General features: G+C 42.8%; 6 protein-coding genes across 12 annotated transcripts; 5 read left to right on the forward strand and 1 right to left on the reverse strand.

The window, feature by feature from the left end:
- Positions 1-7175: 7175 nt before the first annotated feature.
- On the forward strand, positions 7176-10582 carry wdr55 (WD repeat domain 55). Its single transcript, XM_029769967.1, has 10 exons — positions 7176-7430; positions 7555-7614; positions 7733-7786; positions 7888-8033; positions 8125-8225; positions 8387-8474; positions 8671-8850; positions 8980-9079; positions 9213-9382; positions 9687-10582. Exons 1-10 carry the CDS (start codon positions 7416-7418, stop codon positions 10006-10008), a joined length of 1236 nt encoding a protein of 411 aa, XP_029625827.1. The 5' UTR covers positions 7176-7415; the 3' UTR covers positions 10009-10582.
- A 2397-nt stretch (positions 10583-12979) lies between these two features.
- LOC115204421 (UDP-glucose 6-dehydrogenase) lies at positions 12980-19712 on the forward strand. Of its 2 annotated transcripts, XM_029769968.1 has the most exons (13): positions 12980-13193; positions 14890-14980; positions 15420-15588; positions 15854-15955; positions 16362-16562; positions 16675-16872; positions 16972-17119; positions 17316-17410; positions 17557-17687; positions 17802-17944; positions 18197-18288; positions 18455-18565; positions 18982-19712. In XM_029769968.1, exons 3-13 carry the CDS (start codon positions 15427-15429, stop codon positions 19084-19086), a joined length of 1488 nt encoding a protein of 495 aa, XP_029625828.1. In that variant the 5' UTR covers positions 12980-13193; positions 14890-14980; positions 15420-15426; the 3' UTR covers positions 19087-19712. The 2 variants fall into 2 exon arrangements, with proteins under 2 accessions (XP_029625828.1, XP_029625829.1); XM_029769969.1 differs by lacking the exon at positions 14890-14980.
- Positions 19713-23796: 4084 nt separating this feature from the next.
- Positions 23797-26441, forward strand: LOC115204422 (putative nuclease HARBI1). 2 transcript variants are annotated; one of them, XM_029769971.1, is made up of 4 exons: positions 23797-24278; positions 24375-24490; positions 24605-24716; positions 24801-26441. In XM_029769971.1, the coding sequence occupies exons 1-4, from the start codon at positions 23846-23848 to the stop codon at positions 25190-25192; spliced, it is 1053 nt and encodes a 350-aa protein (XP_029625831.1). In that variant the 5' UTR covers positions 23797-23845; the 3' UTR covers positions 25193-26441. The 2 variants fall into 2 exon arrangements, with proteins under 2 accessions (XP_029625831.1, XP_029625830.1); XM_029769970.1 differs by having other exon boundaries at positions 24605-26441.
- On the reverse strand, positions 25481-27786 carry si:ch211-107p11.3 (GT1 domain-containing protein). Of its 2 annotated transcripts, XM_029769973.1 has the most exons (8): positions 27608-27786; positions 27002-27072; positions 26740-26913; positions 26583-26650; positions 26434-26493; positions 26182-26247; positions 25903-26040; positions 25481-25566 (listed from the first exon to the last, which is right to left on the reverse strand). In XM_029769973.1, exons 1-8 carry the CDS (start codon positions 27769-27771, stop codon positions 25561-25563), a joined length of 747 nt encoding a protein of 248 aa, XP_029625833.1. In that variant the 5' UTR covers positions 27772-27786; the 3' UTR covers positions 25481-25560. The 2 variants fall into 2 exon arrangements, with proteins under 2 accessions (XP_029625833.1, XP_029625832.1); XM_029769972.1 differs by having other exon boundaries at positions 25481-26040.
- Positions 27787-36205: 8419 nt separating this feature from the next.
- LOC115204425 (M-phase inducer phosphatase 1-A) lies at positions 36206-43648 on the forward strand. 4 transcript variants are annotated; one of them, XM_029769974.1, is made up of 15 exons: positions 36206-36316; positions 36604-36720; positions 36973-37058; positions 37477-37519; positions 37834-37867; positions 37961-38026; positions 38680-38868; positions 39123-39206; positions 39308-39514; positions 41761-41856; positions 41948-42010; positions 42104-42202; positions 42315-42448; positions 42616-42727; positions 42834-43648. In XM_029769974.1, exons 1-15 carry the CDS (start codon positions 36240-36242, stop codon positions 42978-42980), a joined length of 1554 nt encoding a protein of 517 aa, XP_029625834.1. In that variant the 5' UTR covers positions 36206-36239; the 3' UTR covers positions 42981-43648. The 4 variants fall into 4 exon arrangements, with proteins under 4 accessions (XP_029625834.1, XP_029625835.1, XP_029625836.1 ...); XM_029769975.1 differs by having other exon boundaries at positions 41764-41856; XM_029769976.1 differs by having other exon boundaries at positions 39308-39463.
- A 3503-nt stretch (positions 43649-47151) lies between these two features.
- Positions 47152-67656, forward strand: LOC115204426 (GDNF family receptor alpha-4). Its single transcript, XM_029769979.1, has 8 exons — positions 47152-47763; positions 55745-56008; positions 56105-56197; positions 56416-56767; positions 57789-57898; positions 58186-58320; positions 61358-61521; positions 67103-67656. Exons 1-8 carry the CDS (start codon positions 47712-47714, stop codon positions 67298-67300), a joined length of 1368 nt encoding a protein of 455 aa, XP_029625839.1. The 5' UTR covers positions 47152-47711; the 3' UTR covers positions 67301-67656.
- The last annotated feature ends 1864 nt before the right edge of the window (positions 67657-69520 follow it).

Consider the following 69520-nt stretch of genomic DNA (forward strand, 5'->3'; position numbering starts at 1 on the left):
CAATAGATATGGGAGTTTATCAAAATTGTTTGTTTTCAAATTATTTGTGAGTCTGAGGTAATCTGAGGGAAATATGTGTCTCTAATATGGTCATACATTTGGCAGGAGGTTAGGAAGTGCAGCTCAGTTTCCATAGCCTGTCTTCTCTTGAGAGCCAGGTCTACCAGATCTTAATTGGTATGTCGAATTTTATGTTCATTTTGATGGCATAGAAGGCCCTTCTTGCCTTGTCTCTCAGATCGTTCACAGCTTTATGGAAGTTACCTGTTGCGCTGATGTTTAGGCCGAGATATGTATAGTTTTTTGTGTGCTCTAGGGCAGGTATTGCCAAACTGGGGTACTCTCAATGCCAAATAAAAATGTGATTCACATTTTTATATATAACATTTTCTTCACATTTTCAAACAGTACATTTATATTTTCCAACGGGGCTATACATTTGGGTGAGGTTTTTTCTCGCCTGAGTAGCCTTCAGTGAAATAACAACACAATGTCAAATACAGGTAGCCTAGTCAAATAATTAACATCCAATCACATTAACCGTTACTCTCTCGCGGGAAACCTTCACTCTTGTGCAGACATTTAGAAACGAAACATGACAATTTGAAAAATAAGCCATAGGAGGTTTTTTTTGCGAGAATACAGATGACTTTTGAGTAGTAAGACATGTATAAAAGTAAAAGATACCAATAATAAGAAGGGACAATAAGCATCTTATATGGTGAGCTACCGAGTGGCTAGGACAGGCAAGCCCCATACTATTGGACTTAATTCTTCCTGCTGCCGCAGATATGGCTGGGACAATGCTGGGGGAAAAGGCCCAAAAAACTATACAGACAATGTCTTCATCAAACAACACTGTTTCACAACGCATCAGTGACATGGCAGGAGATGTTTTGAAACAATTACTGCTTCGCATATAAGCCAGTGAATTATATGCGTTACAGCTGGATGAGTCAACAGACGTGGCAGGCCTGGCACAGCTCCTGGTATATGTCTGCTAAGTTTATGGGGGGATAATTAAGGAAGACATCCTCTTCTGCAAACCACTGGAAACCAGGACAATATGAGAGGATATTTTTGAAGTACTGGACAGCTTTGTGACATCAAATAGACTTTGGTGGTCAAGATGTGTTGGTATCTGTACTGATGCCGCAAAAGCCATGACAGGAATACATAGTGGAGTGGTAACGAGCGTGCAAGCAGTTGCTCCCGACGCCATTTGGGTACACTGCAGCATCCACCGAGAGGCTCTTTGTCACGTCCTGACCAGTAAAGGGGTTATTTGTTATTGTAGTTTGGTCAGGACGTGGCAGGGGTGTGTTTGTTTAGAGTGTTTCGGGGTTTGTTGGGCTATGTTCTGTTTTAAGAGGGGTGTTTGTTTAGAGTGTTTCGGGGTTTGTTGGGCTATGTTCTATGTCAGTATATTTCTACGTTTATCTAGTATGTCTAGTTCTATGTTTAGTTAATGGGGTTGACCTTCAATTGGAAGCAGCTGCTCCTAGTTGCTTCTAATTGAAGGTCCTATTTAAGAGGGGTGTTTTGCTGTGGGATTTTGTGGGTAGTTGTTTCTTGTTTAGCTGTGTGCCTTACAAGACTGTTATCGGTGGTGTGTTTTTGTATACGTGTGTTTTGTTTCGGTTTTCCTTCATTCTACCTAATAAAAAGAAGATGAGTATACACATTCCCGCTGCGTGTTGGTCTAATCCATACGACACTCTTGCTGCCAAGGGAATGCCTGACAGCTTGAAAGACGTTTTGGACACTACAGTGAAAATGGTTAACTTTGTTAAAGCAAGGCCCCTGAACTCTCGTGTATTTTCTGCATTATGCAATGATATGGGCAGCGACCATGTAACGCTTTTACATCAATTAAAAAAATTGTGTCAATACTTTGCCTCTTGATAACCAGTGCACTTCTGTATGACGAGACGAACTTAAAGTTTTCTTTACTGACCATAATTTTCACTTGTCTACCTATCAAAAACCCCAGCCACCCAGTCATAGACTGTTCTCTCTACTACCGGATGGCAAGCGGTACCAGAGTGCCAAGTCTAGGACAAAAAGACTTCTCAACAGTTTTTACCCCCAAGCCATAAGACTCCTGAACAGGTAATCAAATGGCTACCCGGACGATTTGCATTGTGTGCCCCCCCAACCCCTCTTTTTACGCTGCTGCTAATCTCTGTTTATCATATATGCATAGTCACTTTAACTATACATTCATGTACATACTACCTCAATTGGGCCGACCAACCAGTGCTCCCGCACATTGGGTAACTGGGCTATCTGCATTGTGTCCCACCACCCACCACCCGCCAACCCCTCTTTTACGCTACTGCTGCTCTCTATTTATCATATATGCATAGTCACTTTAACCACATCTACATGTACATACTACCTCAATCAGCCAGACTAACCGGTGTCTGTATGTAGCCTTGCTACTTTTATAGCCTCGCTACTGTATATAGCCTGTCTTTTTACTATTGTTTTATTTCTTTACCTACCTATTGTTCACCTAATACCTTTTTTGCACTATTGGTTAGAGCCTGTAAGTAAGCATTTCACTGTAAGGTCTACACCTGTTGTATTCAGCGCATGTGACAAATAAACTTTGATATGATTAGATTTGATTCAAAGAGGTTTTCTGGGTCTCTATGTTTTTGGTTGGATAGGTTTCTCAATTTCTTTCTTAGGTTTTAGCATTCTTCATCAAACCATTTGTCATTGTTGTTCATTTTCTTAGGTTGTCTGCTTGACATTTTTAGATTTGATAGTATATTTGACCTCTCAGCTTCCCTGTTTAGGTTTTCTAAGTTTTCACCTTCACTATTACAGTGAAACATTTTGTCTGGGAAATTGTCTAGAAGGGATTGAATTTGTTGTTGCATGTCTTAATATTATTCAGTTCCTTTGGCTTTGATGCCTCATGATTGAGCAAAGCTCTGTTCAAGTAGAGTGTGATTTTGCTGTGATCTGATAGGGGTGCCAGTGGACTGACTGTGAATGCTGTAAGAGACTCTGGATTGAGGTCAGTGATAAAGTAGCCTACAGTACTACTGCCAAGTGATGAGCTATATGTGTACCTACCATAGACGAGCTTCAATGCCATTCAACTCTCCTTCCGTGGTCTCCAACTGCTCCTAAACACAAGTAAAACTAAATGCATGCTCTTCAACCGATCGCTGCCTGCACCTGCCCGCCCATCCAGCATAACTTCTCTGGACGGTTCTAACTTAGAATTTGTGGACAACTACAAATACCTAGGTGTCTGGTTAGACTGTAAACTCTCCTTCCAGACTCACATCAATCATCTCCAATCCAAAGTGAAATCTAGAATTGGCTTCCTATTTCGCAACAAAGCATCCTTCACTCATGCTGCCAAACATACCCTCGTAAAACTGACCATCCTACCAATCCTCGACTTCGGCGATGTCATTTACAAAATAGCCTCCAATACCCTACTCAACAAGCTGGATGCAGTCTATCACAGTGCCATCCGTTTTGTCACCAAAGCCCCATATACAACCCACCACTGCGACCTGTATGCTCTCGTTGGCTGGCCTTCACTTCATAATCGTCGCCAAACACATTGGCTCCAGGTCATCTACAAGACCCTGCTAGGTAAAGTCCCCCCTTATCTCCGCTCACTGGTCACCATAGCAGCACCCACCTGTAGCACGCGCTCCAGCAGGTATATCTCTCTGGTCACCCCTAAAGCCAACTCCTCCTTTGGTCGTCTCTCCTTCCAGTTCTCAGCTGCCAATGACTGGAACGAACTACAAAAATCTCTAAAACTGGAAACACTAATCTCCCTCACTAGCTTTAAGCACCAGCTGTCAGAGCAGCTTACAGATCTCTGCACCTGTACATAGCCCATCTTTAATTTAGCCCAAACTACTACCTCTTCCCCTACTGTATTTATTTATTTTATTTATTTTGCTCCTTTGCACCATATTATTTATATTTTAACTTTTAACTTTCTTCAAACTACAAATCTACCATTCCAGTGTTTTTCTTGCCATACTTTATTTACTTTGCCACCATGGCATTTTTTGCCTTTACCTCCCTTATCTCACATCATTTGCTCACATTGTATATAGTCTTATTTTTTTCTACTGCATCATTGATTGTATGTTGTTTTACTCCATGTGTAACCCGGTGTTTTTCTATGTTGTCGAACTGCTTTGCTTTATCTTGGCCAGGTCGCAATTGTAAATGAGAACTTGTTCTCAACTTGCCTACCTGGTTAAATAAAGGTGAAATAAATAAATAAAAAATAAATAAAATAGGAGTCCCCTCGAAGCCTAACATTGACTACAGTGCCTTGCAAAAGTATTCATCCCCCTTGGCATTTTTCCTGTTTTGTTGCATTACAACCTGTAATTTAAATGGATTTTTATTTGGATTTCATGTAATGGACATACACAAAATAGCCAAAATTGGAGAAGTGAAATTAAAAAAATAACTTGTTTCAAAAAATTAAAAAAAATGACGAATGGAAAACTGGTGCGTGCATATGTATTCACCCCCTTTGATATGATGCCCCTAAATAAGATCTGGTGCAACCAATTACCTTCAGAAGTCATATAATTCATTAAATAAAGTCCACCTGTGTGCAATCTAATTGTCACATGATCTGAGTATATATATATATATATATATATATATATATACACACACCTGTTCTGAAAGGCCCCAGAGTCTGCAACACCACTAAGCAAGGGGCACCACCAAGCAAGGGGTATCATGAAGACCAAGGAGCTCTCCAAACAGGTCAGGGACAAAGTTGCAGAGAAGTACAGATCAGGGTTGGGTTATAAAAAAAAATGTCAGAAACTTTGAACATCCCACGGAGCACCATTAAATCCATTATTAAAAAATAGAAAGAATATGGCACCACAACAAACCTGCCAAGAGAGGGCCGCCCACCAAAACTCACGGACCAGGCAAGGAGGGTATTAATCAGAGAGGCAACAAAGAGACCAAAGATAACCCTGAAGGAGCTGAAAAGCTCCACAGTGGAGATTGGAGTATCTGTCCATAGGACCATTTTAAGCAGTACACTCCACAGAGCTGGGTGGCCAGAAAAAAAGAAGAGTGGCCAGAAAAAAGCCATTGCTTAAAGAAAAAAATAAGCAAACACGTTTGGTGTTCGCCAAAAGGCATGTGGGAGACTCCCCAAACATATGGAAGAAGGTACTCTGGTCAGATGAGACTAAAATGTTGCTTTTTGGCCATCAAGGAAAACGCTATGTCTGGCGCAAACCCAACACCTCTCATCACCCAAGAACACCATCCCCACAGTGAAGCATGGTGGTGGCAGCATCATGCTGTGGGGATGTTATTCATCGGCAGGGACTGGGAAACTGGTCAGAATTGAAGGAATGATGGATGGCGCTAAATACAGGGAAATTCTTGGGAAACCTGTTTCAGTCTTCCAGAGATTTGAGACTTGGACGGAGGGTCACCTTCCAGCAGGACAATGACCCTAAGCATACTGCTAAAGCAACACTCGAGTGGTTTAAGGGGAAACATTTAAATGTCTTGGAATGGCCTAGTCAAAGCCCAGACCTCAATCCAATTGAGAATCTGTGGTATGACTTAAAGATTGCTGTACACTAGCGGAAGCCATCCAACTTGAAGGAGCTGGAGCAGTTTTGCCTTGAAGAATGGGCAAAATTTCCAGTGGCTAGATGTGCCAAGCTTATAGAGACATACCCCAAAAGACTTGCAGCTGTAATTGCTGCAAAAGGTGGCTCTACAAAGTATTTACTTTGGGGGGGATGAATAGTTATGCATGCTCAAGTTGTGTTTTTTTGTCTTATTTTTTGTTTGCTTCACAATAAAACATATTTTGCATCTTCAAAGTGGTAGGCATGTTGTGTAAATCAAATGATACAAACCCCACAAAAATCAATTTTAATTCCCAGTTGTAAGGCAACAAAATAGGAAAAATGCCAAGGGGGGTAAATACTTTCGCAAGCCACTGTATGTACACACCCAGCGTCCAACAGAGCTGCATGAGTTGTGACCCGTTTTTGTTTGTTATGTTGCCGTAGTTGTGTCTAGGGGCCCATATGGGGGAGGGAATGCTGTCCCCCCCAGGTAGGTGTTTGTCCCCCTGTGTGCTGAGGGTGTCAGGTTCTTGTCCAGTTCTGGCATTTAGGTCGCCACAGACTAGTACGTGTCCCTGGGCCAGGAAATTGTTGCTCTCCCCCTCTAGGATGGAGAAGCTGTCATCGTTAAAGTATGGGGATTCTATTGGGGGGGATGTGATAGCCAAATGAAGATAGCCTAAACAGAATACAAACATAAAACAAAATAATAATAATAATAATATCCACAATGTGTTTTCTCATGGCAGCTATTTTTCAGAGATGTGATCAACATTAATCAATCAATTAATCAATTAGAATTCTCGCTAATGCAATATACACTCTCCCACCACCATTTGCTACAGAAGTGTTTCTTAATCCTGTTCCTGTGGAGAGGTGTGTACTGCTAGGGCAAAAACACAAATGTGCACCCACTGTACAGTCATTAACAGAAGTTGTTCGGTGAATAATGCTCTGGTGATTAACCTCGTCTGAGACCTGAAGACTTGTGTTAGCTCCCTGAGATGATGCCTTGCCTTTAGCTCAGCAGACTTGTGGCGCACAGGAGATCCTGGTTAGAACCGCAGTCAGTCACATGGCGCCGTGACCCAAATGGGTGTCTGCAAGAAATAAAGGGAAAGGAAAAAGGGGATACCTAACTCCTCTGAATCAGAGAGGTGCCGGAGGCTACCGTAATCAACCACGTCATCGGCGCCCGGGAAACAGTGGGTCAACTGCCTTGCTCGGGGGCAGAACAACAGCTTTTTACCTTGTCCGCTTGGGGTTTCGATCCAGCAACCTTTCGAGATCAATGGTTGATGTCACAAGGTGTTGGGCCCAAAGATCAAATTTTGCTTCAGGGCCACTAAAAACCTTGATCTGGGGACCCATGATCTGTAGAGCAGTAGGCTACATGAGGAGCAAAGGGATGTGATATGAACCTCAGCAACGAAATGTAATCCACCATTGCAACAGTATAAAATGGTGTAGGATTTGGCAGAGGGAGACCTCGTGTGGCAGTCGTTGGAGCTTTTTACAGTCTATGTGTTGGAGTCATTCGAAAAAAGTTTCAATGTTTTATTTCAGTGTAACTAGCTAGATACATTTATTTAGCTGAATGTATTTTTACGAAATACATTTTTTTTCCTTCTGTTTGCGTTTGTTGCTGCCCTAATGGGCATTGTCCGCTTTTGGCCCAACCGAGGGTATGCCTGGGTCATTTTGCAACGTTTTGGTTAATTTCGCAACGTTAGAAACATTGCAAAATGTGCGTGTTTGAATGCATCTTTGGCTTGGTTGACGTCTACAGAATGCATAATGGCGGCTTCCTTGGTGAGACCACGAGTATCTTTATCATACGACAATTCTGGAGTTAGCCCTCTTTAAACAAGTTTTTGTCAATGGCTAAACGTGATTGTGACTTATCAATGGTGTTGTTTTTGCCTACATTATTCAGGAAGTCGGGGCTATTTCGATAATGACTGGTTCGGATGATTTGAGAACAGAAGATACCGGGGTAGCTAAATTAGCTAACCATTCATACATGCTTCAGCTCTAGTCCGAATGTGTACATCATCACATTTCAACTATTTTATTAAGCCAATCTGACAGTCTTTTTCTATCCCATTCTATAGGATGAGTCGGCAGAGGAAACAAAATATGATTTGAAAAAAGATCAAGATTCTGAGGTAATTAACAATCATGCATGCAACTAGGTTATAAGGCTTCGGTATCATCACATTTAATGACAGCCTATTATAGTAGTCTTTTCTCTATCATATTCTCATAGGAAGACGAACCGGCAGAGGAACCAAGAGAGCCAAGGATCCGTGAAACGCCAGAGGACATCAAACTCGACGCAATTGTCAACACATTGGCCTTCCATCCAAAACAAGATATTTTTGCTGCCGGGGATATTGACGGTGATATTTACGTGTAAGAAATACAACCACTTGTGATGCTTATGAACATTTACATAAATGTAAGTGCCATTGTGGATGTGAACGTCATTGTTTTGCATCCCCAGATACTCCTACTCGTGCACAGAGGGGGAGAGCAAGGAGCTATGGTCGTCTGGACATCACCTCAAGTCCTGCAGGGAAGTTGCTTTCTCTCATGATGGACAGAGTAAGTGTGATCGCTGGTAGGGTTTGGTTGCCTTGCATTTATTTTGCTTGTGATACATTTTTATCATCATGTTGGTCAACACAACTTGCTGGGCCCTTCTGTCTAATGTTATGTTTTAAATGGTTAAACATCAACCAGTATTTCCTTTTCTGTGTATGTAGAACTGTTCAGCGTTTCAAAAGACAAGTCAGTCCATCTCATGGATGTGGAAGGGGGAAAACTTGTCACACGCATCGCCAAAGCCCACAGGTAAAGTCTCTTTAGTTCATTGATGTCACTAGTTTAGGGCTCTTAATTTTTTTTCTTCTACACCCTCACTTGATCCATGTTCTGTTGTCCAATTGCTTAACTCTGAGACTGTCCAAAGCAGAGAGAGCCTAATGATACTATTGCACTATTGTGGTTGCAATGTCTGTGTTCCTCACCTTCACCCATATTTGACCAGTGTCCCAATCAATGCACTGCTGCTGGTGGATGAGAATGTGCTCGCCACCGGGGATGATGGGGGGACACTGAAGGTTTGGGACATGAGGAAGGGCACATCTTTCATGGACCTGAAGCATCATGATGACTATATCAGCGGCATTGCTATTGACCAGGCCAAGAGAATGCTTCTCACCTCCAGGTGAGAGTTCAGTTCAGACACGGGATGGGGATGGATAATTGAATAAGTGTTTTCAGTGGCTCTATTCATTGAGACTAGCATGTACAGATGTGACTTGTCAACTGACATGAATTCTGTTTTATCTCACAGTGGTGATGGGACAATGGGGGTCTTCAACATCAAGAGGCGGCGATTTGAGCTCCTGTCAGAGTTCCAGAGTGGGGACCTTACCTCGGTGGCCATTATGAAAGTGAGTGTCTCATCCTCTTTATCTGACGGTTCAGGACTGGCTAGTCTACTGGCTGAGACACTTGAAATCCTTGCATTATCTAAAAAGACGTTCTGAGTCAATAACTTAAGTTGTTCCCTGCCTCATCACACAGCGAGGGAAGAAGGTGGTGTGTGGCTCCAGTGAAGGGACTATGTACATCTTCAACTGGAATGGCTTTGGAGCCACCAGTGACCGCTTCGCTGTGAAGGCAGAATCTGTGGACTGCATTGTTCCCATTACAGACAGTATACTGTGTGCTGCCTCCATGGATGGAGTTATACGGTAAGTGTTCAGTTGGATTTTATATAGGATCTAAAGAGTTTAATGGTTTTGGAGACTTTAATTATTTAGAAGTAGAATGTTAAGTTAGTTGTCGTCTGCATTAGATGATAACATGCAAAGCACAGATTTGAGGGAGATTCTTTTGCAAGGTGGTGTTCTTCAAATCTCCTATAGAGGGCAAGAGTATGCCAAATATACTTATGACATGGCTTGATTTTTTTCTTAGGACCATTTTTAGTTTTCAGTGATACAGTACTGAAGTTTTTACTTAGACTAATTAGAATCTATCTCTCCCTCTTGACAGTGCCATAAACCTCCTGCCCAATCGGGTACTGGGCTGCATAGGGCAGCATGTTGGGGAGCCTATTGAGCAAATTGCCCGCTCTCGCGACTCACGTTTCCTGGCGAGCTGTGCCCACGACCAGATGATCAAGTTCTGGGACATTTCAAGTCTCCGCGACATGACAGTCAGTGACTACCGGAAGAGGAAGAAGAAAGATGGGAACCTCAAGTCCCTCAGCAAGAAAGCCTATGGGGGTGGGGATGATTTCTTTTCTGGACTGATGGAAGAGACTGAGGCAAAAAAGGAAGAGGATGAAGGAGACAGTGACAGCGACAGTGATTAAAAGATACTTGTGGAAGTCATGCCCATCATGTGTTGCCAGAGGTGTTGTGTGCTATTGGTCAAACAACTCCTGGCCATTGCACCAATAAACTCTTCTCAGCCAGCACTGTTGAAAGAGGCATCTTGGCAGAGTGGAAGCTTTAGATGGCGTATGCTTGGGGCATAGCCTTGGAGATGAGAACAGCCTGTTTCATCCACTGCTTGCAGTGTGTTTTTCTCCTGAAACATGACTCTTCAAATGTCTGGTGCAATCCCGGGTTAAAATATGTTATGTTGTAAAAAACATTTGTTAAATGTAGAGCCCTTAGAAATGAGTCCCATAGATCTGGTTGGATTCTGCCATTGGAGAGCTAATCTATGGAAACTCAGGATCAAGGAAGAGTCTGGGGCTGCTTATGGGGTCAGAGGTCAAGTGTCACTGTTCAGATTCGTCTTGCAAGAGGAAACCCCTTGGCCTGGTTTGCTGTAGTATCTTTGCCTTATTACCAGTATAGTAGCATGACATCATGCACATGTATGTAATGTACAGCATAACATTGTTTAAAAAGACATGGAAATAAAATGTTCAATTTTTACATTTGATTCATGTCCTGTTTTAAAATATATCACTCATTGGCATCTTGTACTAAATGTTATTTACAATTTAGGGACCAGGTAAAGTGATGGTAGAAGTTTGGTGTTCTGTTGGCTATTGGAGACCGCAATAGTACTAAAGAGAGCAGTGCCAGAATAGGAAACACATTCCAAGAGCTTTGTCTGTGCAGATAGACAAACTGACACAACCAGTCCTTAGAGGACACAAACTCTGGGATCTACATGACAACAGCATTTTAATGGTCCCATAAGGCTCCCTCAATAGAGCGTCTCACCATCTTGGTTTGTATTACATGGCCCAGAATTTGTTAAGGCGGCATCGTAAATCACATTTTCAGTTTTGTCTAATCTACACAGCTCTTTTTTGAGGGAAGTTTGACCAATGTTAACTAGAACAGATGTTTCTCAAGAATGGGGTGTCTAGTGGATACTCTCTACCAGTGGTGTAAAGTACTTAAGTAAAAATAAGGGCTCCTGAGTGGTGCAGCGGTCTAAGGTACTCCATCTCAGTGCTTGATGCATCACTACAGACACCCTGGTTAGAATCCAGGCTGTATCACAACTGGCTGTGAGTGGGAGTCCCATAGGGCGGCGCACAATTGGCCCAGCATCATCCGGGTTCGGCCGGTGTAGGCTAACATTGTAAATAAGAATTTGTTCTTAACTGACTTACCTAGTTATATATATTTTTTTAAATACTTGAAAGTACTACTTAAGTAGTTTTTGGGGGTATCTGTACTTTGATATTTTTGGCTACTTTTACTTCACTACCTTCCTAAAGGAAATAATGTACCCCGTACATTTTCCCTGACACCCAAAAGTACTCGTTACATTTTGAATGCTTAGCAGGTCAGAAACTGGTCCAATTCGCACACCTATCAAGAGAACATCCCTGGTCATCACTACTGCCTCTGAGCTGGCGGACTCACTAAACACAAATGCTTCATTTGTAAATTATGTCTGTTGGAGTGTGCCTCTGGCTAGATGTAAATTAAAATTAGAAAATTATGCCATGTGGTTTGCTTAATATAAGGAATTTGAAATGATTTATACGTTTACTTTAGATACTTAAGGACTGTATATTTGAGCTGTTCCAAATACTTTTGATTAAGTATATTTAAAACCAAAATCTTTTAGACTTTTACACCAGTAGTATTTTACTGGGTGACTTTCACTTTTACTTGAGTCATTTTCTATTAAGGTATCTTTACTTTTACTCAAGTATGACAATTGCGTACTTGTTCCAGCACTGCTCTCTGCTTAGGACAAAGGGGCACCTAAAAGTAGGCTAAGGTAATTACATTTGCCCTGAGGGTGGATAGAGAGAGGGAAGTGAATGAGTAGAGTGCTTTGATTGTGTGTAATGACTCCTAATTTTTCCTGGGTTAGTAACGATTTGGGGGAGCTGGCTATGACTTAATCTGACGAGTGGGTGGACCCTCGCCTTGTTTCCTTGGGAACACAGCACAAAGACAGCAGTCATGATGCTGAGGGGGACAGACTAGTGAAATTACCCCACACCGTAACACGTCAGCAATGAGTGTTTTAGAATATCCTTATTGAACAGCACCACGGTTTCTTAGCATAATACTACCGTAATGTGTATGGAATGAGAGACTACGATTGGGCTGTGAGACTATTCCCATGGCTTTTATTTGCAAATTACAAATGCGTACTTACGAGCCCCTCCCAACAATGCAGAAAGGAAAATATAGAATAAAAAAAACTGAATACGAAACGTACTGTTTTTCTCTTCACCCAGCTGAGTTACTCGCGCTATAATAACAACGGGGATGGACACTCCCGCAGCTGTGGTCTGTGCATGTCTGATCTCAGATTGAGCTGGGTTGTGCCTCGGGGTTTACGATTAAATCATTACGATGAGTGGATTGCTTTTGTGACACTGTTACAAATTCCACTGTATGTTTTTCTATGCTGTTCTCCATTCATCCGTCAGTGTGATGGAATTGTATTATCATTGGACTAATAGATTGTAGTACACTCCCACCACCTCTCCCAGACAAATCTCATCATATGCCTTCTGCTTTAGTTGTCTTTTGCTCAGCTTCATGTTTTGTCTCCAGGGTTTATAAATAACACTCAATATGTGAAATAATGTGTTTTCATTACATTTGCAAATGTTTCTGTCACACCCATGATAGGCAATCAATACTTCGCCTAGATGCATTGGATCTCAAAGAACTAAACCCCTTCGAACAACAAGATTTTTCAGCCACACATTGGCATAACAATGTACTTACCCTGTAATAAATTGTATAATATGAACTTCTGTAACTTTGTGCCATAGACTGAATGGTTGCGTCTTCTTAAATGAACACATTTCTGGTAAGCATCAGTGGGGATGTGACGTTAAAGGAATGTGAAACCCTGCCCTCTGAGATTTAGATAGAAGTCTCACCGTGGTACTCAGCATACCAAACTCTTTTCACTGGAGCAAGCGTCCACACCACTTCTGATCATCATCACAGACCAGCAATCATACCCCTGGAAGAAAATAAAACGGAATCACTTTGTGGTTGATAGTCTGTGAAATTGTATTCGGTTGAACAGCGCACCCATCATTAAACACTGGTAAGTGTTTTGTGGTTAGTGGGCTAGCTAGTTAGCCCCCCCAAAATAAGCTATCCAAATTGGCTTTGTAACGTTAGCTAGCTAAACACATTGATGATAGACTAGATGGGGATACATTCATGTAAATAACAGGTATGGATAAATGATATGTGACTGGTGTACAGGCGCAAGTTACCGAGATACCGTTAGGTAGCTAGCTAGCAAATAACATCGAAGTGTTTGTTCCCACTGAAACGTGTGGCCAAGTTTTAAACCTTCTAAATTACCGTGTGGGAAGTTTTAAACCCCCACGTCTATACGTTACATACTTTAGTTTGTTCCGGAATTGGATCCCTTGATAAAGATGTTGAAATAAGACTGTAAAAAATAAATACAAATACTGAGCTACAGTAGCTATATTGTATGCTCAAACAAAGTTATTTTATACTTAAACAAAATCTTTCTCAGAGCAATTGTATAACAAGTTAAGAGTCTCTCCTGTAATCAATACTTCAGCACCCTCCACTTACGAGGACAACCACACTGAGCTTTTTTCTTAAAGGTTTTATGAGATTGGAGAACACATTGGGAGAAATCTTAGACCATTCAGAATCTTTCCAGATCCTTGATATCCTTCGCCTGCGCATATGGACTGCCCTCTTCAATTCATACTACAGGTTTTCAGTGGGGTTCAAGTCCGGAGACAAATAACCATAGCAAAATATTGATTTTTGTGATCAATGAACCATTCTTTGTAGATTTTGTTGTGTGCTTGGGGTTATTGGTTCCTCACCGGCCACAAAAGGAGTTCTGATTGTGAAATGCAGTTTTATTCACAGAATAATTTTCTATGGTTTCTTTTGGTCGTTCAATATCCAGATCTGTTCCTAGTCATCCCTCTAAAGATTCTTGACTTTGGTCTGGTTACTGTGATGATTGGTCTCCCAAGTGGTGCAGCAGTCTAAGGCACTGCATCTCAGTGCTAGAGGCGTCACTATAGACCCTGGTTCAATTCCAGGTTGTATCACAACCGGCCGTGATTGAGAGTCCCGTAGGGCGGCGCACAATTGGCCCAGTGTCGTTAGGGGTAGACCTACATTTTAAATAAGAATTTGTTCTTAATAACTGACTTGCCTAGTTAAATAAAGGTTAAATAAAAAAATACAAATAAATAACTGATTTACTACTGATAAAGGACATACAGCAGCCAGTTGCACATGTTTATACTCATATCTGGCAGATCCTGTACACGGTAAAAGTTGGGAATAATGTATAATTTGTATCTAGTGCGATGGAGGGCTAGGGGCCGATTATGTGTGCGCACGCTCGTGTGTTGACTGACAGTAGTCCCAGGAAGTTCCATCTGACTGCACATAGAGCCCTCTGTGATTTAGAGACAGCGTGGCAGCATAGGTAGAGTGAGGGGAAAACTGGTCAAATAGAGCTGGCTTAATTTGCTACACAGAATTTTCCATTGATACCCACTGGGGAATCCAACTCAATCTTGAAGGTATTGCCATGAAACATTCAGATTATGCTTTGAAAATAATTTTAGTTTTGATAGTCAGTATTGACTTTCAAATAGCACAGCACATAAAGCCAACCAGGGTTCTCCCCAAAAATGAGAGGCACTGTGCCACCTTTTGGACTGGCTGTGCCACTATGTAAAACATATATTTATTTTTTACTTGTCATAAGGCAATTTTTTTTGCTCTAGATTGCAGGAAATGGCAGGTGTTCAAAAACACAAATCTCTCGGGCCTCCACCCCAGCTATATTCGACAGCACCACCTTGTTAAAACATCCCGGTGAGAACCCTGCCAACGTTTTGACCTCGAGGCTGGAGCCCTTCTCAATGACATGCTGGATTTCCCTCATTAAAATGCAAATCAATTTATAACATTTTTGACATGCGTTTTTCTGGATTTTTTTGTTGTTATTCTGTCTCTCACTGTTCAAATAAACCTACCATTAAAATTATAGACGGATCATTTCTTTGTCAGTGGGCAAACGTACAAAATCAGCAGGGGATCAAATACTTTTTTCCCTCACTGTATGTAATTGACACCCTGCTTGGTAAAGGATGTCAGTAGTGCCAGGAGTTAAAATAAATGACAGGCCCATCTGTATTTGCTTAGTTTCTGTTAAATGGAAATGTTGGGGGAAAGATGCTATTTTATCACTCAATTCATTGAAAAAAATAGTATGTAGACCCCCGTCTTACATGATTGTATTTTCTTTCTCGAGAGGGAGAATGATGGAGGTGAGGAGGATCTGTTGTATTGGGGCTGGCTACGTGGGCGGTCCCACCTGCAGCGTCATCGCCCAGATGTGCCCTGAAGTGACGGTTACCGTGGTTGATGTGAATGAAGACCGCATCCGTGCCTGGAATTCTGATAGCCTTCCCATCTTTGAGGTGAGTGGGAGACAATATTAGTACAAGAAACTATCGGAATAGATCTCAACTTAGTAGAACTTGTCTCAACTGCAGGAAATTAAGTAAAACTGTATTACTCATTCATATCCAGGTTTCTCAAAGATCTGTCCTAACTTGTATTGGTCTTTCCAATATTTCCAGCTACTAGTGTTGCTACATAAAGTCATTCATTTTGGCCACTTGACTTTTGAGCTCTCATGATACTTTTGACACTTGTGCTCTAACAACCTCTCTCTCTTTCTAGCTTGGACTCCAGGAAGTGGTGGACTCATGCCGCGGGGTCAACCTTTTCTTCTCCACAGACATTGATGAGGCCATAAAAAATGCAGACCTGGTCTTCATATCTGTAAATACTCCTTTTCAACACTTTCCTTTCTTATGTGAAGTATTGTTGAGACATGCGTCTCAGTTTTGCTTTCGTTGAAGGTAATAGTAATAATTTGGTGGTTGCTTATATTTGTCCAACTTCACACGTGTGTATTTAAAAAAAAAAGATTAATGTTGTTTTGCATATCTCCCCCTAAGACAACCTCTGGGGGTCACGACCAGGGTCAGCAATTAGGGTTAAGTGCCTTTTTCAAGGGCACAGCACAGACAGATGTTCCACCTTGTCTGCTCGGGGATTCGACTTAGTGACCTTTAGCTTACTGGCCAAATACTCTAACCACTAGGCTACCTGCCGCCCAAAATGCAGTGATGGAAAAAGATCCATGATTGAATCCACCTGAAACATTTCCCCTTTCCTTTGCCAGGTCAATACGCCTACCAAGACGTTTGGGATTGGTAAGGGTCGAGCAGCGGACCTGAAGTACATAGAAGCATGTGCCCGGCGCATTGCCGATGTCTCCAGTGGCTGTAAGATTGTTGTGGAGAAAAGCACAGTTCCTGTACGTGCTGCTGAGAGCATCCGCCGCATCTTCAATGCCAACACCAAGAGTAGCCTCAGCTTCCAGGTGATTTCAGGGGACAGGCTTGCATGGGTGGATGGACTGCGTATCAAACGTCTACTTTCATCTACCTGCCATGTCTTCAGGTCTTTAAAAGTATGATCTTGTTCTCCTGCAGGTTCTCTCAAACCCAGAGTTTCTTGCTGAGGGAACAGCCATCACTGATCTGAAGAATCCAGACAGGGTATTGATTGGGGGGGATGAGACCCCCGAGGGCCAACATGCTATTCAGGCCTTGCGGAGCATCTATGAACACTGGGTCCCCAAGAACAAGATCATCACCACCAATACCTGGTCCTCTGAGCTTTCCAAGCTGGTATTTATATGTCCTTCTATACATTACTGTATAACAATCTCAGGTCAGCAGCGTTACGATCTGAGACACCTCCTGCAATGTTTCCTGGTTTTTCCATAGGCAGCCAATGCCTTTCTTGCCCAACGTATCAGTAGCATCAACTCTATCAGTGCCCTCTGTGAGGTAACCGGTGCTGATGTGGAGGAGGTGGCGCATGCCATTGGGACAGACCAGAGAATAGGCAGCCGCTTCCTGAAGGCCAGCGTAGGTGAGTGGGAGAGAAGCAAGGCTGGAGTGGTTGAGTTGTGGGGTAGTAACAGTTAAGTTGTGGTTGGATGAGATCATTGGATGACTGAGCGGTTAGATGAGATCATTGGATGACTGAGTGATTGGGTTTCAGTTATGGAAAAGTGGGATGTGAGTGGATGAGTTCAGTCATGATACATTCTGTGTTTGTTTCACAGGATTTGGTGGCAGCTGTTTCCAGAAAGACGTTCTCAATCTTGTGTACCTATGCGAGGCGCTGAACTTACCCGAGGTTGCAAGATACTGGCAACAGGTGTGCTTTTATCATCAACTCAAAGTAGTGTAATACAGAACTCGCTTCTCATTTGATAAGACATTCCTGTACCACTTTTTTGTTTTACGGTCAGTAAATACAGTATCACAATGACATGTTGAACATCTCATTGTTGCATCTCCCAGGTTATAGAGATAAACGACTACCAGCGAAAACGATTCTCCTCACGGATAATCAACTGCCTCTTCAACACAGTGACAGACAAGAAGATAGCCTTGCTCGGATTCGCTTTCAAGAAAAACACTGGCGATACAAGGTATGGAGGGGCATTTAAAATATTTTTCTGCTTACATCCAAAGCTCTGAGCGTATTGTCCTGTTGCCCCCTCCAAGCTCATATACTTATATCCTTGTGTGCATTTTGTTTTCAGGGAATCCTCTAGTATCTACATTAGTCGCTACCTGCTGGAGGAGGGAGCCTGTCTACACATCTATGACCCAAAGGTTAAAGCTGAGCAGATCATGCAGGACCTGACTAAGCCCACACCCTCAGAAAGACATGACACTGCCACAGGTAGCCACAGTGTTCTTTCTGTAAATTAATATAATAGTAAATCATCAAGAAGATTAACATGAATACCTTTATTGAGTGCATAATGATATTTCAAGGGGTGTTCTGTTCTCTGCGTTAGGTGTTAGTTGCCATAACGTGGGAGACTTTTTTTGCTCATTCTAATGAGATGGGATTAATGTTTGTTGTACAATTGTGTGAAGAAGTTGTATTTATATGCATGAAGTAATCCTTGTTTATCCTCACTCATCCTAGTTTCTCGTCTAGTCACCATCGTCACAGACCCATACAAGGCTTGTGAGAACGCCCATGCAATTGTGATCTGCACAGAGTGGGATATGTTCACGGTGTGTATTTAATTTTTTAAGCTACTCACTCGTCAAATGGCAAGGAGATGACTCTGACCACACAGATATTTTGGTGCCACTTATATAATAACATACCGTAGTTGCACAGTTCATTGATGAAAGGGAGCTCTCAATGTAAAACATGAAGTCTATATTTGTATTGCAGGAGCTGGACTATGAGAGGATCCATAAAGCCATGCTGAAACCTGCCTTCATCTTTGACGGCAGAAGGATCTTGGACAGCTTGCACGACCAACTCCAGCATATTGGCTTCCAGGCGAGTAACCACGGCCACAGTAAAAAATATATGTTTTGTCACATATAGGTGCAGTGAAATGTGTTGTTTTACAGGGTCAGCCATAGTAGTATGGAAAACCCTGGAGCAAATTAGGGATAAGTGCCTTAGTCAAGGGCACATCAGCAGATTTTTCACCTTTTCGAACTGGCCCAACACTCTAACCGCTAGGCTACCTGTCATCCTACAGTAAGACGTGAACAATGTCTAGGTTTCTGATGAGATTATGAAAACACCCTAGGACCAAAAAAAAGGTTGTCTTTGCTTTTGGAAGGCTGTGCTGACAAAAAGCCAAAGATCCATTCACAGCAGCATGCTTAGTGAGTTCCATTATTATTTGAAAAAAGTTGAGGAATAGACAGTCCACTTTTCCAAAGTAACTGTTTTGTCCTTTCCAGGTGGAGACTATTGGGAAAAGAGTTAACCAAAGAATCCCTTTCACTGCCAGTGGCGACAGGTCAGAAATGGACCAACCGCAACCATTGAAGAAGAACAAACTGTGAAGTGTTCTTTACGGGACAGCAGCGTCAGAGCCGGCTCAATGCAGTAGTAAATTAAACCAAGTTATAATTTTGCTGTAATATTAAAATCAGTCATTTAAGCACCCGCATCAACTTGATGGGATGACTTCAAACAAATAATGATGTTAGCTACAATGAAAGAGAGGCCTGGAGAATGTTTCGGTTAGGGTTCAAGACCTGGTTTGTCGGCTACATGCGGTAATAATATCCCTCCAACCTTATGCTTCATTTCTTTGTTTTGTGCATGTTGGGACAACTACCAGAGTTTGGATGTTTTACTTACACAAGGGGTAAAACAACTTAAACTGATTTCATAACTTTCTGTATTTGCCCTTTTTTCAAGTTTTCTCCCTAAAAGTATTCATGTACGAAAGCAATTTTTAAAGGACAGATTACATTTTTCTTACTAAAGATAATGTATTTAGTTTTTATTCATTTCAAAGCAATTTTTATACAAGATGGTGCTAGTTGAATGTTAACTTAAGCAGTGTGAACATGAACCCGATAATGCAATATTCTAATTATATGTATTATCTTTATGCATGAACTCTGTAAAGTAAAACATTTATCTATAGTTTTTACATGCGGAATAAAAAGCATTTTTAGTATCTGGAATTTAAAAAAAAATTATTTGCAGGCCCAGAATCAATAGTACTGTACTACAATTATGTTACTTTCTCTCAAGTGTTGTGTACTATGTAGTGGTGTTGCCGGGTTTACATAACAGCAAGGTTGCTCCCCCTCCTTATTAGTTAGATGTCTCATGGATGGTCAGGCATTTGCACGGTCATTCTGTCAGCTAATTCTAGGAAACTGGAAGACTTTCCTCACGGAACTGCATACCTCGGTGGACAGTCTTGAAGCACTGCTGGGTCCCCGTGGAGCAGCCATGGGGCAGTGGCTTTATTTGACACATGAACCTAATCCTCAACATCTGTTCTGCTCTGACAAATTCACTTTAGCAACAAGGCCCAAAATATGACACACATGTAGTGCCTTTAGAAAATATTCATACCCCTTGACTTATACCACATTTTGTTGGTGTTACAGCCTGAATTCAAAATGGATTAAATATTTTTCCCCTCCCCTATCTCCACACAATACCCCGTTATGACAAAGTGAAAACATGTTTTTAGAATTTTTTGCAAATGTATTGAAAATGAAATACAGAAATATGTAAGTATTCACACCCCTTTGCTATGGCACTCCAAATTGAACTCAGGTGCATCCAATTTCCTTTGATCATCCTTGTGATGTCGCTACAACTTGATTGGAGTCCAATTCAATTGTTTGGACATGATTTAGAAAGAAACACACCTGTCGTGCAAGGTTAGAGCGTGGGCCAGTAACCAAAGGTTGTTGGTTCAAATACTGGAGCTGACGAGGTCAAAAATATATAATCTGTCACTGTGCCCTTGAGCAAGGCACTTAACCCCAATTGCTCCAGGGGCACTGTACAATGGCTACCCTTACCGTGCGGGTGTCTCGGGGAGTTGGGAGGCGGGAGGCGGGCAAAAAACAACATTTAGATTACACACTTGCCTGCAACAGGACAGATATAAGCACCCCCCAAATTGTTATTATATAGAAGGTCCCACAGTTGTCAGAGTAGAAACTATACCATGAAGTCCAAGGACCTGTACACACAGTACCAGTCAAAAGTTTGGACACACCTACTCATTCAAGGGTTTTTCTTTATTTTGACTATTTTCTACATTGTAGAATAATAGTGAAGACATCAAAACTATGACATAACACATATGGCATCATGTAGTAACCAAAAAAAGTGTTAAACAAATAATTTATATTTGAGTTTCTTCAAAGTAGCCACCCTTTGCCTTGATGACAGCTTTGCACACGCTTGTCATTCTCTTAACCAGCTTCACCTGGAATGCTTTTCCAACAGTCTTGAAGGAGTTCCCACATATGCTGAGCACTTGTTGGCTGCTTTTCCTTCACTTTGCACCCCAAATAATCCCAAATCATCTCAATTGGGTTGAGGTCAGGTGATTGTGGAGGCCAGGTCATCTGATACAGCACTTCATCACTCTCCTTCTTGGTCAAATAGCCCTTACACAGCCTGGAGGCGTGTTGGGTCATTGTCCTGTTGAAAAACAAATGATAGTGGGACTAAGTGCAAACCAGATGGGATGGCGTATCGCTGCAGAATGCTGTGGTAGCCATGCTGGTTAAGAATTCTGAATAAATCACAGACAGTGTCACCAGCAAAGCTCCATCACACCTCCTCCATGGTGGTAAGCACACATGCGGAGATAATCCGTTCACATACTCTGCGTTTCTGAGGCTGGCAACTAAAGAATTTCTGCAATTTCTGAGGCTGGTAACTCTAAAGAACTTATCCTCTGCAGCAGAGGTAACTCTGGGTCTTCCTTTCCTGTGGTGGTCTTCATGAGAGGCAGTTTCATCATAGCGCTTGATGGTTTTTACAACTGCACTTGAAGAAACTTTCAAAGTTCTTGAAATTTTCCAGATTGACTGACCTTCATGTTTTAAAGTAATGATGGACTGTCCTTTCTCTTTGCTTATTTGAGCTGTTCTTGCCATAATATGGACTTGGTCTTTTACCAAATAGGGCTATCTTCTGTATACCACCCCTACCTTGTCACAACACAACTGATTGGCTCAAATGCATTAAGGAAAGAAGTTCCACAAATTAACTTTTAACAAGGCACACCTGTTAATTTAAATGCATTCCAGGTGACTACCCCATGAAGCTGGTTGAGAGAATGCCAATAGTGTGCAAAGCTTTCATCAATAAAAAGGGTGACTACTTTGAAGAATTTCAAAAATAAAATATATTTTGATTTGTTTAACACTTTTTTGGTTACTACATGATTCCCTATGTGTTATTTCCTTATTTTGATGTCTTCACTATTATTCTACAATGTAGAAAATAGTAAAAATAAATAAAAACCCTTGAATGAGTAGGTGTGTCCAAAGTTTTGACTGGTACTGTATATCTCTGAGATTGTGATGAGGCATATATCTGTGGAAGTGTTTAAAAATATTTCTAGAGTGTTGAAAGTTCCAAGAGCACAGTGGTCTCCATCATTGGGAAATTGAAAAAAATATGGAACTACCCAGACTCTGCCTAGTGCTAGCTGTCCGACCAAACTGAGCAACAAGGCAAGAACGACCTTGGTCAGGGAGGTGACCAAGAACCCAATGACCACTACAGAGTTCCTTGGCAGAGATGGGAGAACCTGCCAGAAGGACAACAGTCTCTACAGCACTTCACCAATCTGGGCTTTATGGGAGTGGCCAGACAGAAGCCACTCCTGAGAAAAAGCCACATGACAACAAACCTGGAGTTTGCAAAAAGGATGTGAAAGACTCAAGAGCATAAGGCAAAATATTCTGTGGTCTGAAGAGACAAACATTTAAATATTTGGCCTGAATGCCAAGCGCTATGTCTGGAAAAAAACAGGCACAACATCACCCGTCTAACACCATCCCTACTGTGGAGCATGGTGGTGGCAACATCATGCTATGGGGATGTTTTTCAGCGGCAGGGACTGGGAGACTGGTAAGGATAGAGAAAACAATGAATGGAGACAAATACAGGCAAATCCTTGATGTGAACCTGCTTCAGAGTGCAAACGACCTTAGACTGGGGTGAAGATTTACGTTCCAACAGGACAATGACCCCAAACATACAGGCAAAGGAATGCTGGAATGGCTTCAGAACAAGAATGTGAAAGTCCTTGAGTGGCCCTGCCAAAGCCCAGACTTGAATCCTATAAAAAAAATATGTGGGAAGACTTGAAGATTGCTGTTAACTGCCACTCCCCATCTAATTTAGCAGAATTTGAGAAAATCTGCAAGGAAGAATGGGAGAAAATCCCCAAATCCAGATGTGCAAAGCTGATACAGACATACCAAAGATGACTCAAAGCTGTAATCTCAGCCAAAGGTGCTTCTACAAAGTGTTGATTTAGGGGTGTGAATACTTATGTAAATGAGATATTTCTGTATTTCATTTTCAATAAATTTGCAACCATTTCTAAAAACATGTTTTCACTTTGTCATAATGGGATATTGTGTATCGATCGGTGGGGAAAAAATATTTAATACATTTTTAATTCAGGCTGTAACACAACTAAATGTGGAATAAGTCAAGGGGTATGAATACGTTCTGAAGGCACTGTATGCGTTGTCCACTAATCATAACCGTAAGTACGCAATTTCCTTCATTAACAGCTGAGAGCAAAAACCATTGATGATCATGCCAAAGCGGATTGATTGCATTCAGTCACCACAGCTTTCCTTGCTCATGCAGAGGGGAGGATTTAAACTTTTATGCAATCACTACATATTCAGAGACAAACAGTATTTCAATTTCAAGTAAGCGATTCATGCCATTGGTATTTACAAATACTCAAAATACAACCCTCATGGGGACTGGGGGGGAAATAACATGTAGCTAGCTAATCTTCCACTATTTCTGGACTCAAGTGAGAGTATTTACACTGAAGTGAATGGGAAAACAAACTGAATATATATATATATTTTTATTGCCATTATTAATTTGTGATTGTTTTAATAGTTGACACAATTATTACAGTTAATAGATTTTTTTATTGTTGAATTCACCATTTTATATTCGGATCTTATGGCTTTTTAATTTGGGGGCTTTTATTTTGAAGATGTCATTCCGGATATTCCGTCAGCACAGAAAACAAATGAACGTTTCTTCCATCCACGAATTTTGCTTTGAACGATGGCGTGCCCTTTTTTACGAGATCCAATTGACATCGGGGCACAAGTTGTGAGAAAAACAATACGAACTAAGCGTTTGTTCAAAGACAGACAAAATCCTCTAAGTTTTTCCGAAGAATACATTAACGAGAGGTATCACTTCTCGTCTCATTGTATAGTATACCTGGCGGATCTGTTGACACCTTCATTGAGAAACGATACACTCCGCAGCTGTGCGCTTACAGTAATGCAAACACTCTGCATTGGTTTACATTTTTTCGCGTGTGGAGAATATATGCATGCAGTCGGAGACGCTGAAAACTTGAGCAAATCCACAGTTTGTCGAGCCATACGGAGAGTATACATCGCACTGGCGAGAATTCTCCCTGATTTCGTGAAGTTCCCTGGTCATTGCTCTCAACAAGAAGTTAACGACGGCTTTTATAGAATAGCAGGTTATGTATTCTTTCATAGTAGGCTAATGCTTTTGTTAGTACTAGTAAGTTAAACTGTAAACTAGATAAATAATTCAACGCCTGTGATCGTTGCAGGACTACCTAATGTAATTGGTGTGGTGGACTCCACTCACATACCCATCAAAGCGCCTTCAGGACCAGAGGTATCTGATTATACTAATCAGAGATCATTTTACAGCATAAATGTGCAGGTAATATTGGGGAAGGTGTAAATGCATAACTGTGATAAAGAAATTCTATATTAAAAAAAATATATTCATAGAGAATCTCATTTGGAAACTCACTGCATTGTAAATCTTTTCCAGATGGTTTGTGATTCGCAATGTCTCATCACAAACATTGAGGCAAAGTGGCCTGGATCTGTGAATGACTTCCACATACTCCAAAAGAGTGTACTGTACCATCAGTTTCAGCAAGGTGACAACATTACACAATCACAAATGTTACAACTTCCAAGTTCTATGATTTCAGCATGTCTCTCTTACCTCCCCTACTTCTCAGGTTGTTTTGATGGGCAGCTTGTGGCTGACAATGAGTATCCCTGTCTTCCATTCTTGATGACACCATACCTGAATCCAAAACCAGGTGCAGAGAGCTGCTTCAATGAGGCACTGTACGAGACAAGAGCATGCATTAAGACAACATTCACTACGTTAAGGTCCCGATTTGGTTGTTTGAAGGGTCTCCGAGTGTCGCCACAGAGCGCGTGTGACATAATAGTGGGATGCATGGTCCTTCATAATGTTGCCATCATTCGTAAGGAGGCCCCACCCTGTTTCAGTTGGATGCCCCGGAAAAACCCAGAGCCTGTTCACTGTGAATACCAAGATGGTACAGCAATCAGGGATAGCATTGCTGCTGAGCTCTTTGTGTCATGCAGCCAGGTGTTTTGACAATTTCACACAATTACAATTTCCCCCTCTCAAAACTCTTCTGTAAAGGACTCTGGTAGGATACACTTGTGCTTCCTCGCCAAAAGGAGGCTATTGAGGAGGGGAGGACAGTCTTCCGTTTGCCTACTAACAAATTAACACGCTCCTCGACCACTTTCTGGGTCACGGGAGGTGGTTAGACTTTTACCCAAATGAGAAAAGGCCACTGACTACGTATAGACACTGTACCACTCCAGAGATATGCCCTCCAGAGATCAGTAAATGGTATCGGAAGAAGGAATCTGACACTTTTGGGGGGGAGGAACATTTATTCAAAAAGTAAAACTGAAAGATTGCAATAACTGTACATAAGCATGATTCATTTCCGTTCATGACTGCGAAGAAAAGAGAAACATGTAAACATGAGCGAAGGTTGAAAGAAATTTCATGAATAAGTCCAAAATTGGTTAAATTAGAAATATGACAACTGGTTGTTGAAGTGATGTGGATGGTTTTAGGTTAATTTACATTCTGAACAGCTATCCTGTTAGTTTTCCCCAATCCTGGGCCTTTTACCACCAAGTTTGACTTTGTTTATGCAAAAGTTCTAAGTTGATTGTTTATTTAACTGTCCTACAATTCTACTAAGATGATGCTGCTTGTGTGACATGACATCTTGTAAACATTAAGTTGTGGAACTTACATTTCATTGTTTCTCAAGTGGAACTTACATTTAATTGTTTCTCAAGTAATTTCATCTCCAATGACATCTTTTGCATCTTTAATCTCCTGTAGTCAATCTCCTGTTGCAAGTATTTCATATACAAGTCCTTCACTTTGACATTTGAGGGCTTTCTTGGTTTGTCCCCCTTAAAAACATTGATTTAATCAAATGCATAATTTGTATTAACGGCTGCCATTACACCCATCATTTTCTCAGTATATTGTATTCATAATGTAGAAATATTAGACCTTACATGGCAAAAAAAATTTTTTGGGGGTTCTTTTACCTCTCTGTCCCATGTTTTAGAAGTGGATGGTGTGGCCTCACGTGTGGTCTCGTTTATGCCTGGACCCTACGGAGGTGTAATGTTTAGGCCATTATCTTTATCAATGAGGTCTGATAACTGATTAGGCCACTTCCAGAATACTTTTTCACTTTATATAATAACTGTATACGCTTCAAGTACATTCATTTAACAAATTCCACTTGAACATTTTCCAACCACACATCTTTTCTGAATAAACCATATTAGGCCTACCTCATGTATAGAGGAATCTGACGTGATTTCTTCTGCATTGTCAATGTATACGACTGGTACCTGAAACATACAAAGTAGTCAAATTAACAAAAGTACGGTAGGCTGAGAAACAACTGCTTGAATGTTTTCTGTAGCTTTCGACAACTCACATTATTCGATGACACTTCGGACCCAGATTCTGCTATGATCTCCTCTGATGTCATGTGGTTTGCTAGCGCTGCAAATGTATAACGCTTGTGTTAAAACAATGGTGAGGTCAATGCCAGATCTAAAAAGACAGTGGTGACCCCAATGGATTAGACTTGCCTCTCACAAAGTTTGAGCAGGAGAGTGTTGACTCGAGTTCTGTGGAAGAGGTTTCCTCTGTGATACTGTCTATAGTGGAACAGAATTTATGGGTTTCAGCCATCAGGTCCTCTGCAGCAGAAAAGACAGGTTGCAGTGGGCCTTCCTTGGTCTTCCGCCTATCTGCTTTTTTGGCTGGAATCAGAGATTACATTGTAAATTAGTATCTTGACAAAATGTCACAGTGGAGTCTATGGGGCAGTGCACGGACTGTGCAGCTCACCTGTTTGTACCATGTTCTTGTATTTCACCTTGACCTGCAGCCAACTTCGTTTTACTCCAGATGGATTAACCCTGTCAGGTAGGTGAAATAGTTTAATCTGAATCAATGAGTAGTTACAACATCTTCTCTACACACAACAAATAGCCTATCCAAAAACTGGATTGTTTACTTTGTGTTTATGTGTAACTTTCATCTCCACTGACTGTTTGACTTGAAATTGCAATATTGTCGCAAGCCATTGGTTGACATCTTGCAATTTCAATGGATAACCATGGATGAGGGAAAGCAAGTAACCTTATCAGTTACCGTTATCTTTAGAATAAGGTTAGCTAGCTAGCTATACCAGCTGTTCGAAGATGCTGGTCAGACAGCTAACTTAGTTAGCTAAATTTGCTATCAGACAGGAATTACAAAGCCATTCATGGTTCCTTGTCAGACTGTACTGTAGCTAACTAACTACTGAACGTAGCTAGAGTAACAAGCTAGTTAGTCAGCCCACTTCTTTACACAGAGAGCTATCAACCAATTCATCACTAGCTAACTTAGTTAGCTAGCTACACTCACTGGGTACTGTATTTAAATGATATGGCAGCTAACGTTACTTACGCGTTGACTGAATCGGCAATTTTCTGCCATGCTGCCTGTCTCGCTTTACCAGCAGCAGTTGTATTATTTTTGTGATTGAAAATATGTTTTAGGTCCTCAAACCGCTGAAGTATAACTTGCTGCTCTGCAGCACTGAAAAAGGCTGCCCTATCTCCTTTTTCCATTTTTTTAAATCACGTGGTGTTGTCGTTGTCATGGAGACTTACACTTCCTCCTAGCTTAGGCTATTTATTTATCTTTATTATTTGAATATGATGCCCTACCTACACAGATTCTGAAAATGAAAGAAAAGTAGATGCATATGATATTGAGAAATGATATTGAGAAATTAAAAATATATGCCCTGTAAGAGGTATTGATCTTTATGTGCAAGCCCTGGCCTGTACAGGGTCCGTCTCGGAAATTTCAAACCTGTAACATTATTTTATTTGTTATTTTTATTTTAGAATTTTACATAATAGTTTTTTTCTTATTTTTAATTTATTTATTTAGATATTTTTTTACCCTTTTTTCTCCCCAATTTTGTGGTATCATGGTATCCAATTGGTTGTCTTGGACAGTCTTGTCTCATCGCTGCAACTCCTGTACGGACTCGGGAGAGGCGAAGGTCGAGAGCCGTGCGTCCTCCGAAAACACAAAACACACGAAACACAACCCAACCAAGCTTCTTGACCCAACCACTGCTTCTTGACACAATGTCCACTTAACCCGGAAGCCAGCCAATGTGTCGGAGGAAACACCTGGTATACCTGGCAACCGTGTCAGCGTGCATGTGCCCGGCCTGCCACAGGAGTCACTAGAGCAAATGGGACAAGGACATCACTGTCGGCCAAACCCTCCCCTAACCCGGACGACGCTGGGCCAATTGTGTGCCGCCCCATGGGTCTCCCGGTCGCGACAGAGCCTGGACTCGAACCAGGATCTCTAGTGGAACAGCTAGCAACTGCGATGCAGTGTCTTAGACCACTGCGCCACTCGGGAGGCCTAACCTGTAACGTTGTTAATGTGGGAGCCAGTCCTTCTGCCTAGGCCTAGGGAGACTAGCCTGGAGGTTAGAGTGTTGGGCCTGTAACCAAAAGGTTGTTGGTTCGAATACCTGAGCTGACAAGGTGAATCATTTGTTGATGTGCCTTTGAGCAATGCATTTAACCCTAATTTGCCTCAGGGGCGCTGTACTACTATGGCTGACCCTGTAAAACAACACATTTCACTGCACCTATCCAGTGTATGTGACAATGAAAAGAAAAAATAAATAAACATATTTAGTACACAACTTGTTTCAAGCAGACCACCATAGACCACCATAGTCCCGTGCCCAAGAACGCACTCACATCTGTAGCCATGAAAGGCTGGTCATGGCTCACATCAACACCCTCACCCTGGACCCGTTCACTCCAATTCACATACCACCCTAACACAGATGATGTAATCTCTATTGCAACCAACACTGCCCTCACCCATCTGGACAAAATACCTATGTAATAATGCTGTTCATTGACTAAATACAGCTCAGGAATTCAACGCCATAGTCCCCTCCAAGCGCAGGACCCTGGGACTGAACACCTCTTTCTGCAACTAGATCCTAGACTTCCTGGCAGGATGCCCTCAGGCGGTTAGGGTGGGCAACAACACATCAGGGGTGTGTGCTTAGTCCCCTACTGCACTCCCTGTTCACCCACGACTGCATGGCCACACCAATCAAACACAGGGCATGCACCAGAACGAATCAGTTGGAATGGCCTTTGACCTCCATAGGTGGCACATTTTTTCACGGGACCTCCAATGTGTGCACAGGCTTGCTTGCGGGTTCACCATTTTTTAAATGGATGTAATAGTAAAGACCATAGGCAGTTCCTGAGTTTCAAGTTTGTGGAAGCTTACAATTTATCTTACCATTTCAACCGATCTGTGTGGCAGTTATGATTATTTTTATATGCGCATTTTTGTGGAATAGTTTCATTTCAATAATAATGTTTCAAAATCATTGTCACATGGTTAATCATAAAAATCTGAAGTCAAATGATAAAAATCGGAAAGTTAAAATTCAACTAAGCCGAGAGAACCAGCCTCATATGGACACATTGATACACTGTGATCCATTGTCGGCTAAATAAATAAGAGCATAGAACTCAGAGATAGCCTATGGCCAATGCAGCAGTAGGGCTATAACGTATATAGTCAACTAAGTAAAATACATAGGCCTAAAGCAAACAAATAAAAACAGTAGAAAATATTATGGTTCTTTCAATCACATTCATCTCTCGACTCTGCCTGTCTACTTCCCTTTCTATCTGTCTTAACTTGAGCTATTGCTAGTGAAGTGCAACATTGTAATAAATATTCACTGGGTTCGCTGGAAGCTGTCGCTAGCAAATTTGACATTTTTTTCAACTAGCCTATTCCGGGCGCTCAGAGTCTCCTGTGTCAGTGAGCTCAGGACAGACATGTGTTTTTTATGACGTTTCCACTGGATATATCCCGTACAAAAAAGCTAGTTTTGAAACTGCAGTAAAAGTGCACTAACTGCAGTTGACTGTGGTATTTTGGACAGAGTCATATCAAAATTACTGCAGTAAAAAAATTGCAGCATACTGCAGTTATAATGCACTCCTGATATTTTGGTCTTTCCCAACGAGGTTTGGTGATTATCGAGGTCGGGAGTGTTGGCTAAGTCATCCTACCTGGTGAAGTATTTTGAATGATTTTATTTAGACAGGAGTAATTATATAATTTTGGCGAAACATCCATTTATTTTAGGGCAATCCAGCATCCTGACAGTGCACTGTGCACCCGCTAACTATCTTTTCCAATTCTGACTCTTTTGGTCCAGACAGCATCAGATACATTGTCTAAACATACTGAGACAGAGGGGCACCGTTTCCCTTGCTCTGATGCTTTTACAATGTCTGGTTTCTCTGTCCTAATAATGTTGAGGGAGTGTGTTCGCCTGAGCACACACAGAAGTAGGCATGCTGCATACAAAAGTAGGAAAGTGCCCATTTTTTAAGATGTGATTCTTAATTAACTATTTATTCAAAACAAATTCTTATTTACAATGAAGGCCTACCAAACGGCAAAGGCCATCTGCTGGGACCGGGGCTGGGATAAAAAAAAGAAGAAAAAAGGACAAAACACACATCATGACAAGAGACACACCACAACACTACATAAAGAGAGACCTAAGACAACAACACAGCACGGCAGCAACACATGACAACAACACGGTAGCAACACAACATGGCAGGTGCACAACATGGTAGCAGCACAAAACATGGTACACACACTATTGGGCACAGACAACAGCACAAAGGGCAAGAAGGTAGAGACAACAATACATCACGCGAAGCAGCCACAAGTGTCAGTAAGCGTGTTCATGATTGAGTCTTTGAATGAAGAGATAAAACTGTCCAGTTTGAGTGTTTTTTGCAGCTCGTTCCAGTTGCTAGCTGCAGCAAACTGAAAAGAGGAGTGACCCAGGGATGTTTGTGCTTTGGAGATCTTTAACAGAATGCGACTGGCAGAACGGGTGTTGTATGTAGAGGATGAAGGCTGCAGTAGGTATCTCAGATAGGGGAGAGTGAGGCCTAAGATCATTTTATAAATAAGCATCAACCAGTGGGTCTTGCGATGGGTAAACAGAGATGACCAGTATAGAGTGGAGTGATGTGTCCTATAAGGAGCATTGGTGGCAAATCTGATAGCCGAATGGCAAAGAATATCTTGCCACTCGAGAGCACCCTTACCTGCCGATCTATAAATTACGTCTCCGTAATCTAGCATGAGTAGGATGGTCATTTGAATCAGGGTTAGTTTGGCCCCTGGGGTGAAAGAGGAGCAATTACGATAGAGGAAACCAAGTCTAGATTTAACCTTAGCCTGCAGCTTTGATATGAGCTGAGAGAAGGACACTGTACCGTCTAGCCATACTCCCATGTACTAGTATGAGGCAATGTCTGATTTCTGGTTGTCATAACTCCCCACGTCCACCACTAATAAGATGAGCTTCTCAATAATTTTTTCTTCACCTCACACAGTAAATCAACAAAGTCTGTTTGTTTTTTACATCCATTGGCAATGATAGTTCCTCAGTATTTGAAAAATCTTTCCAACACCAAGCCTCGGTGTGAAAGAGCAAAATATATTGATCTGATGATTCCATATGTCCAGAGAAAACTTCCTAAAAAAAAACAGCTGTCCTGAGCTTACTGGTGTGGGAAACTCAGAGTGCCGGGAATAGGCTAGTTGATACAATGTTGCAAGTTCGCTACAGTGACAAATTCAGGCTGGACCCAGTTGATGATTTAAAACAATGTTGCACTTCACTAGCAATAGCTCAAGTCAAGAAAGAGAGAAAGGAAGTCAGACAGGTGGAGTAGAGCGATGAATGTGACTGAAAGAGACAGAATTTTCATCAGGGTATTTTCTACTGTTTTTATTTGTCAGCTTTAGGCTTTAGTTGAAGATGGATCACAGTGTATCAATGTGTCCATATGGCAGAGGTTGGTGCTCTTGCCTTAGATTAATTTTAATTTAGAGATTTTTATAATTTACTTCAGATTTTTATTATTAACCACGTGACAATGATTTTGAGAAATGTAAATTGTATTATTGAAATTAAGTTGTTCCATGAAAATGCATATATACAAATAATCATAACTGGCACTCAGATCGTTAGAAATGGTAGGATAAATTGTAAGCTTCTCCAAACTTGAAATTCACGAGCTGCCTGGTCTTTACTATAACACCCATCAACAACAAACAAAGTGAAAAACGTGCCCGCCTATGGAAATCAACGGCTCATTCAACTGATTTGTTGTGGCCAGATATGGTCTACACATACTGAGACAGAGGGGCGCTGTTTCGCTCAGTCGGATACTTAAACTAAGATTGATGCGTCTTTCTGTTGGCGCGGTCAAATAAATGATCAATATTTTATTTGGATGGGCAAGAAGGTACGGTAGGGCAGACAAGGCCCCCTAAGACCCACCCATAATGCATAATCATGTTTGCTGACCACACAACGGTGGTAGGACTAATCACAGATGATGATGATGAGACAGCCTATAGGGAGGAGGCCAGGACAACAACCTCTCCCTCAACGTCAGCAAGACAAAGGAGCTGATTGTGGATTACACAAAACGGAGGGGCGAGCACATCCCCATCCACATCGATGGGGCTGTAGTGGCGCAAGTAGAGAGCTTCAAGTTCCTCGGTGTCCACATAAATAAGGAATTAACATGGTCCGCACACACCCACACAGTTGTGAAGAGGGCACGACAGCGTCTCTTCCCCCTCAAGAGGCTGAAAAGATTTGGCATGGGCCCTCAAATCTTCAAAAAGTTCTACAGCTGCACCACTGAGATCATCTTGACTAGCTGCATCACCGCTTGGTATGGCTACTGCAAGCCACTACAGAGGGTGGTGAGTAAGGCCCAGTACATCACTGTGGCCGAGCTCCCTGCCATCCAGGACCTCTATGCCAGGTGGTGTCAGAAGAAGGCCTAAACAAATGGTCAAAGATTCCAGCTACCCAAGCCATAGACTCTTGTCTCTGATAACGCACAGCAAGCAGTACCAGTGCATCAAGTCTGTAACCAACAGGACCCTGAACAGCTTCTACCCCCAAGCCATAAGACTGCTAAACAAGACTGCTAAATAGCTAATCAAATGACTACCTACTGCCACTGTCTTATCTATCCTGTTGCCGAGTAACTTTAACCCTACCTATATGTACATAGCTACCTCAATTACCTCATACCCCTGTACATCAACTCTATACTGGTACTCCCTGTACATAGCCATGTTATTACCTCGTACCCCTGCACATTGACTCTGTACTGGTACTCCCTGTACATAGCCATGTTATTACCTCGTACCCCTGCACATCGACTCTGTACTGGTACTCCCTGTACATAGCCATGTTATTACCTCGTACCCCTGTACATCAACTCTGTACTGGTACTCCCTGTACATAGCCATGTTATTACCTCGTACCCCTGCACATCGACTCTGTACTGGTACTCCCTGTACATAGCCATGTTATTACCTCGTACCCCTGTACATCAACTCTGTACTGGTACTCCCTGTACATAGCCATGTTATTACCTCGTACCCCTGTACATCAACTCTGTACTGGTACTCCCTGTACATAGCCATGTTATTACCTCGTACCCCTGTACATCAACTCTGTACTGGTACTCCCTGTACATAGCCATGTTATTACCTCGTACCCCTGTACATCAACTCTGTACTGGTACTCCCTGTACATAGCCATGTTATTACCTCATACCCTTGTACATCAACTCTGTACTGGTACTCCCTGTACATAGCCATGTTATTACCTCGTACCCCTGCACATCGACTCTGTACTGGTACTCCCTGTACATAGCCATGTTATTACCTCGTACCCCTGCACATCGACTCTGTACTGGTACTCCCTGTACATAGCCATGTTATTACCTCGTACCCCTGCACATCGACTCTGTACTGGTACTCCCTGTACATAGCCATGTTATTACCTCGTACCCCTGTACATCAACTCTGTACTGGTACTCCCTGTACATAGCCATGTTATTACCTCATACCCCTGTACATCAACTCTGTACTGGTACTCCCTGTATATAGTCATGTTATTTTTTTACTTGTCATTGTTATTCGTTATTCACTGTGTATTTATTCCTTGTGTCATTATTTCAATTATTTTTTTAAATCTTTAACTCTACATTGTTGAAAAAGGACCCGTAAGTCAGCATTTCACTGTTAGTCTACACCTGTTGTTTATGAAATATTTAACAAATACAATTTCATTTGATTTGAGGACCAGACTGTAGCCCTACCTGAACCTTTCCTTCCTGATAGAGTTTAGAGCAGGGGTGTGCGACTGGTGGCCCGTGCCCCCCTTTTGATGGCAAATGTGGAAAAATGTGCGGAATTGCAGAACACTACACTGTAGCTTATAAATGGCAACATTTTCTCTACACCGCATGGCAAAATATGTAGGATTGTTTGTGGCCCCCACCCCCATCAAAGTTGCTCATCCTTCACGTAGAGACTTCTACCCACAGAATTACACTGAACAAAAATATAAATGCAACATGCAACAATTTCAAAGATTTTACTGAGTTACAGTTCATATAAGGAAATCAATCAATTGAAATAAATTAATTAGCCTCTAATCTATGGATTTCACATGACTGAGATTACAGATATGCATCTGTTGGTCACAGATACCTTAAAAAATGGTAGGGGCGTGGATCAGAAAACCAGTTCTTATCTGGTGTGACCGCCATTTGACTTATGCAGCGCGACACATCTCCTTCACATAGAGTTGATCAGGCTGTTGATTGTGGCCTGTGGAATGGTGTCCCACTCCTTTTGGCTGTGGGAAGTTGCTGGATATTGGTGGGAACTGGAACACGCTGATTCAGAGCATCCCAAACATGCTCAATGGGTGACATGTCTGGTGAGTATGCAGGCCATGGAAGAACTGGGACATTTTCAGCTTCCAGGAATTGTGTACAGATCCTTGTGACATGGGGCCAGGCATTATCATGCTGAAACATGAGGTGATGGCGGCAGATAAATGTCAGGACAATGGGCCTCAGGATCTTCTCACGATATCTCTGTGCATTCAAATTGCCATCAATAAAATGCAACCAGGATTCATCCATGAAGAGCACACTTCTCCAGCATGCCAGTAGCCATCGAAGGTGAGCATTTGCCCACTGAAGTCGGTTACAATGCCGAATTGCAGTCAGGTCAAGACTCTGGTGAGGAAGATGATAACGCAGATGTTCTTCCCTGAGACGGTTTCTGACAGTTTGTGCAGAAATTCTTCGGTTGTGCAAACCCACAGTTTCAACAGCTGTCCGGGTGGCTGGTCTCAGACGATTAGGTGAAGAAGTCGGATGTGGAGGTACTGGGCTGGCGTGGTTACACGTGGTCTGCGGTTGTGAGGCCGTTTAGACGTACTGCCGAATTCTCTAAAATGACATTGGAGGCTGCTTATGGTAGTTAATGAACATTCAAATCTCTGGTAACAGCTCTGGTAACAGCTCTGGTGTACATTCCTGCAGTCTGCATGCTCCCTCGAAACTTGAGACATCTGGGGCATTGTGTTGTGGGATAAAACTGCACATTTTAGAGTGGCCTTTTATTGTCCCGGGCACAAGGTGCACCTGAGTAATGATCATGCTGGTTAATCAGCTTCTTGATATGCCACACCTGTCAGGTGGATGGATTATCTTGGCAAAGGAGAAATGCTCACTAACAGGGATGTAAACAAATTTGTTTGCAAAATTTGAGAGAAATAAGCTTTTTGTTGTTGTGCATATGGAACATTTCCGGGTTATTTTATTTCAGCTCATGAAACATGGGACCAACACTTTACATGTTGCATTTATATTTTGGTTCAATATAGAATGAGAGTCTATTGCTTCTTTTGTGACAGTCTCTAACACAAGACTGCACATTTTAGAGATTGGACAGCACTGCCTGAAATAGCCTATGCATATTTTTACCATTAGCTTATAACAGTACATTGTAAAACTTTTTTTGGACACATTTTTGATTTGATGAGTGATTTTCACTGACAAATCGATGAGTCGGCAACACGGAAGTGACGTTTGATGCCATGCCATTGGTTGTTTCTTTGGCGACCCATTTAAAATCCATTTGTCTACTCTCTTTAGCTACGGATATTGTTGAATCGTAAGTTATTTAGCTAAATATATTATGTATCGTTTTTGGTTAGATAACATAACTAACGTCTTATGTAATAATTATGTGTCATGATGAGTAAGCTATAGTAGCGCGCTAATAATCTCTAGCTAGCTAGCTAAATAGCTAGACAACAACATAAAAAATCTACAGTAGCTAGCTAACGGTAGCTAACTACATCACTCAGTATCTATCTACGTTTAACTGATGTAGGTCTGCTCCTGCTCTAACGAAAATATTTAGCTAACAACATCATGTGTTTCCCCCCTCCCACGTAGCCTACCGATGGATCGTTGCAGTTTATCTATGCCTGGCCCTCACTCACCGGACTACCATGCCTCCCCAATGTCAGAACTCGCCAACTGCTTTACGGGACTCCGCGCCTTTCACACAGGGTAAAAGCTATTATCCTCGAACTACATTAGTTGGCTAACTGATTTCATGTGTGGGTGGCTATCTGACACTCGAGGGAAAGGCTACCGGACACTCATACTCTGCCATGATCATGTGCCATGTTTACATGGATTGTGAATAAGATTAGACAAGGATTGAGAGTCCAAAATGCCTTGCAGAAATAAACTGCACTCATGGTCATTATACTACTATATTTACCCATGTTTATCTTATACATCACCTGCATTACTCAGTGACACTCCTCGGAGATGTCTGGACCTGTCCAACCTCAGCACTGGGAGTGTAGACGATGCCGCTGCACAGGGATCACCACACAAAGGTGAGCAATGCTTTTTGCATACCGTAGGTATAGTCATTCACAACAACAACAACAAAAAGCAACCCAGGGGGACACCCCAAAGAGAAATCAGAGGTGACAATGGCAAGGCAAAACTCCCAAGGTATAAACCTTGGGAGGAACCAGGCTCCTCTTCTCTTGACTGGGTTGAAGTTCAGAGTGTGACTATCTTATCTATGCTGGTGTGCAATGCATATTCTCTCCACCAACTTAGGTAGGTACTGTAGCAGAGGCTTTTCACTTTCAGCTACTTTTTGCACCATTTTTAATTTCAGTTGACACTGCTTTTAAACTTTTGTTTGTCTTTGATTGTCATTGCATTTTTGAGGCCATCGCAACATATTGTTTTCACTCCGTCCTCACCATTTTTATTTGCACATTATTTCCTGCTGGTTTGCAGACAAGCCTACTTCTCCAGTGGCCTTGGACTCTCCCGCACCAAGGTACCAGGCTTATTCCTCTCACCTTCAAGGACACCAACTTGAACCCTGTGTTTAAAATAATATATGCCATTTAGCAGACACTTTTATCCAAAGTGATTTAGTCATGCATGCATACATTTTACGTATGGGTGGCCCCGGGAGTTGAACCCACAAACCTGGCATTGCAATCCCCATGCTCCAAACATTCTGGAAACACAAATATGATTGTTATCATTTGTGGAGGGATGAGTACCTGCTCCCCATGGGCCCTGTGGATGACAGTGGTACTGTGTTGCTACCTGCATCATCCAAAGTAATGTTCTCATTTGTTCCAGGAACAGTCGCATGAAGACGTTGCAGTCCTTCCTGGTAAAGAACAGTCTATGGATTTACTCTCCATTGGGTTTTGTATGATTATCTCAGTGTGAGTTTAATTAACACACTCTTTCTTCTGTCTCTTAGCCCAGGTTGCTGTGTAGCAGTCCAAAGTTTCACCCCAGTGAACGTCCATTCAGTAACAAGGAGAATGTGAGTGGATGTATTTTCACATTCAGGGTTATGCATGATTAACTTATATTCACATGCAAATGCTGTCCAGTTTCTTCTACTACAATACCCTATTTCAATTGTGCCATCAGAGATTGCAGCTCTCAAGGGCATATACCGTACAAAATTCGTGAAATCTATAAAGGGGGTGGCAGGTAGCCTAGCGGTTAGAGCGTTGGGCCAGTAACCGAAAGGTTGCTGGATCAAAACCCCGAGCTGACAAGGTAAAAATCTGTCATTCTGCCCCTGAACAAGGCAGTTAACCCACTCTTCCCCGGTAGGCCGTCATTGTAAGTAAGAATTTGTTCTTAACTGACTTGCCTAGTTAAACAAAGTGTCTAGTAACAGCTCAGTGCCCTTTGTGGCTTATTCAATTATGGCCACTAGATGACAGTATGCGATTGCTCAATTTTCTTCACCTCTTGCTCTTGTATAGCCATGTGACTTCCAGACCTAGAGCAACAGCACTATGCTGTAACATTGTGGGAGGCAACCTGTCTTTCTAGAGACTACCTCTTGTTGCATGTAACAGAGAATTGCATGTAGGATGTGTTTTTGAGGAGTTACTCAACGCATTCTCTCTCTCTCTCACCTGAATTACAATTACTGCTGTGTTTTTTTTTTTTAATGTTCAGGTGGCCCCAGGGCAGAGAGCGCAGGGCAAGCCAGAGTGTTTGCTGCCTGCTCCAGACTCCCAGCTCCAAGGTGATGGTGAGCCCTGTGCCCGCTGGAGCCCCATCTTCCCTGCACCTCTCTCGCGAACCCAGCACTCCCCAGGGGATGCAGATGGATTCATGGAAATCCTGGAGCAGGAAGCTGATGAGGTGATTTGGATCTCATAGACTGACATCTTTACCTCTTGTCCCATTCTGTTAATCCATGTCACTGAACGGTTCATGCAGCGAGGTCTGCACCAGTGTGACTCCTGCTCCTGTATTCAATGAACAGTTCAATCTCGGTTGCTACATCTTTAATGCTCCCTACTACTACTTATGTTTTTTTCTGTCTTCCAACATGACTCCTTTCTTTATTTTGAATATCTCCACTGCCCTTTCCTCATGTCCATTGTCTCCCCCAGGGTTCTATTGCTGTCGCCATGTCATGTAGCATGGCACAGTTGCTGTCTGAGCCCCTCATGAACCAGGAAGTGGATCTCTCCTCTGTAAGTCTCCTCTTCTCCCATCATCACTCACATCCACAAACTTGCAGTTGATTTGAACTTTACTTGGGCGCGAGGAGTAACAGGACATGTACCTTCACTAGGTTTCAGTGTGTCGCCAGGGGGGACGCCGTCTCTTCCGATCCCCTTCCATGCCAGAGCGGTTGGCACGTCCACTGAAACGCACCTCCACCTCCCCCTCCCCAGCCAACCCCCGGCCACTCAAACGACACTGCACCTTCTCCGCCGTCTCAGAGGAGGTGGGCCAGGGAGAGGGAGACCAAGGGGCTGGAATCAACAATGATAGGAGGGTAAGGGTGGGTCAGGAGTGCTACGCTGTATATTAGTAGGGGAGGAGGGTTGTAAAGGCAGTGGTGGGGAGGGAGAGAGGAGGGTTGTGAAGGTAGAGGGGGAGAGAGGAGGGTTGTGAAGGCAGTGGTGGGAAGGGAGAGAGGAGGATTGTAAAGGTAGAGGGGGAGAGAGGAGGGTTGTGAAGGTAGAGGGGGAGAGAGGAGGGTTGTGAAGGTAGAGGGGGAGAGAGGAGGGTTGTGAAGGTAGAGGGGGAGAGAGGAGGGTTGTGAAGGTAGAGGGGGAGAGAGGAGGGTTGTGAAGGTAGAGGGGGAGAGAGGAGGGTTGTGAAGGTAGAGGGAGGCGGGTTGTGAAGGTAGAGGGGGAGGGAGGAGGGTTGTGAAGGTAGAGGGGGAGGGAGGAGGGTTGTGAAGGTAGAGGGGGAGGGAGGAGGGTTGTGAAGGTAGAGGGGGAGGGAGGAGGGTTGTGAAGGCAGTGGTGGGTTGTGAAAGTAGAGGGGGACAGAGGAGGGTTATAGAGGGGGAGGGAGGAGGGTTGTGAAGGCAGTGGTGGGGAGGGAGGAGGGTTGTGAAGGTAGAGGGGGACAGAGGAGGGTTGTAAAGGTAGAGGGGGACAGAGGAGGGTTGTGAAGGTAGAGGGGGACAGAGGAGGGTTGTGAAGATAGAGGGGGAGAGAGGAGGGTTGTGAAGGTAGAGGGGGAGGGAGGAGGGTTGTGAAGGGGGAGAGAGGAGGGTTGTGAAGGTAGAGGGAGGAGGGTTGTGAAGGTAGAGGGAGGAGGGTTGTGAAGGGAGGAGGGTTGTGAAGGTAGAGGGGGAGAGAGGAGGGTTGTGAAGGTAGAGGGGGAGAGAGGAGGGTTGTGAAGGCAGTGGTGGGGAGGGAGGAGGGCTGTGAAGGTAGAGGGGGACAGAGGAGGGTTGTGAAGGTAGAGGGGGACAGAGGAGGGTTGTGAAGGTAGAGGGGGAGAGAGGAGGGTTGTGAAGGTAGAGGGAGGAGGGTTGTGAAGGTAGAGGGAGGGAGGAGGGTTGTGAAGGTAGAGGGAGGCGGGTTGTGAAGGTAGAGGGGGAGAGAGGAGGGTTATGAAGGTAGAGGGGGAGGGAGGAGGGTTGTGAAGGTAGAGGGGGAGGGAGGAGGGTTGTGAAGGCAGTGGTGGGGAGGGAGAGAGGAGGATTGTGAAGGTGGGGAGAGAGAGGAGGGTTGTGAAGGTAGAGGGGGAGGGAGGAGGGTTGTGAAGGTAGAGAGGGGAGGGAGGAGGGTTGTGAAGGTAGAGGGGGAGGGAGGAGGGTTGTGAAGGTAGAGGGGGAGGGAGGAGGGTTGTGAAGGTAGAGGGGGAGGGAGGAGGGTTGTGAAGGTAAAGGGGGAGGGAGGAGGGTTGTGAAGGGGGAGGGAGGAGGGTTGTGAAGGGGGAGGGAGGAGGGTTGTGAAGGTAGAGGGGGAGGGAGGAGGGTTGTGAAGGTAGAGGGGGAGGGAGGAGGTTTGTGAAGGTAGAGGGGGAGGGAGGAGGGTCGTGAAGGTAGAGGGGGAGGGAGGAGGGTCGTGGAGGTAGAGGGGGGGGAGGAGGGTCGTGGAGGTAGAGGGGGGGTCGTGGAGGTAAAGGGGGGAGGGTCGTGGAGGTAGAGGGGGGGAGGATTGTGAAGGTAGGGGGGAGGGAGGGAGGGTCGTGAAGCTAGAGGGAGGGGGGAGGGAGGGTCGTGAAGCTAGAGGGAGGGGGGAGGGAGGGTCGTGACGCTAGAGGGGGGGAGGGAGGGTCGTGAAGCTAGAGGGGGAAGGAGGGTTGTGAAGCTAGAGGGTTGTGGAGGAGGAAGGAGGGTTGTGAAGCTAGATGGGGGGAAGGAGGGTTGTGAAGCTAGATGGGGGGAAGGAGGGTTGTGAAGCTAGAGGTGGGGGAAGGAGGGTTGTGAAGCTAGAGGGGGGAAGGAGGGTTGTGAAGCTAGAGGGGGAAGGAGGGTTGTGAAGCTAGAGGGGGGGAAGGAGGGTTGTGAAGCTAGAGGGGGGAAGGAGGGTTGTGAAGCTAGATGGAGGGGGGGAGGGTTGTGAAAATAGACGGAGGGGGGGAGGGTTGTGAAGCTAGACGGAGGGGGGGAGGGTTGTGAAGGTTGAGGGGAGAGAGAAGGGTGGTTGTGAAGGTAGGGGGGGAAGGAGGGTTGTGAAGCTAGACGGAGGGTTGTGAAGCTAGACGGAGGGGGGGAGGGTTGTGAAGGTTGAGGGGGAGGAGGGTAGTTTCTCTTCTGACTCGTATTCCACTCACTAGCAGCACCTGCATAAGAGGACCCACTCTTTGTGTGACGTGGAGCAACAGCTGGGTGGGGATGGGATCAATGCAGAACTCATTGGAGACTTCAGCAAGGTAGTATATTGAGACTACAACTAGTTATCCACACTAAAAACAGTTTCACAATCACATGGTCCTTTGAATTAAAATGACTGTTGCATTTTAGGTGCATGCCCTACCCACTGTGACAGGGAGACATCAAGGCTTGAAGTACATCACGGTTGACACAGTAAGCCCAATGATATGTAGCGTGCCAAACAGTGCATGTTACAGGAAGAGCAATTATATTAACAACAAAATCGCAATTCTCTCATTGTCCCAGATGAGTGCTCTTCTGGAAGGGAAGTTCAGCTGTTTGGTTGAGTCTTTTGTCGTGGTGGACTGCCGCTACCCTTATGAGTATCAGGGAGGACACATTAAGGTGAGAGATAAACAGAATTAGTCCCTGGACAGTTCTGACATTTTTTTTATCTCAATGTGGGAGATGGTACTGTGTTCTTCTGAGTTAGTGTTATCCCTGACTTCACCTGCAGGGGGCGCTGAGCCTTCCCAACACAGACAAGGCAGTGGATCAACTGCTATCCCAGAGGCTAAAAGCCCACTCTCCTGATAAGAGGCTTGTGCTAGTGCTGCACTGTGAATTCTCCTCCGAAAGAGCACCCAGAACGTGAGACATGCAGACCTTTCAGTCGTGTGTGTGTGTGTGTGTGTGTGTGTGTGTGTGTGTGTGTGTGTGTGTGTGTGAGTGAAATCAGCAGAAATTAGGCTTTTCTGCATGTATTCCATTTGAGATTAAGTCCTTCCTCATGAGCGAGTGTCCGTCTCACTCTGTAGGTGTCACCTCCTGCGCAGTGTGGACCGCAGTATGAACGAGTACCCAGCCCTGCACTACCCTGAGCTCTATGTCCTCAAAGGTGGCTACAGAGACTTCTATCACTCTCACCAGGTATGAACCTGACAATACAGAAATGGACTGTGGTCTGTTAGGCTAGGCTGTAGTCAGTTTATTTCACACTCCCCTGGTCTCCTCTGTCTGTCTGTGTGTCTGTCAGGAGCACTGTGAGCCCCAGTCCTACTGCCCCATGCACCACGAGGACCACAGAGAGGAGCTTCTGCGGTGCCGCACACACAGCAGAGCCTTGGCCGAGGAGCGCCGCAGACGCCACCACATTCAAACTCTCGTCAAACTCAAACTCTGAGGCAGTCATGTTGGGGGGGGAGAAGAACAGCCACTCAGAGGGACAGCTGAGTCCAAACGGTGACCTAAAGATTGTCAATTTAATTATCGTTGTCAAAAGAATGTGTGATAACAAATTGGCCTTTTTGTTGTTTGACAGCTTTACAAATATAACCTTTTTCATATGCTGCCATGGAAACTGTGCATATGTGAGCACTGCTGCCTAGTTTTGTCTATTTTCTTTGGATGGCCATGAATAATAACAACACTGTCCACGCATATTCATTACTGCCTGCCAGTTGAACAGGATATGTAATCCACTGATCTCACTGTCTTTTAATTACAGTAGAGTCCCCCGGTTAAGGGCTTTCATTTTTCAGCTTTTGATATTGCTTTAATTTCATTTCCACATTGTAGAGCAGAAAGGGTGGCATTATTTCCAGTGTCAATCATGGATATATATTTGTATTATTATTATTGGGGATCATGATTTTATTCTAACTGTTCTGAATAACACTTTCTTTTTTTTAACCAGGGTGAATGACCTTGGAGTTTAGGTTGAATATGTTTTTAAATAACTTAGTTTTTAATGTTTTGATTGTCAGGTAGTTGAAAATTAATTTCTGCATTAACAATGATGTATAATTAAAAAACACACCCATTAAAATAGTTACATTTTGTTGTATCATATGAAATGGTCCCTGGACTGTAGAAACCAGAACATAATGGAGAAAAATCTTGAGTGGTATTTTTGAAGAGCCTGTGTGAATATGCTGAGTCCTGATCCCTCCCTGCCAGTGCTGCAGCTGTGATTTCTCCCCCCACACAGCTGGGTTAACTCTATGCCCCTCTCTGTTAAAGCCCCTCCCCCTCTTCTTTGCACAGCAGCTGTAATGCGGAACTGTGGGATTTCACAGGCCCCAGAAAGTGGGATCTGGCTTCTGAAAGCGGATAGGGTGGGAATGGCCATGGGTCAGACTTCAGACCTGTCCCAGGAGGAATGAAGGGGTGCTGGCTGTTGGAGTGGTGGGCCTTTTGGCAGTCAGAACTTTTTGTGGGTTTTTAATACCACCTATGGGGCTGCCTACATACTCCGATCCCTGATTGCTGCCAAAAGTCACTGGCAGCAACAACTCCGAGTCCCAGGCTAGGCAGTGAGAGGACGGCCATGCTGAGGGGGGAGATGAGGATATTGGTGGAAAGGATTGTGAATTAAGAAATCACATGTTATCAACCTTTATGTCCAATTGGGGGTCTCAAGATGCAGCTTTCAAAAGCCACCTGCTCAACAAAATCATCCTGTAGGCTACCATGACTGTCTGTCTAATAGTACTTTTTGGCATAGTGTAATGTATGGAATATACAAGCTGAGTTCCACTGAGCCAGTGGATTTTGAGAGTTGCTTAATCCCTGGTCTACATGCCCTGCAGTCCAGAATGGAACAGTAGGGAAAGTGAAATGATCCATTTGATTAAAGTGGCATTATTACCGTGGCGGTGATGGAGAGATTAGTTGTTGTCCATCAGCACAATATGCAGGAAGCCCAGTTGAAAAGCCCAACTGCTAACAGTGAGAGGAAATCCAACCTAATAGCTGACTACAATTTGCTAGTTTTTTTTTTCTGCAAGGTCTAATTACATTTCAATAGAGAAGGCCATCATGTTTGTAATAATTGTGGACGTCCCGTATGTAAGATTTTACTATGGCCTCTGCCAAGAGGTTCAAGCCCTGCTCTTGCTGTTACACCTCAATCACTAGTTGATTGGTGGCAGTGTTGTGATAATCCTGTATGGTAGTTCCACCTCAAAAAGCACAAGAAAAAGTATTTACACACCCTTCATCTCAGATTGTTCTGAAATTGTTTCTGTTAGAAACCGATAAGATTATCATTCCTGCAACATTTTTTTGTTGAAATATAACTATCTCTGATAAATTAAGCTAATTGATTGTGCCCAAATTGGCAATTTTTTATTTATAGGTTTCATATAATATTCAATTAATATACTACCTAACATCTGGTTTGGACCACACTTTTTTTCTAACAATGAGTTAGACAGTCCAGAAGAATCCAAAGAAATGGTCAAAAACCACCCACGGAAACTTCCACACCCCATGTCAATCACACCTCAACAATGAATATATCGTCTCGGTTCTCTGTTTGGCAAGTAGTATAGAGCTGTGGCTCTGAGTGTTGTTTCTTCATACTATGTAATGCATTCTTAGTGAATTTGGTGATATGTCCCCCCCCGTTCAGAGAGATTAGTCATTGAAGTTGTTGGATTCAATACTCTGAGCCGCAGCGCCATACTACTTGTCAAACATAGAGAACTGATACTATATACACTTTGTTTGGGTGGGATTGGTGTGGGGGATCGTGGATGGCCTTTGACCACATTGGATTCTTCATGTCTAACTGATTGTTAAAAAAAAAATGTTGTCCAAATTGGATGTTAGGTACAATCATATTAAAATTGCCTTTGAGTGCAATCGTTCGTTTACTTTCTCAGATCAAATTATATTTCAACAAAATAATGTTTCCGTCATGCTTATTTGTTTCTAACTACAGCAACAATTTCAGAACAATCTGAGATGGTGAATGTCATGGTTTGCTGAAATGACATGGAAAGACCCTGTGGTCTCTGTCGAAGTATTTGAAGTGTGTGAGAATCATGTTATTCAGTCAGTTAGTGTGTGTGTGTGTGTGTGAGGTGGATATTTGAGGTGTAGTAATCATGTATTTTCCGGAAATTCGTTTTCCATACATGGGTTTGCGATTTGTCATATTTTAAATATTTTTCTCCAAACATACTGTACACAATATATGCATGCGCAATGGAGGCCTTTGGTCGATGAAAAAAATAAAAGAATTCCAGCTAATCATGCTGAAGCACATATGTAGCTTACTCAATCCTCTCTGAAGTATTGAGGTACATCTGTTTTCCTTTAGTGTAATTACAGTTATAACAAAAATGTGTAGCATTATTTTAAGTAAACACACACAGACAGACCTGCAGCATCATTGTGCATCACGCTGCAACCTGGTCTCAGAGCATTTCGTATTATTCTGTATGTAAAACCGGGCCATTCCATTTAGTGTATGTTACGTATCATATGGTATGTATTAATTTGTGGATGTCCATCACCTATTTCGTATGATATGTTACGAATTTGCACAATCTACAATCGTATGATAGTACGAATTCTAGCTAGGTGGCTAACACTAAGGTTAGGGTTAAGTTTAGAAGTTAGGTTAGGGGAAATGGTTAGCTAAAATCAGTGGTGGAAAAAGTACCCAATTGTCATACTTGAGTAAAAGTAAAGATACCTTAAGATAATGACTCAAGTAAAAGTGAAAGTCACCCAGTAAAATAATACTTGAGTAAAAGTCTAAAAGTATTTGGTTTTAAATGTACTTCAGAACAAAAGTAAATGTAATTGCTAAAATATACTTAAGTATCAAAAGTAAAAGTATAAATAATTTCAAATTCCTTATTAAGCAAACCAGACGGCATGATTTTGTTATTTTTATTTATGAATAGCCAGGGGCACACTTCAACACTCGGACGTCATTTACAAACAAAGCATTTGTGTTTAGTGAATCTGCCAGATCAGAGGCAATAGGGATGAACAGGGATGTTATCTTGATAAGTGCATGAATTAGACAATTTTCCTATCCTGCTAAGCATTCAAAATGTAACTAGTACTTTTGGGTGTCAGGGAAAATGTAAGGAGTAAACAGTACATTATTTTTTTTAGTAATGTAGTGGAGTAAAAGTAAAAGTTGTAAAAAATATAAATAGTAAAGTACAGATATCCCAAAAAACTACTTAAGTAGTACTTTAAAGTATTTTTACTTAAATACTTTTCACCATTGGCTAAAATAGGTGGGGTTAGGGGAAGGGTTAGCTAACATGCTAAGTAGTGGCAAAGTAGCTAAAAAGTAGCAAGTAGTTGATAAAATGCTAAAGTTGTCTGTGATGAGATTCGAACTCCCAACCTTTGGGTTGCTAGATGTTCCCGTTATACCTTGACCAACCACCCTACTTTAGTTTTTGCCTTAAGTAACTATCTGTCTCATGCAACCATACCAAATGTAACATATCCTACAAATTTGAGTGTTCCGGATTTACATTTACTATATTACGTCTAGTCTATGAGACCAGGCTGCACATCGGGGTATGGCTATGCACATCGGGGTATGGCTATGCACACTTTTTCTGTCTGTGTATTACATTTACTTGGGGGCCAATCACAACACTGCTTGATGTTTGAGATGCGCCATGCAGTCTGACTAATCTATTTTCAACTCTTGCAAACGCAACTAAGGACCGACGACGCAAGGCGACATAAGTGCAATTGATAATTATTCAAAACTAATTCAAGTGGACTGGCCTCTGTGTCGCTTGACAGCTTCTGGAAACTTTGGAGGGACATTTTTCTAAATTGGTGGTGACACAAGACCACGGAACGCTTGCACGGGTTTTTGAGTATTCTTGACCACTGCAGGCCAATCAAAATATACATGTAATTTATTTAACTGCCACCCTCTCTTAAAAAAACACGTGACAACTGCAATCACTACCTTCCTGCGAGTCCAGGTTTAGGAATTGTCACACATTTGCAAGTATCGGCTACCTTGTTTCAGTCGATCCTGGGACAAACGCGGTGTGGCTGGATGTTGCAGGCGGCGGGTCAGTGAGCGCGAGGACCAAGTACCTCTACGAAGTCCCCGACTCCCGACCTCTCCTACCTGATGCCGTGCATGATGATTGTCCTTGGAATACTTATGAATGTCCTCAGTCATGGTAAGCGAAATTCGACACACTCAGCCACAAATAAATAAAAAATTCTCCATCTTGTACTAGTGTATTCTGAATTGATAAAAAATTACCCGGCGCATTTTGCACTTCATTGTGCACCTCGTTGAGAAAAGCCAGTCTCTCCTAAACTTACGCTGTAACAGCCTTTAACACCATTTCTGGTTGTCTGTCACTTTCGAATATAGGGGTTCAACCGACGGACAGTCGGTCAGGGGACTTATTTTTCTAATGGATCTCCAGAGATCATAATTGCGGTGCTTCTATTTCTAAATATAGCAGGTCATTGGTTCAGAAAGCACTCATTGGGATGAGACAAAAAGTTAAATAGTCTACAATGGTTTTACTTGACTTTTTAACAATGCAGGCCTGGCTAGAGTATTGACAATCCTTTATAGTAAGACAATATGAATAATTTACAGTAGGCTAGACCGATTATTAGTCTTAGCTAAACCAATATCAATTTAACTTAAGCCCAGTCACCCATTTAAAAAAATAAGCTTTATAATTTGTAATTTTAAATCAATAAGCTGTATAATTTGTACTCTTTTTAGGAGCAATATGGATAAGTGTTACATGTTTTTTTAAAGGAAATTGCGAGTCACTAAATAATTGCATGAAGTGTTGTCCTTAGTTTCAAGTTCATGATGCCAATACAAAATTCCATTCACTATTGTGCTCATTTTAATTTAGCATATTTCATGTCTAGGAAACTCATGTATGTGTCCTCTCTTTCTATTGGTGACAAATGAGCTATATATTTAATTGCTGGTCCTATAAAACGTCATCTTTCATACCAAGACTCTGTACCTGAAACGGAAGCACTTAAATCAAGGCATGCGAGAGCGCGAGATGGGGTGATCTATGGTTATAGATATAGTTATGACCATAGCTCGATGACATCATTTTGAAGGTCTTATCCTGCTCTTATCCTTACACAACCAGACAGGAACAAGTGTTCTGCCTCATCCTTTAACCGTTTTACAGTGCTTTTCTGTCTTGTTTTCATGGCGTTGTTTTACCTTTCCAGATAGATATCAACATTGTACACCTACCTTAGTTAATTGTGATGTTATTGGAAAAAACAGTGGCTTGCTCTTCCAAGACAAATTATCACAAAGGTGTGAGCCAGAAGGCTGGTATAATTAAGCAATAAGACCCGAGGGGGTGTGGTATAAATATACCATAGCTAAGGGCTGTTCTTATGTATGAAGCAACACAGTGTTAGGATACAGCCCTTAGCCGTGGTATATTGGCCATATATCACAAACCCAGAGGTGTCTTATTGCTATTATAAACTGCTTACCAACATAATTAGAGCAGTAAAAATAAATGTTTTGTCATGGGTTAACTGCCTTGCTAAGGGCAGAACGACAGATTTGTCCACCTTGTGGATTTGAACCAGCAACCTTTCAGTTACTGCCCAATGCTCTTAACTACTACGCTACCTGCCACCCCAAAACAAACTTATTTGGTAGCCCTGCTATCAGGCTCTTGCCAGACTGATTGTTTAGATTGTGGCTATTAATACAGCCCTGTGAAGAATGCAATATAATGACCCAATAAATCATCATAAATCACATCCCTTCAACATTCACATATTTCAATCAGAGTATTCAAATTGCTGTGTTTGTTCAGGACGTTTCTCTTGGGATGAATAAAATTTGTCTTGAACAATAAACCATGTTGTAGTCGTTGTTCATTGATCTGGTCATCAGTCACTATCCTACTCTGAGATCAATATAATAAAGTTAGAAGTATGCTTGAATCAAACTTAGAATCCCTCCAAACGGGAAGGCACGTCCCCGTGCTTCGACTAAACTCAGCCCCCACATACAACCCGGGCTGTGCATTCCCATGGGCCCATGGCCACCATCCCACTTCTGACACCAATATAGCAAACAGCGGGAGTGGGGCGCAAACCCGGGTCACTGGTGTAAAATGCAAACACCGTTCGCACCAATACGGTTAACCCAGTTGTAATGTGGGGCCTCCTGAGTGGATCAGTGGTCTAAAGCTCTGCATCACAGTGAAGTTGTGCCACTAGAGATCCTGGTTTGAGTCTAGGCTGTCGCAGCCGGCCGCGACCGGGAGACCCATGGGGCGGCGCACAATTGGCCCAGCGTCGTTCGGGTTAGGGGAGGGTTTGGCCGGCAGAGATGTCCTTGTCCCATCGCGCACTAGCGACTCCTGTGGCGTGCTGGGCGCAGTGCACGCTGACCAGGTCGCCAGGTGCACAGTGTTTCCTCTAACACATTGGTGCGGCTGGCTTCCGGGTTAAGTGGGCATTGTGTCAAGAAGCAGTGCGGCTTGGCTGGGTTGTGTTTCAGCGGACGCACGGCTCTCGACTTTCGCCTCTCCTGAGTCCGTATGGGAGTTGCAGTGATGAAACAAGACTGTAACTACCAATTGGATACCACGAAAAAGGGGTAAAAAGAACAAAAATTAAAATAAAGAATAACCTCACAACACTACCACCTTTGCTTACAAAGTCCTGCTCCACAAACTTCAGACTTCCCTAACATCACTGTTAAGATTTGAAATGACAAGTTATCAAACCCGCTCACAGGGTTGGTTAACTTTGGAGACTCCTTTGGTGTCTGGAGAGGAAGGTATCTCAGCCTTTCATTTCCTTGCACCTTACATTTGGAATGATAGACAATACACTTAGGGGACATTTTTTACTGAAGAATGTTTCAGTTTTTTATGATTATGTTTGCTTAACTTATGTTGTGTATAATAATGTTGATTTTCTTGTGTATATGAATGTGTAGTTTTAATGAGTATATTGTATTTTGATGTGTGTTGTGGTGCTGTATAGGGCTTATCTGGAAAAGAGACCTTGGTCTCAGCATCAATTCCCTGTCAAAATGAAAGGTTAAATAAAAGTACACATTCTTCACCACAACACTACCACCTCAGTACACAGTCAGAATAACAACACAACAACACTACCACCTCAGTACACAGTCAGAATAACAACACAACAACACTACCATCTCAGTACACAGTCAGAATAACAACACAACAACACTACCACCTCAGTACACAGTCAGAATAACAACACAACAACACTACCACCTCAGTACACAGTCAGAATAACAACACAACAACACTACCATCTCAGTACACAGTCAGAATAACAACACAACAACACTACCACCTCAGTACACAGTCAGAATAACAACACAACAACACTACCACCTCAGTACACAGTCAGAATAACAACACTACCACCTCAGAACACAGTCAGAATAACAACACAACAACACTACCACCTCAGTACACAGTCAGAATAACAACACAACACTACCACCTCAGTACACCATCAGAACACCACCACAACATCACTACCACCTCAGTACACCGTCAGAATAACAACACAACAACACTACCACCTCAGTACACAGTCAGAATAACAACACAACACTACCACCTCAGTACACCGTCAGAACACCACCACAACAACACTACCACCTCAGTACACCGTCAGAACAACACTACCACCTCAGTACACCGTCAGAACACCACCACAACTACACTACCACTTCAGTACACCGTCAGAACAACACCACAACTACACTACCACCTCAGTACACCATCAGAATAACACCACCACAACACTACCACCTCAGTACACCATCAGAATAACACCACAACAACACTACCACCTCAGTACACCGTCAGAACACCACCAAAACTACACTACCACCTCAGTACACAGTCAGAATAACAACACAACAACACTACCACCTCAGTACACAGTCAGAATAACAACACAACAACACTACCACCTCAGTACACAGTCAGAACACCACCACAACTACACTACCACCTCAGTACACCGTCAGAACACCACCACAACTACACTACCACCTCAGTACACCGTCAGAACACCACCACAACTACACTACCACCTCAGTACACCGTCAGAATAACACCACAACAACATACTGTAAGTGTGTCTTGTCAATATCTCTAAAAGTCAAACCTGTTACAGAAAAGTGGACATACACTGCTGCTGCTGCTTATGTTAGTCTATTGTATCCGATGAGGACTTCCTTTGTATCTATTTCAAATCAAATCAAATGTATTTATATCGCCCTTCTTACATCAGCTGATATCTCAAAGTGCTGTACAGAAATCTATTTGTTGTTGTTGTTAAACAGTAATCTGGCTGCATTCATACAGGCAGGCCAATTCTGATATTTTTTTTCCACTAATTGGTCTTTTGACCAATCACATCAGATCTTTTAACATTAGATATTTTTCTGAGCTGATCTGATTGATCAAAATATCAATTAGTTAAAAAACATCTGAATTGAGCTGCCGGTCTAAACGCAGCCGTAGTGACTAAGAATCCCATCTGTAAACCCCTTTGTCTATCGCAGACAGGACATGTCAAATCTTGGTTTGGTGGGGCGCACACACACACACACTGTGATACAATTACTTCACTGCACGCTACCAGGAGCCATGTACAATATGCACTAATCTCTGGAGATTGATACACAGAATGATGTCACCTTTAAAGAGTGCCATCACAGACTTCTTGGACACCACTGAGTCACAAACTGGGTGGCAGCTGGCAGTAATGTTGACATGATGTGTAAAACCAATAAACGCAGATGTTTGAAAATGAGTTAACCAGTAGAGAGAAAAAGACATACAGTCAGTCAGGCATTCAGTCGATAGAGGGAACGTTTGCGTGTGTATTTTGTTGATAACCTTGATTTGGAACTCCAGGAGCAGATGGCACAGAGCTCTATCCATGGTTGGGAGGGTAGTCCAGAGTGGCCGTGTGTGTGTGTGTGTGTGTGTGTACCTTGTGTGTGAGTCTTGCATTTGTATGTGTTTGTGCGTCAGGTGTTTTCTGAGAGATGTTTTGCCATCTTTGCGTGTATGTATTTGTGCACATCAAACACAGCTCACAGTTTTAGCCTAGGTGAGAATTTGTGCACTCTTGTGAGTGTGTGCCAGTATTTGGCTGTGTATGACCCCCCCACAAGATGCACCCGTCATTCCCTGCCCTATCAAGGGCTGCTGTACATGTCTTGTCAGTCTTATTAAAACAACAAGTCTTGTATGTATAACACTTACAAGAGCACAAGACCAACTTCCACAAATCCCAGTAGATGTATTTTCATGTTTCTTTTCATCTGACTAATCATTGCATATTTCCTCCCCTTTTTTTAAAGACCGTTAGGAACACAAAGTAAAGGAGTAATTATCTTTTTACCCTTCCTCTTATCTCTGTCCCTCTTATCTTTATCCTTCCGTCTTTGTTTGTCGGTATGAATAAGCAAATAGGCCATCTTGGCTTTGCCTGCAAAATAAAATGAATGATCAGTGATTTCAGGATGCTGTTTTCTTTTTCATTCAACAATTTTTCAACATACTTATGGTTCTGGTCAAAATGACAAAACAAGTGATCTACCTTTTTGTATATGTCTACAGGTTTAATTACTTTACTTTGCTTTTCTTTTTGAAACAAAATAACTCAACTCACCCTAGATATTTGAAGGCTTGCTATAAGAGGAAGTACTGCTTGTTCTGCTCATTATTGTATTTCTATGTCTTTCCCCACGGCAAAGAGTTGTTTTTGAAACCTTATACTGGGCCGACCTTGTAGCCCTGTGATATGTAAACCCCGGGAGTGGGAACCTCTGAAGTGGACCCTCCCAACATTTTTGTCATCATCACCACTTTAGAGTTCACTAAAGTTGAGCGAATTTCTTTCATTTTGTTTCTCTTTCACCGTATGTTTGTAGCAGTTATTATCCAGTAGTCAACCCTGAATTACCCCAGAACAACAAGGCTGGTGTGCACTGAGCATATTAGATCCTGGAACTCCTCCAGTGTTTCCAAAATGGTTACCAAGATGCCTCCTAAGGAATTGTTGTAGACGAGAGAAGCTAGATGGTGGAATCCACAGGTTGCAGAACTACTCCCTCTGTGACTAGGCAGTGTAGGGGTTTTGTGTGTTTAACTTACTGTGTATGGGTGAGAATGGATGAATAAATAAATGTGTGTGAACTTCAAATGATGTGGAACAGTGTGTGTGTTGATATGTGGTTTGTGGCTGCTCTTATGACATTAACCTCAAGCGGGTCACTGAGCTAGAAAGCCATCAGCCTTGCCTCACAAATTCTATAACTCGCCCCACTGAGAAATCAATAGAGCACATTACGCCTTACATATCACAGGTATTCATCTCTCCTCCTCACTCTTAAGATTTTCAGTCCTTTCCTCTTACGCCTTACCTTTCACCCATCACACCCCTTCCTCCCTCCACCCATTTTGTCGTCAGTGAAACTGCCCAATGTAGCGTGGCGACTGTTCATCATTGTGTCAATAAAGAACACTCAGGTCATTACCATAATTATCACTTCTCTCTGCCTGACAAGATTTAACCGAGCTGGTCTGTACCTGATATGGGTTGTAATGATGTGTTTGTGTATTAAGATAGGCCCTCTGAAACAAAAGTTGCTGATGGTGTCTATCTTGGTCTTGGTCAGCCTTAGGGAGCGTACATGCTGGAGTGGAGAGTAATGTACAAACCACTGTCCATAATGGAGATTACTGGCAGGCTGTTTAATTGCACAACCTCAGCCGGGGGCCATGCCTGCTTTTCTGTGATTCTACTTTATTTAGTGTGTGTGTGTGTGTGTGTGTGTGTGTGTGTGTGTGTGTGTGTGCCACATCTCCTAATACTCCTCATCCACCACATTTTTCATGGGGACATGAACATGGCAGTAGCTAAAAGACAACAATAACAATGTCTTCTCCAAACTGACGAGTTAAACTCTTTGGGAATTAATGTTCTTCACATTTCAATTTATTCAATAACTTCTCTCTGTAACCAGAGGACTTTGAAAAGGGCAGCGCTCTTATCTGTATGAACATGCTGGCTGCCCCACAGGACTCCATATTCCCCAACCTATCAAATGAGCTTAGAATGCATGTGATTTATTCAATTGACTGTGCTTCATTAGGATGTATATGCCGTTCTAGATGTTCATAAAAATGCACATTTTGCAGTTAGTTTAATATTAAACTATTTAAGTGCTTGGTGTCCTTAATATGATCCGGTACACTTACATTCTTGATCTCATTACCATATAACTTTACATGGCTCGTGGTCTTGTATCTTGGTGAGAGATCCAGAGTTTAAGCGCTTGCCTTGCCAGTCTCGTCTGCGAGGGTCCTCTGCCTGCGGTGACGGACCGTATCCCTCTGGTTTTGATGTGTCTCCTGCCCGATTGAGATGTGGACCTCATGGGGCGTCTGTGATTGTAACCACACGCCACTGGAATCTGATTTCAGCTGTACTGTGCGCTCCCAGCCAGCATGGGCTTAATTGAAGCGTGTGACCATTTAATCAGGATGCCCCTTAGTGTGTGTCTGTGTGTGTGTGTGTAGGAGCGTGTGTGTTTGGGCCTATAGCTATATACATGGTTTGTTTGTTTGCAGGTATGTGTGAGCAAGAGAGAGAAAGAGTCTGAATAACATGTTGAATGGCTGATAGCTGCAAATCCGGATCCCATTTGTAGTCGGACCTTTAAAACCACCTGGGAAAAAGCTGCATTTGCCACTTGGCACAAACTATTTCAATACTATCACGAATGAGCTGAATTGAAGTTCCCCTTAACTGAAAATGGACAGTTGTGAATTAAACAACGTTGCTATCCACTCTTACTTAACCTCTTCAGTCTGTGACTCTGCCTGGCCTTTATCCTGACAACTGATGGGGCTGCCAGTTCTTCACAGAACATAATCAATACTCTAAAGTGTTTTGTACACTGTCACTCGACTCCATCTCTGACGTGAGGCTCTTGCTTTTCACCAAATAAGCACTGAAGCTCTTTGTTAAACAGGTGCTAACTGACAGAACGAAACTGTAAAAATAGCTGGTCAGGACCACCGGTGACCAACTATAATCATGTTCCCCATCCTCCACCTCTTCCAGGCAGCGTGCTGTCAGGCTCCATAGACTGTCAGGAGGCTGAGCGAGGCTGTGTACAGGATCAGGACTGTACGGCAGTGTACAGGGTGCTGGAGTACTGTGCTGCTGAGGAGGCCGTGTCGCCCCTAGGCCCAGACGCCCGGGGGGAGTGTCTGGAGGCCCAGAGCACCCTGCAGCAGTACCGCCCCCTCCAGGCCTGCAAGTGCCAGCGCGGCTCCCGCCGGGAGGAGCTGTGCCTCAGGGTCTACTGGACCGTCAGATTCGCTGGTGAGTTTCACTGTGTGTTTTTTGTCTTTTTATGTGTTTCATTGTATCTCTGTGTGAGATGTTTTTCTCTTGAATGTCTCTGTGTTGTTGCTGCAGTGTATGATGAGTACGAGGTGTCTCCGTATGAGGATCTGGAGGTGGAGTTTGTGAGGCACATAGAGATGTCACGCATGGCCTCCATCATGGCAGGTACGGCTTCACTCCTGTCACTACACAGCTCGCTCTTATTGGAACATCTGCCTCCTCTCTGAATAATGACTAGGACAGTCTGGGATGTCCAGAATCATGTCTTATGATTTTGTCTTCCTTTCTCTCTTATTTATTGCCCCTTTTCCCAAAACCCCACCTTCCTCCATTCTCCTTTGTTTTCTTCCTCTCCTCACCCTACCACTCCTCCCTCCACCCAGCCTCCTCTCTTCCTCTGGATGGGCAGAACCAGTGTCTGAAAGCAGCCCAGGACTGTGGTCTGTATGAGAAGTGTGGTTCTCTGAGGTCAGAGTATGTTGTGGCCTGCACCAAGCGGGCTCCGGGCTCCGACGGCAGCTGTAACAGACAGAAGTGCCACCGGGCGCTGCGGCGCTTCCTGGAGCGGGTACCAGAGGAGTACAGCTTCGCCCTGCTATTCTGTCCCTGCTCTGATGCCCTCTGTGGGGAGCGCCGGCGGAAGACCATCGTACCGTCGTGTTCCTATGAGGAGAGAGACGGCAAACCCAACTGCCTCAGCCTGCAGGGCTACTGTGCCAGGGATGAGCTGTGTAGGTGAGCTGAGCTGGCTGGGGAAACATGGATTCTGGGAGGTGTGTGACATCAGGCTAAACTTTTCCACTCCACATTAAGTCCTGTATCGAGGCACATGAACAGTTCTAATCACAATGCAAATAGGTTATAGAGTGTGAGGTTAGACAGAGGCGGAGAAGACTGGATGTCCCTATTTCATCAACCATTTGAATGTTTGCAATCCTCTCAGCGCAAGAGGTTCAGATAAATAGTTACAGTACAAATAGTTCCAAGGTTTGAGTTCCCTATAGGGAAGAAGTTGTTCACTAATCTTCATCATTGATAACATCCAGAATAATTAGGACCAATGATATGTCGATAAGGCTCTGCGATTACTCTGACCCAGGCTGCAGTGTTTTTATTCCACTGGCTGCTCTGTGGTGTTTCGAATGGTTGAGTATGCCTGTGGAGCAGGTGAGAGGTGTTAATGTGACCTAGATGGGAATTATGAATACACATCTGGGTTTGACTAGCAGACAAGTCCCATTGTTCTTATCAAGTCAAATCAAATGTAATTTGTCACTTGCACCGAATACAACAGGTGTAGCCCTTACAGTGAAATGCTTACTTAGAAGCCCTTAACCAACAATGAAGTTTTAAGAACAATACCTACAAAATAAGAAATAAAAGTAACAAATAATTAAAAGCAAGTCTATATTCAGAAAATATGATATATATACAGGAAAAATCTAATATTCAGAATAATATTGCAGTACCTTGAGTCTCATGTTTTAGGTCAATGTTTTGAAAAATGTGTATTAAGAAACATTGCAGGTGCTCACACGATTCCAAGCTGGAACGTTCTCCTCTATGCTTTCATGTGCTTCGGATTTTGCCTTTCGATAGGTACTGCATCCAAAAAACATAATTGTAAAGATGCCCTCAGAAAATTACACTGCCAAGTTGCCAACCCAGTATTGGCACCTGTGTACAATTAGGTTTTTCTCCCTTTGTGTGTTTGTGTATGGGTGTGTGCTTGTGTGAATGTGTGTGTGTCTATCAGATCTCGTCTGGCTGATTTCCAGCACAACTGCCAGCCCTCGTCACATTCTCCCTCTGGCTGCATGAGAGAGAGTGGAGCCGTCTGCCTTAAGTCCTACGCCGGGCTCATAGGTGAGCTGGAGAGAGAAAGGGATTGAGGGGGAGGCAGAAAGGAGAGGATGGAAGAGGGATTAACAACACAAGGAAGTTACAATATTAGAGAAGAAGTGCTGAGTTGAGTCCAAGGGCCTTTTAATCAGGTCATTGTTGTTATCTTTTGCTAACCTTAAGGTGTAGGTAGGCACTCATTCCATTGCCAATTGGCTTTTCATCATTCGCTCCAAGTTCGTATGGAAGTCAGGTCTGCTGACACATCTCTGTGACCCCAACCTGCTCCTGTGTGTGTCTTTGTCAATCAGGCACCATCATGACCCCCAACTATGCCAACAATCTCAGTATGGACGTGTCCCAGTGGTGCACCTGTGAGGGAAGTGGGAACCAATGGCAGGACTGTCTGCGCATCATGAACATGTTCCACAGAAACGTCTGTCTGCGTGAGTCATACTCCCTCCCTCCCCCACCCACAATGACACCCCCTACAGGCTGCTGCAGCAAGAGCACTGGTCCTGTGAGCCTACTTGAAATCAGCAGATTACACAAATACATTAGCGGGCGATCTGTAGCCCAGTAGCCCTAAAGAGCTGCTTACTTTTTCTGTATGGTATACTGTAGCACAGCAATTACAAATGTTGATGGACAGCGTTGTTAAATGAAAACGTTTTATTCACATATGATTTTACATAGAGCATGCAAATGAGGTAAATAACTAAATAACTTAATTATTGCCAAGCCTTATTAAAGAGCGACTTCTCATATTGAAAAACGGCCTATGTGGCAATGATATGAGTCAGAAATATTTATTCTAGTGTCCAAATTTGCTACAAGTAGTAATTGGGTTCAATTTGGTCATAGTCAGTCTCTTCCAAAACTGAGATTTATAAGATGATAGAAAAAAATGGTATGTACAGAATGAAGGGTACCGTAACAGAATGAAGGGTACCGTAACAGAATGAAGGGTACCGTGACAGAATGAAGGGTACCGTAACAGAATGAAGGGTACCGTAACAGAATGAAGGGTACCGTAACAGAATGAAGGGTACCGTAACAGAATGAAGGGTACCGTGACAGCATGAAGGGTACCGTAACAGAATGAAGGGTACCGTGACAGCATGAAGGGTACCGTAACAGAATGAAGGGTACCGTAACAGAATGAAGGGTACCGTGACAGCATGAAGGGTACCGTAACAGAATGAAGGGTACCGTGACAGCATGAAGGGTACCGTAACAGAATGAAGGGTACCGTGACAGCATGAAGGGTACCGTAACAGAATGAAGGGTACCGTGACAGCATGAAGGGTACCGTAACAGAATGAAGGGTACCGTAACAGAATGAAGGGTACCGTAACAGAATGAAGGGTACCGTAACAGAATGAAGGGTACCGTAACAGAATGAAGGGTACCGTGACAGCATGAAGGGTACCGTAACAGAATGAAGGGTACCGTGACAGCATGAAGGGTACCGTAACAGAATGAAGGGTACCGTGACAGCATGAAGGGTACCGTAACAGAATGAAGGGTACCGTAACAGCATGAAGGGTACCGTAACAGAATGAAGGGTACCGCAGCGCAATGAAGGGTACCGCAGCGCAATGAAGAGTACCGCAGCGGAATGAAGGGTACCGCAGCGGAATGAAGGGTACCGCAGCGGAATGAAGGGTACTGTAGCAGAATGAAGGGTACGGTAGCAGAATGAAGGGTACCGTGACAGCATGAAGGGTACCGTAACAGAATGAAGGGTACCGTAACGGAATGAAGGGTACTGTGACCGTTTTTCTTTGGTTGGGTTTATTTAAATCCTGCCCACATGCCCACAGCTGGCAGCACTCAAATAATAATCAATTCAGAGTGCAGCTGTACATGACCGGATCATAATGCCCATGGTCAATTTGGTTTGACATAGGATATCCCTATGGGGCTCGTTAGGAACAATTACACAATGTACATGGGACAATATTTTTAAATGTCAATAGCTCCAAATTTCTATGAAAACCTCAAACCAACTATAAATTGTAGAAATGTATATACAAATATTTAAAGGATTTAATGAGACAACCAAAAGATGTGCAATATGAAAACATTGTCTCATTTACATTGACGGTACCTGACTAGCCCCAGAGATAGACTATCCAATGTTAAACCAACTTTGCCACGATCACACACCAGCCAGCTGAAGCTAATTGGCGAAGGAAGTTGGCTATCACAAGCTATCCTTGGCGACTTCAAGATGCAAGACCTGTTTAGACTGTTTCAAGTTATCTAGAAAGGTGAATGACTGTAACTGTGTACTGTTTAGGCAGAGTGAATGTACAAATGCTAGCCACACACACAAGAGTGAACACACCCATTAACCCCCCCCCCCCCCCCCCCGCACCTTTAAGGGTTCAATGCCCAGTTGATTAATGAATTCATGACTACTATGACTAATTTTGAGGACATTTGCACCATCAGCAGTGGGTAAAATAGAGGTGATGATGTTGACGATGAGGATAATGATGGTGATGATGATTATGGTGATGATAATGGCGACAATGATGATTATGGTGATGATGATGGTGACGATGATGATTATGATGATGGTGAGGGTGATGATAATGATGGTGATAATGGTGACGATGATGATGGATGGTGATGATGGATGTTGATGATGATGGATTGTGATGGTGATGGATGTGATGATGGATGGTGATGGTGATGATGATAATGGATGGATGGATTGTGATGATGATGGATGGTGATGGATTGTGATGGTGATGATGGATGTGATGATGGATGGTGATGATGATAATGGATGGATGGATTGTGATGATGATGGATGGTGATGATGATGGATGGTGATGATGATGATGACGGATGGTGATAATGGATGGTGGTGATGATGATGGATGGTAATAATGGATGGTGGTGATGGATGGTGATGATGATGATGGATGGTGATGATGATGATGGATGGTGATGATGGATGGTGGTGATGATGATGATGGATGGTGATAATGGATGGTGGTGATGATGATGATGGATGGTGATGATATGGTGATGATGATAGGGTGATGATGGATGGTGATGGTGATAATGGATGGTGATGATGATGATGGTGATGATGATATTGTGATGATGATATGGTGATGGTGATGATGATAATGGATGGTGATGGTGATGATGATGATGATGATGGATGATGATATGGTGATGATGGATGGTGATGATGATAATGGATGGTGATGATGATGATGGATGGTGATGATATGGTGATGATGATATTGTGATGATGATATGGTGATGATGATGCTGGATGGTGATGATGGATGGATTGTGATGATGATGGATGGTGATAATAGATGGTGGTGATGATGATGGATGGTGATAATGGATGGTGGTGATGATGATGATGGATAGTGATGATGATATTGTGATGATGGATGGTGATGATGATAATGATGGTGATGATAATGATGATGTCTGTTGTTGTCTCAGGTAATGCTATCAGTTATTTGGGTGGCTCTTCCCCTCGCCCTGTGAAGAGCACGACCCTGCCCCCTCGTCACCACGCATCAGCCACCCCCTCTCCACACATCTTTCAGGACAAGGACAAGATCAATGTCAACGTCAACATTTTATCAGAACGCAACAGTGTGAGCGTAAGTACTCTTCATTGCCTTACCAAACCCAGTCTGCATAAAGGCTGTACATTAACTTCAAAATAATGGTGGACAAAATGCCTGTTCCGTGGGTTTTTCTAAAGTGGGTTCTCACTGGGTCAGAGATGCTCTGTAAACTGCATGATGACCCACGGTGCTGCCTGAATGTCGAAGCTCACTCACAGACTTGAGATACACTCCCAACACATCTGTCTCAACACAAGGCTCACAGTCAACACATTACTGACGCATTGAACAGAGACCCAGGATTTCCTCCTTACTTTTTTCTCACTATCTCTCTGTCCCTAGCTTCCTCTCACTCCCTCTCTCTCACAGTGTGTGAGGATTAGGCAGAGGTGTTTGCAGGAGGGAGCATAAATCCTCTTGAGTTGTTGATATTCATTTATTCACACCCATCTCTCCTATCCTCCTTTCTCTTGCCATCCTAATCCTCCTCACTCCCTTTCTCCTCTCCTTTACACAGTTCCAATCCCTCCCTCTCGTCTCTACTGCTAACCTCTAAGTCTCTATTCCCACAACAAGATATGAAGGAGCGTCTGAGGAGCTGGGTGGCGAAAGAGAATTCTACTTTTGAATTCACATTACATCCTTGCCTTACCTTTCGTTGTCGCTGGCAACACAACATTCTTGGTATGCAGCTCAAATTGACTGTAAATATCACAGTAGCCACTAGCCATTAAGCACAAACTATTCAACAATGACAGAAACGTATCTTCTAAAACATATTACACTATTGAATAATGCAACCAAACCATATTACACTCTTCAATAATGCAACAATTCAAAGCATGTATGTGCAGACAATTAAAGGGTTTATTTTTGTTGTCTGTAGGCTACACTCTTTATATTTTAACTTCAAGACAAAAGCACAGAGTTACTATGACAGCCTTCATCAAGTACGGTTAGCCTATCAAAAATGAATGGTTGATTGATCTTGATTGATTACACGACTAGAAAAGTACAGTAGGCCTACCTTACAACAAACCAGGCTTCTTTTTGATTAATATGGGGCTCTCGAGTGGCTCAGCGGTCTAAGGCACTGCATCTCATTGCTAAAGGTGTCACTACAGACCCTGGTTTGATTCCAGGCTGTATCACAACCGTCCGTGATTGGGAGTCCCATAGGGCGGCGCACAATTGGCCCAGCGTTGTCTGGGTTACGGTTTGGCCGGGGTAGGCCGTCATTGTAAATAAGAATTAGTTCTTAACTGACTTGCCTAGTTAAATAAAGGTAAAATGAAAAATATCATGCAAATCATTACATGTGGTAAAAGCAAATTGGGACTGAAAACATGGGTATAAGTGAATTCACCATGTCAAGCTCGTTTATACGGAAGCCCATACCCGCCACCAAAAATATAAATAAAATACCTCATGATTTTCCAACTTGCACAATTAGTCTGTGATTCAGTCTGATCAACTGTAGCCTACTGATAACAACTACAGCTGCAGGCAGCCTAGAGAAGCCTAGGCACTCTGATCCCATCTGGGCCTGGCCAGGGTAAACGTAATGTCATGTTTTTATAGCCTAAGCTACAGTTGAAGTCGGAAGTTTACACACACCTCATTTAAACTCAGTTTTTCACAAGAACTGACATTTAACCCTTGTAAAAAATCCCTGTCTTAGGTCAGTTAGGATCACCACTTTATTTTAAGAATGAAATGTCAGAATAATAGTAGAGTGATTTATTTTAGCTTTTATTTCTTTCATCACATTCCCAGTGGGTCAGAAGTTTACATACACTCAATTAGTATTTGGTAGCATTGTCTTTAAATTGTTTAACTTGGGTCAAACGTATCAGGTAGCCTTCCACAAGCTTCCCACAATAAGTTGGGTGAATTTTGGCCCATTCCTCTTGACAGAGCTGGTGTAACTGAGTCAGGTTTGTAGGCCTCCTTGCTCGCATATACTTTTTCAGTTCTGCACACAAATTTTCTATGGGATTGAGGTCGGGGCTTTGTGATTGGCACTCCAATACCTTGAATTTGTTGTCCTCAAGCCATTTTGCCACAACTTTGGAAGTATGCTTGGGGTCATTGTCCATTTGGAAGACCCATTTGCGACGAAGCTTTAACTTCTTTTGGCTCAAATCCTGTTAACAGGATTAATTTGACAACAGCCAGTGAAATTGCAGGGCGCCAAATTCAAACAACAGAAATCTCATAATTAAAATTCCTCAAACATACAAGTATTATACACCATTTTAAAGATAAACTTCTTGTTAATCCAATCACAGTGTCCATTTAAAAAAAGGCTTTACGGCGAAAGCATACCTTTTGTCATTAGAAAGGAAAGGGAACGGAGCTCGTGCTCACGGCTGCACGCGATAAACAACTCATAGCTTTCAGCTGAGGCACTTACTGTAAGTGGTCTTATTCTCTCCCCTTTCACAATAGAAGCCTGAAACAACTTTCTAAAGACTGTTGACATCTACTGGAAGCCTTATGAAGTGCAATCTGACCCCATTTACACTGGATATTGGCTAGGGAATCACTTGAAAAACTACAAACCTCAGATTTCCCACTTCCTGGTTGGATTGTTCTCAGGTTTTTGCCTGCCATATGATTTCTGTTATACTCACATACATTATTTTAACAGTTTTGGAAACTTTAGAGTGTTTTCTATCCAAATCTACTAATTATATGCATATTCTAGCTTCTGGGCCTGCGTAACAGGCAGTTTACTTTGGGCATGCTTTTCATCCGGACGTGAAAATACTGCCCCCATGCATAACAGGTTAACTTCCTGACTGATGTTGCTTAAATATATCCACATGATTTTCTTCCCTCGTGATGCCATCTATTTTGTGAAGTGCACCAGTCCCTCCTGCAGCAAAGCACCCCCACAACATGATGCTGCCACCCCCGTGCTTCACGGTTGGGATGATGTTCTTCGACTTGCAAGCCTACCCCTTTTTCCTCCAAACATAATGATGGTCATTATGGCCAAACAGTTCAATTTTTGTTTCATCAGACCAGAGGATATTTCTCCAAAAAGTACGCTTTGTCCCCATGTGCAGTTGCAAACCGTAGTCTGGCTTTTTTATGGCAGTTTTGGAGCAGTGGCTTCTTCCTTGCTGAGCGGCCTTTCAGGTTATGTTGATATAGGACTCGTTTTACTGTGGATATAGATACTTTTGTACCTGTTTCCTCCAGCATCTTCACAAGGTCCTTTGCTGTTGTTCTGAGATTTATTTGCACTTCTCGCACCAAAGTACGTTCATCTCTAGGAGACCGAACGCTTCTCCTTCCTGAGCGGTATGACGGCTGCGTGCTCCCATGGTGTTTATACTTGCATACTATTGTTTGTACAGATGAACGTGGTACCTTCAGGCGTTGGCTGATTTTGGCTGATTTCTTTTGATTGTCCCATGATGTCAAGCAAATAGGCACTGAGTTTGAAGGTAGGTCTTGAAATACATCCACAGGTACACCTCCAATTGACTCAAATGATGTCAATTAGCCTATCAGAAGCTTCTAAATCCATGACATCATTTTCTGGAATTTTCCAAGCAGTTTAAAGGCACAGTCAACTGAGTGTATGGAAACTTCGGACCCACTAGAATTGTGATACAGTGAATTATAAGTGAAATAATCTGTCTTTAAAACAATTGTTGGAAAAATGACTTGTGTCATGCACAAAGTAGATGTCCTAAATGACTTGCCAAAACTATAGTTTGTTAACAAGACATTTGTGGAGTGGTTGAAAAACCAGTTTTAATGACTCCAACCTAAGTGTATGTAAACTTCCGACTTCAACTGTATGTATTTATAGCCTAAAATAGGCCCAGTTATTTGTATTCTGAGAAAATGTGAATTTGATCAAATGTGGTTTATATTCACACTTCGGGGGGCTAGGCGACATAGGCCTTTTTTAATACAAAGTTATTGACTGGAATTAATCAATCGTAAGCTATAAAAAACAAAGAGAGTCGCACACTCCATATATATATATATAACTCCCAGTAATTTATTGGGTAAATCACCAACGTTTCGGCATCACTGTGCCTTCTTCAGGGTGATGTCATGAGTGCTTGTGCAACCAGTGCAACCAATGACAATAGTGAGGGGTGTGTCATAATTATTAGATTGAATTAATCAATCAACACAATAGTGATGACATACTGTATGAGTGTCTTTTTAATTACCCATCAAAGACCTAACGATGCAACCCTGCATACAGCCAGCTCAGCCCTGTTCGTTTTTTGTTTGTTTTTGTCCGATCGCAATTGTTGTCTCTTCGTCTGTGTAAAGGGTTTTAATGTTTTCATCCTCCCTTGGACGAGGAGTTTTTCCAGTAGTTTTTTAAAAACCATATAACCTGATTAGAAAAGTAATCTGGTCCCATCATAGCCCATATCATAGGCCATATCATAGCCCATATAAAACAGTTTTTTTTTACAGCTGATTTATTACTATGACCTATGCTAACAGATCAGGAAAAATGCTAGGTCCCAGGAAAACAATTTCCCCCCTACCGCTCCAGGACCTGCCAACTCTGAAATCACCACACAATGTTACCAATGAAAAACAAGTCTAAAAAATAAGGAAATTGTCTAAACATTGCTGCTGTTTCAAAAACATTGCTCTGCTTTTACCATTTATACTGTAGGAGTGTTGGCTCAATGAGACAATTCTATTTATGCTGCCCTGCTTCAAGGGGGCAACTGTTGGGGGAGTGTCGTGCACTACCTTCGGCGGTAGCGTTCAAGACATAGCAAGTACGCAAGTTTACATTTGAGTAATATGTGTAGCCGATGGTATTTTTACCCTACTAGTGTATTAAGTGTGAAGAGGCTGTAAGCCTCCCTCCCCCTGAGTGCAGGTTCAAGATGTTCCTTTGTAATACACTTCTCACTCTGTTGATCCAATACCATGACCAAGATTCTCACCTTTCTTTCTAATAAAAAAGATGCTGACACCTTTTGGATTCTGAATTCAACACCTAAGTACAACATGTTTTGTTTAATGCTGAGTTGCCATTTGTGTCTGTTAGGAAGCTCATGACTACTCACTGCAAATAATGGATCTTATTTTCTTCCAAGCTTGATTTTCTAATCCAATTTTCTATCACTATTTAGTTCTACCAAGCAGATACAGCATGCACAATGTGCGGTAGTTACCTGCAAGTTCTGCTCCCTTTATTTTAAAGTAACTGCCCAGTGTTTCCAGATTTCCATGAAATAAAAAGCAGCTTTTCTGTGTTGGAATGTTGTGGGCGTATACCGGTCGTTAAAAATATTAATGCGAGTAGACTACTGATTGGGCAGCTCATCCTCCTCTAGACCGCTGATTGGCCAACTCATCCTCCTCAGGGAGATGACATGTTCTATGAGGAAATAGCAAACATTTTTTAAATGGTCAGTTTGAGATACATGTTTGAGTTGGGGTTTTTGATGTGGTTTTTCTCCAATTTATGCTTTGGCCACAAATACGAGTATAGGATGAGCATTATTTGGATATGAATTAACAGAATATGAACTATTAAAAGTGAGATTTTCACTGGGCAGTTACTTTAATAACAAATTATTTATTATATTACATCCCCTCTGTCTTTCAGGTGGAGGACAGTGAGGAAGAGGAGTTAGAGGAGGAAAGCCAGGAATTCAATGTTATCCCACTGTATTCTGAGAAGGAGAAGTCTAGTGTGGGCTCTGGGACCCGAGGAGGCCGTAGAGGAGCGGCAAGCCACACAGCACCCATGCTGCCCCTGCTGCTGCTGCCTGCTGCTATGCTGGGCTGGTGGTGTCCGGTATAACGAGCCCCCATACTACCCCTCTTACGATCAGCTACAGTATCACATTCACTGGGTCACCCCCACCATGGCACTGAGACTGATGAGGAGACTTAAGGCTGAGGGAAGAACAACCACAATGAGGAAATGGACATTCACACCTTTCTCCTATGGCACTCTGTCTTACATTCGTTTCATGCTTTCTGTTTTCCTTTGTTACTTTCCATCATAATGTTTCTGCAATCTATATCTCTCCTGCTCAGACTGCTCATGATCTTTAGTAGTCCTAGCTGCCCATCTCTTAGCTCTTCTCTCTGACATCAGTACACATGGAGTTGAACAAGCTGTGCAGATAAATAAATAAATGGATGAATTAATAAGGTCTGGATGAATCGATGTGGCTGTCTGTCCAGTGCCTGCCTCAAGATTGGGCACCCAGCTCCACTCTCCCTCTTCATGAGGAGCCCACATCGCCCAAGGCCAGTAACAGCACCTATCTCAAAGAAAACATGACCAATGATTGGTGGAACCATGATAGTTCATTCCTTTTGATTTTCGGGCCATGCCTCATATCTTCTCTCTCTGTATTCTTCCCTTATTTCATCATGCTATGTTCCCTTGGATAGCAGGGTTGTTGGGTAAGCCACTTTGTCTATGTTGTCTTTGCCATAAGCCAATAACTAAAGAAAAGATAGATTATGGGATGATGTTGTTTTGTAGTTCTGTAGTTCTTCCTCCTATGTTGCTCCCTTTGTTTGCTTCCTTCTTCACCACTTCAGACTAGATGCCACTGGCCCGTTGTTTCCCCTCTCTAGTTCATACACCACTTATATTGAGGAGGTCTGAAAAATCCACCACAGGCACAATGAGACAAAATTCTAGTAATGACAATGGTCGTGGAAAACGGAATAAGCAATAAAACATGAAATCAGATAGCTCAGCGGGCAGGTGCTGAGGCCGTCTGGGTTTGGGCTCAGGGGAGAGAGGAACCAATTTACTGCTGTCTGAGGTTCACAAATGCTTTCTGTCTCTAGGTGTTATAGTTTTGGAGAGACAATATCACACTTAGCCATCCTTTTCCTGACTGTGTTTGATCAGGGAGAAAGTGGGGAGATGGGGTACTATAGAGCCTCTGGCAACTCTGATCCTTGAGCATCACATTGAGCCTTTCTCTCTCTCTCTCTCTCTCTCTCTCTCTCGCTCTCTCTCTGCCTGATAAATCTTTTGCTGATTTTAATGGGTTTTTTTCTTGTATCACTCATTTTCTTGTGAACTTGGAAAATTAGCTCCCAGCTGAGGGGAAGTAGGTAAAATACTGTTGGTGATGGTTAAAGGGAGACCTACTTTACTGTGGAACTGTGAACGTGACGTTTATTCATCGACATCTTTCCCTTCTTGAGGGAGATGTTAGATAAGACTCATGTTATCACAGATAATACATGATGCTTAAAAGAGATAAATATTTACTGGGCATATCAGTGCTACAGATATCTACGCCAGCAGCATACCACCCTGCATCCCACTGCTGGCATGCCTCTGAAACTAAGCAGGGTTGGTCCTGCATGGGAGACCAGATGCTGCTGGAAGAGGTGTTGAAGTGCCAGTAGGGGGTGCTATTCCCTCTAAGGAGATCCCAGGGCTGTGAAGGGGACATTGCCCTGCATGTGGTGCTGTCTTTTGGATGGGACTTTAAAACGTCCTGACTCTCTGTGGTCAATAAAGATCCCATGGCACTTATTGTAAGAGTAGGGGTGTTAACCCTGGTGTCCTGGCTAAATTCCCAACGTCATGCCATGCCATCAAATCAAATTATATTTGTCACATGTGCCGAGTACAACCTTACAGTGAAATGCTTACTTACAAGCCCTTAACCAACAATGCAGTTTTAATAAAAATGTGTTAAGTAAAAAAATAGATGAGTAAAAAATAAGAAATAAAAGCTATCAAATAATTAAAGAGCAACAGTAAAAGAGGCTATATACAGGGGGTACCGGTACAGAGTCAATGTGCGGCGGCACCGGTTAGTCGAGGTAATTGAGGTAATATGTACATGTAGGTAGAGTTAAAGTGACTATGCATAGATAATAACAGAGAGTAGCAGCAGCGTAAAAGAGGGGTCTGGGTAGCCATTTCATTAGCTGTTCAGGAGTCTTATGGCTTGGGGGTAGAAGCTGTTGAGAAGCCTTTTGGACCTAGACTTGACACTCCAGTACTGCTTGCCGTGTGGTAGCAGAGAGAACAGTC

This window comes from Salmo trutta, chromosome 12, assembly GCF_901001165.1.
Source record: "Salmo trutta chromosome 12, fSalTru1.1, whole genome shotgun sequence".
In the NCBI taxonomy this organism is placed as follows: Eukaryota; Metazoa; Chordata; class Actinopteri; order Salmoniformes; family Salmonidae; genus Salmo; species Salmo trutta.

Excerpts from the sequence above, each read along its gene's own strand:
- wdr55 (XM_029769967.1), top strand. Across the intron at positions 8,226-8,386 it reads TTTCTCTCATGATGGACAGA|AACTGTTCAGCGTTTCAAAA; the intron begins GTAAGTGTGATC and ends CTGTGTATGTAG. Across the intron at positions 8,475-8,670 it reads CGCATCGCCAAAGCCCACAG|TGTCCCAATCAATGCACTGC; the intron begins GTAAAGTCTCTT and ends ATATTTGACCAG.
- LOC115204421 (XM_029769968.1), top strand. The coding sequence starts at position 15,427 with ATGATGGAGGTGAGGAGGATCTGTTGTATTGGGGCTGGCTACGTGGGC. Across the intron at positions 17,120-17,315 it reads CTTCCTGAAGGCCAGCGTAG|GATTTGGTGGCAGCTGTTTC; the intron begins GTGAGTGGGAGA and ends TTTGTTTCACAG. Across the intron at positions 17,945-18,196 it reads AAGACATGACACTGCCACAG|TTTCTCGTCTAGTCACCATC; the intron begins GTAGCCACAGTG and ends CACTCATCCTAG.
- LOC115204422 (XM_029769970.1), top strand. The coding sequence starts at position 23,846 with ATGGCGTGCCCTTTTTTACGAGATCCAATTGACATCGGGGCACAAGTT. Across the intron at positions 24,279-24,374 it reads CGGCTTTTATAGAATAGCAG|GACTACCTAATGTAATTGGT; the intron begins GTTATGTATTCT and ends TGATCGTTGCAG. Across the intron at positions 24,491-24,604 it reads TTTACAGCATAAATGTGCAG|ATGGTTTGTGATTCGCAATG; the intron begins GTAATATTGGGG and ends AATCTTTTCCAG.
- si:ch211-107p11.3 (XM_029769972.1), bottom strand. The coding sequence starts at position 27,771 with ATGGAAAAAGGAGATAGGGCAGCCTTTTTCAGTGCTGCAGAGCAGCAA. Across the intron at positions 26,651-26,739 it reads CTGCTCAAACTTTGTGAGAG|CGCTAGCAAACCACATGACA; the intron begins GCAAGTCTAATC and ends ATACATTTGCAG. Across the intron at positions 26,041-26,181 it reads CTAAAACATGGGACAGAGAG|GGGGACAAACCAAGAAAGCC; the intron begins GTAAAAGAACCC and ends AATGTTTTTAAG.
- LOC115204425 (XM_029769974.1), top strand. The coding sequence starts at position 36,240 with ATGCCATTGGTTGTTTCTTTGGCGACCCATTTAAAATCCATTTGTCTA. Across the intron at positions 36,317-36,603 it reads GCTACGGATATTGTTGAATC|CCTACCGATGGATCGTTGCA; the intron begins GTAAGTTATTTA and ends CCTCCCACGTAG. Across the intron at positions 38,869-39,122 it reads TGGAGCAGGAAGCTGATGAG|GGTTCTATTGCTGTCGCCAT; the intron begins GTGATTTGGATC and ends TGTCTCCCCCAG.
- LOC115204426 (XM_029769979.1), top strand. The coding sequence starts at position 47,712 with ATGCCGTGCATGATGATTGTCCTTGGAATACTTATGAATGTCCTCAGT. Across the intron at positions 47,764-55,744 it reads TATGAATGTCCTCAGTCATG|GCAGCGTGCTGTCAGGCTCC; the intron begins GTAAGCGAAATT and ends CACCTCTTCCAG. Across the intron at positions 58,321-61,357 it reads CCACAGAAACGTCTGTCTGC|GTAATGCTATCAGTTATTTG; the intron begins GTGAGTCATACT and ends TTGTTGTCTCAG.